The 70,254-nt window shown below is 50.6% G+C and overlaps 2 protein-coding genes across 4 annotated transcripts; both read left to right on the top strand.

The window, feature by feature from the left end:
- On the top strand, positions 14,355–37,611 carry BAHD1 (bromo adjacent homology domain containing 1). Of its 3 annotated transcripts, none has more exons than XM_018054446.1 (7): positions 14,355–14,521; positions 28,781–30,220; positions 32,164–32,543; positions 33,494–33,653; positions 34,047–34,123; positions 34,872–34,972; positions 35,443–37,611. In XM_018054446.1, the coding sequence occupies exons 2-7, from the start codon at positions 28,795–28,797 to the stop codon at positions 35,630–35,632; spliced, it is 2,334 nt and encodes a 777-aa protein (XP_017909935.1). In that variant the 5' UTR covers positions 14,355–14,521; positions 28,781–28,794; the 3' UTR covers positions 35,633–37,611. The 3 variants fall into 3 exon arrangements, with proteins under 3 accessions (XP_017909935.1, XP_017909936.1, XP_017909934.1); XM_018054447.1 differs by having other exon boundaries at positions 32,161–32,543; positions 34,881–34,972; XM_018054445.1 differs by having other exon boundaries at positions 32,161–32,543.
- On the top strand, positions 39,849–42,236 carry CHST14 (carbohydrate sulfotransferase 14). Its single transcript, XM_005685609.3, has one exon. It carries the CDS (start codon positions 40,293–40,295, stop codon positions 41,421–41,423), a length of 1,131 nt encoding a protein of 376 aa, XP_005685666.3. The 5' UTR covers positions 39,849–40,292; the 3' UTR covers positions 41,424–42,236.

Here is a 70,254-nt window from a genome sequence, read left to right as displayed (position 1 = left end):
AAGTATATAACATGTATGTATGCAGTGTGAAAAACAACAATAAACTCCTTTGTACCCAGCACCCAGGCCAATGAAGAGAACATTCTGAGTATTTTAGGAGCCTGTGTGCCTCATGATCCTGAATTTAGTGACAGTCCTCTCCTCACTTTTATGATTTCCTCCCTCTGTTTGTCTCCCTTAACAGTATTATTTTGATCATCTGTTTAAGCTTTGTGCAATGGGACTCATACTAAATATATTCTTCTGTCTTGCTTCTCTGGCTCATCATTGTGTAGTTTTTAAAGATTCATTCCCGTTAATGAGTGGAGCTTTAATTTGGTCACTTTTGCCCTGTATCATATTTCATTGTGTGAAAATACTACAATTTAATTATCCATTCTTGTGTTGATGGACACTTGGGTGGGTTCCAGTTTGGGGCTATTCTAAAATATTCTGTATGTGTCTCCCGGTTTACGTGTACAAGTCTCCAGGTACATTCCCAGGAATGGGATTTCTATGTTGTAGGTATACGTGATCACCTTTATTAGGTAATTCCAAATTGTTTTCCAAAGCTTTTGTATGCCTATATTTTTTACAGTGATGCCACCAGAAGTGACCCAAGGTACAGGTGGCACACCAGCCCCGTGGCCAATACCATGAGCTTCTTTTCAGCAAAAGGAATAGTCAGATAACTAAAGACTGTGCATCACTGCTTTCCTGCCCAGGCCTATAAGCCATAGTCAACAAACCTTTATGGACAAGCTGAGAATCATGCCCTGGACCAGCACTGAATTAGCACAGACCAGCCTCAGAGAGGGACAGTTTTAATTCCACTTACTCTGCCAGGCAGCCTGATGTAGCTCTGCCCTGGAAGACATGGAAGAGTACAGGCTAAACAGGTAAGTGGGAGTTGTCTTGGAGAGAGGAACGATATTCCAGGCCCAGGGATATCTCAGCACAGGCAATATCTTCCCTCTGCAGAGGACAGGGGCTCAATGGAGGAAGTACAGAGGGCTTCCCTCACCAGCAATAGACCGAGGGACAAGAAGAGAGAAAAGTAGGGCCATGCAGGAAGCCCCAGAGATAGGCCCATCTCCATCCAAACACACCCGTGCCCTGTGCCCACTGGGCAAATATGCATGCATACATACAGACAGACGCTCACATGGCTGCACTCGCCAGGAGACAGGCTGTTAGATGTGCCACAGGAATGGAGGCAAGGAGCGTGAGCTGGCAGCTGCCCGAGGGAGATAAGCCCTGCAATGGGGGCCACTTGCCTGGCCTGCCTTGAGAGTCCCTGGGGTGCATCTGCCTGGGTTTCAGGAGGCAGCCTCTGCAAAGTTGAGTATTTTCAGGGCAACCAGGACCCACCCTAAATGCTGGTTCTATTTATGGGAACAGAGTAGCAAAGTTTCTGTCCATACCTGTGTACCTTGCCTGATACTGCCAGGTTGGGCAAGGTTGGGTATACGTTAAGTCCTTTTACTTGCTAAAATAAAATGATTTACTTAAATGTATTGTAAGATGAATTAAGATCTAAATTCTAAGGTCTAAATCAGGGGAGGAGGAATCGGAAATGAGAAGAGGCTAGGGATGTGAGACCTTACATCCTTCCTAACTGGCCTGCAGCCTACCCAGCCCTTTCTTTCTTTCCAGAATCCTGCTGTTGGCCCAGAGTGGAAGGGTGGGGTTGGGGCCATTGCAAGGTTGTTCATGAAGACTGCAGGGATGTGAATTTTGTATGACCGCACTGGCTGGGGAGAGCAGGGATCTGCTCTCCAATACTGAGACTATTTCCAAGGTCCAGAGCTAGCAGTTAACAGTTTCAGTTAAAGAATCATCACCTAGATGTGTAGATCCAGCAAGAGCTGGCCCCTCTTACTACCTCTTTCTGCCCCCACCTCCTGGGTGCCTCTGGGCACAGTACACCTTGTGGTAGGTCCTGCAAGGCTGAGAAGAGGGTCGTTGGGATCTCCACTTGCCTGCACACCCTCCTTTCCTGGGAGACTGCCTGGCTCCAGAGAGAAGGAAGATGAAGTCCTCACTGGAAAGCAACTGGGACCTCTCTTGTCTTCTCCTATGCAGGATGCCCTGGTGCTTGAAACCCTGCCACACATACTCCTAAACCCCATTAACTGATTCCTAGGGTTCTTTCAGAGTTTCATGCTGCAATTTTTTGGCCCTCCCCGCCTGATCATCCAAACTTCCAGGCGGACTAGAGACTCATATCCTGGACTCCTGAGCCCTGAAGATGCCCTGGAGATGCCTCAGAGTATCCCATATTTGGGACTTCCCTGCTAGTTCAGTGGCTAAGATTCTGCTTGCAAGGCAGAGGGCCTGAGTTCAATCCCTGGTCAGGGAACTAGATCCCACATCCCACAACCAAGAGTTTGCACTCTACAACTCTAAAGATCCCACGTCCTGGAACTACTACTAGGCACAGACAGGGAGGCCTGGTGTGCTGCGATTCATGGGGTCGCAGAGAGTCGGACACGACTGAGCGACTGAACTGAACTGAACTGAAAAAAAGAAAAAGTATCCCATATTCTGCATTCCTTAAACTTCCATGTTCCCCTCTGCTCTGAGGATGGGAGCCCCAAGTGGCTCAGCCATTTTTCTTCTCCAATAGATTCTCTGATCTGCCCCTTCCCACCACTCCTTGCCACCCCAGCCTGCCCCAGTCACCAGGAAAAGCCAGTCAACTCATTTCCCTGCGGCCTCATGGAAACTCCATCACTCTGCACCTCAGAGTCTTGCAAGGGTTTCCTGGGGTCCACCACCCAGTCCCAGCATCTGTTGGTGGATGGACCAGCTTATCCAGTCTCGTCCTGCCCCTCAGCCTGGCACCCTAGGCTCAGAACACTTGAGTGACCCACCTCTCCATCCCCCCAATCTCCAGGTCAATGAAGAACAACCTTCATTTAGTGGTGCCAGGATTCAAAGGCAAGGAACAGTTATGGGGCCAAAGGAGTTTGCAGTCTACTTGGGGAGATAGATGTGAAAACACTGATAAGCACTTAATCACCCCAATTAGTTCTTTTTCAAAGTATATTTTATTTTTTATCATTATTATTTTTGGCAGCACTCTTCGTTGCTGCTTGCGGGCTTTCTCCAGTTGCGGCGAGCAGGTGCTATTCCCTAGCTGCACTGCTCAGGTTTCTCATTTCAGCGGCATCTCTTGTTGCAAAGCACAGGCTCTAGGTACGTTGGCTTCAGTATTTACAGCACACTGGTTTAGTTGCTTCACAGCACGTGGCGTAGTCCCAGTCCAGGGATCAAACCTGTGTCCCCCAGACTGGCAGGCAGACTCTTAACCACTGGGCTACCAGGGAAGTCCCCGCAGTGGGTTCTACTGTTATCCATTCCTTAAGACCCAGCATGAGCACTACTCATCCAAATATTACGTATCTGGCTTGCTGCTGAATCCCCAGCATTGAGCCTAGCTTAACAGAGGTACCCACCATTAAATACTTGCATAATGAATGCCTCCCTTGGGGGGCTGCAGGAGGGGACCACCTCTCTTCCTGTCAACCTCCACCAAGCTCATTTAAATGAAGTCACATTTAACTGAAACATCCAGAGTGGACTTGCAGGGGGAGGGGCAGAAGACGGCAGGGGAATCCCAAGGCTTTGCCTTGAACTGAGTTCTCCAATCTTTTCAGTAGCAGCTAAAAGAACAGGATTCTGGGGCCACAGATTCTAACTTCTCTGCGAAGCCATCTGGACTGCCAAAGTCAGCACCGTAATGTTTTTGTCTCCAGATTTCAAAGAGTCTTCCCTGTGGAACCCACAGGTATTGTAATCCAAGCGCTGAATTAATCATCAGAAAATTTTATAGGAAGAATATACACAAATCGTAAAACCCACATACGTTGGAAACTTAGAGGCCAAGGTAACATCACAATTACTCCCGCATACAGGAAACCGGGCTGGGAGGAGAGAGTGTAAGGCCAGCAGCAGGGCCTGGCACACAGTGTGGCTACAGGAGAGAGTTTTCTAAGCTGATATGAAAGTCCAGCACTGTGACCCCTGTCAAAGCAGGCAGACCACAGAGCTGCTGCTGCCGTCTTTTTCTGCCAGTCATTCATTTATTCATTCATCATTCAGTAACTGCTACTGAGAACTCATGTGTGCAGGTACTCTGCCAAGCTGTGGCGAAACAGTAAGACTCAGTGCAGGCATGGCCTTCACCCCAGGCCTTACCCTCAGTGGCCCAGCAAGGCTTGGTGGTGGGGGAGCACTGCCGGCTCAGGGGTGCAGCTGGAAGAGGTACGGGGGTAGGGATCCGAGAGCTTCCCAGCTGGAGCAGCCTCACTTTTCTGTTCCAGATTCGGATTTTATCCTGACAAGCTAGCAGGAACCATAGAAGAGTTTAAGCAGGAGAAGGAGGCGATGTGATCCGTTTGGAAAGATCCCTCCAGCTGCTGCGTGGAGAACAGGCTGCGGGATTGGGTGGGGGGATGGGGTTGGTCTGAGCAGATGCCATGGCTGCTGTCGCTGGGGTGGGGAGGCGGTACAAGGAGTAGAGGTAAATGACAATCAGGTTGCGGTGATGGATTAGACATGGATGGTGGCTGAGAAGGGAGAGGGAGGTGCCAAGAATGACTCGCAGGTTCCTGAAACCCTGAGAGAGTGCTGGCTGGGTTTGCCTGTAGTTGAAGCTGGTTAAGGTGTATCTGATGTCCTTGAAAGACTACATTATTTCAATGTCAAAATGAGTGCAGAGGGCAAGGAAAGGGTATTTTTGATAAGGCTTTGCAAAAGGAATATTCTTGTTATAAAGAAATATGATAATACACTCACAACATTTTGCCTTCCAGTCTAATAGTGAGATGAATGTTGCTCACAGCAGCTTCATGTGTAAAATTCAAACTAGTTGCTAACAGACATTTGGAAAACACAAGAATAGGGAATTGTTGGGAAAAGCTCTTTTAGGAACAAGAGATGAAGGAACAATTAAAAGTGACAAGGCTGGAATTTGACTCCTGACTCTGCTACTTATTAACTGTGTGACTCTGGGCAAGTTATCAAACCTCTCTGCCTCAGTTTCTTCATCAGTAAAATGGGAATAATATCTTCCTGTTTCATAAGACTGGCTGAAGATTGCAAGAGAGTATATAAAGAACTTAGCTCATGGAATCTCTCTGAAAATGGTATCTGTCACTACAGAACACCCTCCAACAGAGAGAAACAAATGAAAATGAAAGTTACTGACTTCCCCATATGCATTTCAGTAAAGAAGAGTTGCCCATATAACCAATCATGATTTTTGCAAATCTCCTCATAAGATGTTTTAAAATTAGGATAGTATTCCCAAATCAGGGGAAGTGCTTGTCAGACCTCATGCCTGAGTCTGTCACCTGCCCCGCTACTTACTCGCTGGCTCAGTCTCACTTGGGTCATGTGTTCAGCTGGATTCTTCAGTTTCAGAGGGACTCTTCTTTGCTGCGCGGAGGGGAGGCTGTCCAAGTCAGACGTGATATAATTGCCATCACGTTCCAGGTCCACTGGTGCCAAGTATCAGTGGTGCTGTGGTTGGTCAGCACTGCCCTTATGGCCCAGACTTTAGTTTGGGGACTTCTCCAGGAGCTGTCTCTGCTGGGAGGAGCTGATTCTGGGCTCCTGTGCGTTCACTGAGGTTAAAGGAAGATGGCAATTAGCCACCAGTGATTCTGCCTCTGCTCTAGGTTTCAGAAGACTGGCGGGGAGGGATCCGTGGCTATGGCTAAGAGCCTATAGGAGAAGGAGGCTTGGGGGATGTGATCAGCAATGCCATGGAAAATCTTTCCAAATGCTGAAGAAGATGGCTGTAATCATGGAGACTGCTCTGGTGTTGGGAGGGTAAGCTGGCTCCTCCCCCAGATGCAGCAGAGAGGCACCCAGCCACCTGAGACCAGAGTGGGACATGCTGCAGTAGGGCAGACAGAATACAGCCGTGGGCACCATGTAGTAGGGGCTCCCCACGTGGGACCGGCGAGGGGGCGAGGCTGGGGGTGGGAGGGGGCAAACAGAGGTTGCAGGACTGCATTCCAGTACCGATACAGAAACAGGGCAGATGGCAGGATGGGGGAATGATGAAGTCGATTCATAACTGCTAGTGCTTTGAGGGGATTCACTGAGGGTCAGGCACTGTTCTAAGTACTTCTCATGTTTTAAAAAGCTGTAGAGCCAGGACTCCAACTCAAGGAATCTGGCTAAAAAATCTGTATACTTTAATCGCTACACTAAGTGAAATGTGGAAAGAGCAAAGGTTTCAGACCCACAAAGGGTGAGACCTCTCTCTGTTAACCCTTTATGCTAAGTGCTATACTTAAAAAAGCAAAGGTTTGGAACCACTCCAAGCCTGTGTGCTCCTGAGCTGTTACTTAAGACTCTACAGGTCTCAGTGTCCTTATTCATTTGTAAATTTGAGAATAATATTAACCAAAAAGGTTAAAGAAAGAAATGCATGCTGAGTGTCTACCTACATCTTCAGTAAGTTTCCTGGCTTTGGAGGACATGGTCCATTCCAGATCTGTGTTTTCTCATCGTCCCTGCAGGTGATTCAAGGAATCACAGTGGCTACACCCCTGCATTTCCAGTTCACAGTCTTCTGGTTCCTCATAAGTGGGGTCCCCTTAACATACTCCCGTTTGACATCTGAGTGGATGAGGATCCTGATCTGATAGCAGTGACCCTGAGGAAGCTGAGGTCCCAAGTGACCCAGATTGTCACAGACATTTCATGTTTCTTGGAATCATTCCATTAATTTATTCAGTTGCCATTTACTATCTAACTCATCAGACATTATTAGGCACCTACTATTTGCAAGCATTACACCATGTTCTTCAAAGAAGTCACCAGAGAAGTCCACACACTCTGGACCACATTGAAATTATCTTTTCATCTGCAGCCTGGGTCCATGGGTCTTAGAGTGTGCTCAGTAAACAACAATAAAGGTATTATGAGAAACAGGCTGTCTGGATGTAATGAGGCTCTCCCAGCAGGGCCCAGAGAGGCAGACACTCCAAAGGCCTAGACCATGACACCCACCTCTGTCTCTGTAGTCACAATGCAAGGATCACAACCTGAAGATTTTCAAGGATCAGCCACACAGAAATGCTGGAAGAGAGCAAGGTGGAATCTTGGCATACTGGAGCACACCTGCCCTGTAAAGATGGCATTTGCTACTTGGCACTAGCCTATTGTTGCAAGTGGAAATAGGGGCCAAAGGTAGCCAGATCTTCCGATTTTCCAAGTGAGTGAGTGAGTGAAGTCGCTCAGTCATGTCCGACTCTTTGCGACCCCATGGACTGTAGCCTATCAGGCTCCTCCGTCCATGAGATTTTCCAGGCAAGAGTGCTGGAGTGGATTGCCATTTCCTTCTCCAGGAGATCTTTCCGACACAGGAATAGAACCCAGGTCTCCCGCATTGCAGGTAGATGCTTTACAGAGGAACTGTAAATCTGGATTTTTATTTGAAATCTCCAAACATTTCAGCATTGATTCCTAATTTTAATCTTTTTTAAAAGGCTTGTGAGAAAGAAAAAGCTTGTCAAAAGGAACTTTCCTGCCTGCTAAAATCTGCTCAAAGGTTGCCAAATTGGGGCCCCTGAGTGGATCCGTTCAAGGGGAAAGGTCAAGGGCTGTACTGGAGCTAGGTTCTGAGGGACCTAGAATGCCATTCTTCCTTGAATCCAAAGGTGTGCAAGACACACAGGATACCATAAAGAGGAAGTCAAAGCCACAGTGCTGCCTTCCAGGGGCTTACAGTCTCAACACTGAGACCCAGGCAAAGAGGCAGACGGTCAGGAAGGCATAGCAGGAGGCAACGTGGGGCCCCTGGGAGTCCAGGACATTATGGAGCAAGGCATTCCTAAGCTTTGGGAGAACTTCACCTGAGCTTCAGAAGATACTTCCAGGAAGTCAGGCTTGAGACTCTGAGGATAAGGATTCCAGAGGCAGAGAGCCCGGGGAGATCTAGGAATAAACTTTTCTGGAGACTCTAAAGAAAAGCCCTGTAAAGTTTGATTCCAGATGTCATGGGGAAAGGCTGGCTAGAAAGTGCAGGGCTATAGTATGAAGCTTCACTGATACCTCCCACCCTGTCCTACTCTATCTGGCAATACCAGCAATGGTCTTGGTCCAAAGGGGCACACAGCCCACATGGCTGTCCAGACTCATAGAAAGCAGTGCTGTGGGCTGCTTCCAGGGGACCCAACCCTGACCTGAAAGTCGGGCAAACTGGGGTATAAGTCTCACCTGTGCCACTTGAGACAGGCATTAACTGCTTTAAGCCTCAGTTTTCTAATCTGTGAAATGGTGCCAGTGATCATGCCTGTCTCCTGGGATTGGGATGAGGATGCAACCAGCTCAATAGGGTTTTTATCATCAATGTCCACTGCCTGAGAGTTCCAGTCCCTAGTGGCAAGCAGGAGGGTAAAGGCAGTCTCCCTGCTTGCCGGCATCTCTCCTGCCGCTGCTCCAGGAAATGGCAGGACTGCTTTGAATGGGTGAGGGAGGAGATGGAGGCATTGGACACTCCCCATCCCTTTCGGGTAGAACCCGTGCTGGGCGGTGGGAGCCGCGTTGAGAGAGGACTCTTCCCCAAGGACAGACCAACCCGTGCTGGGCGGTGAGAGCCGCGTTGAAAGAGGACTCTTCCCCAAGGGCAGACCTTTTCCTCCCAGTGCTTCTGGAAGGGATCCGGGAGACCCGAGGTAAAACATCCCTCTGAGAAGCCAGCGCTGGGGGGGAAACAGAGGGACAATATCACACCACTCCAACCCCCAACCTGCTCTGCTACTCCAGGTCTCTGGTATACCCAGAACTGACCAGGACCTTCCTTCCCTTTAAAAGCCTTCGGTGCGCGATGCTTTGGGAGGAAGCCCACTGGCAGGGCTTACAAACCCGCGTGGCTCTTGCCGCTTCTCTGACCTCAACTTCCGACTCACCCCCTACTTCACAGCTCTGCGCCTTTGCTCAAGCCAGAACCCCTGCCCAGGGCGTCCTTAACTTTGCCCCTACAGAAGGCAGGTCTGTGTGAAGAATGCCTGCTCCTTCATAAAGACGTTGCTCACGGCTTAGCCCCTTCTCGAACGTTCTCGCACCTCACCCCAGCGCCACACCAGGGGAGACCTTGGCACCTCTCCTTTGGCTTCCTCAGCAGCCACTGCGTGTTCCAGTCAACAAATTGTTTGTCAAGCTGTTTTCTGCCTACTTGTCCTTCTACCCCGAACACATCTCAGCCCCCGACTGAAAGCTTCTCGAGAGCAGAAAAATTAAAAAAAAAAAAAATCGATCTAGTTACTCGTGGTAACCCAAGGGCTAGCCCTTTGGGTAGGGGCATTCTGGCCCCTCAAGAATCCCTCAAGGGGTGGACGGCTGGGCAGAGGCGAGGGCGAGTGGGTGGCTAGATGGAAGAACTAGAACGACGGATGGGGCCGCTTTTGCAGAACCGGCGGGGTGGGGGTGGATGAGGTGAGTCCTTGACCCTCTGCAGTCAGCGCCCGCAGAACCCAGCCCACCCAGCCCCGCTCCCTCTCTCGCTCCCGGGGCCGGTGCCCACTGGACCAGGTGATCTCGAACCTTCTCCCTCTCACACCCCAACAACAAACAACCCTCGCGCTCTCCCTCCGGAGAAAGGAGGTGGAGCCTGACCTCAGCCGGAGGCTGCAGCAGCTGCGGGAGGTGCGGGGGGGCGGGGGTAGGGCTCGCAGCTCTGGTCCTTGGGGGAGCCTCTCCTCCAGGGAGTGGCACGGGTGGGGGCCTAGGCGGGTCCTAGGAGCCCGGGAAGCCCTCAGGCGGCAGCCTCGACCCTCCGCGGGCGAAGGGAGGAGGGGCATAGGGGTGGCTTCATTGGGAGCCTGCTTCCGACTCTCCCTCTCGGTCTGGAGTACCCTCGGAACCCCCTCCCCCCGTCATATCCACCCTTCTCGAACCCCAAGGGCCCGGTGGGACTAGGTGCCGAATAAGCGGGGTGGGGAGAGGATGCCGCTCGGCTGGGCTCCGAAGAGCCGAGATCTGCCCATCCCCCACCCCCTTGGCTGGGAGTGGGGTTGGAGGGCGCACAGGGGTGACACGAACCCCCGGGACTCGGCGACAAGAACAGGAAAGAACCTGAAATGGGGTTTGATCTGCAATTGTTGGGGCTTTGGTGGAGGCAATTAGGATAAGGGGCAGAAAGGGCACCCCAAGGGGAAGGCCTGGGGCCCTAAAGAGGGTGGGAGTCGGGAGTTGTGAGAAGGAAGGAGAATGAAGAAACAGCTTTTTCGGGGGCGGGAGGGCAGCCTGCAAAGACTTCCCCTGGCCAGCAATCTGGAGACTAGCACTGGACAGATGGGGGTTTTGGACACCGCGCCATGGACGTGTTCCCCAAGGTCTGGTGCAGGAAGCCCTCCCCCCGCCCCCGGCCCCCCTTATTCCTTGTGCAGACACTGGGCCCACACGGGCCGCTGCCTCACCTTGACCTTCCCCTCATCCTGTGGCAGTGGGTGCCATTAGAGGAAACAGAGGTCCTCTTCCTAGCTAGGCACTCAACACCTGGCTCTTTGGCAGCGCGGGGGAGGCTTTGCCCCTCCAGCTCAGAGTCACAGGGAGAGCACTAGGGTCTCCCCTATCCCTAGGGGAAGGGGCCCCACCAGGTAAAGACCAAACAGACGGCAGCACGTGGATTTGCCTGGGGGCAAATAATTTCTGGAGATCCCTTTAAGGAGGGGGTTTCGATCCCTTTAAGAGGGAGTGGGTCAGATAAAAAGGACTATAAAAGTCCAGCTTCCTTTATTTCCCAACACCCACCCCCCATGATGGGGGAGGGGGGCAAGTGCTGCGGCCGCTTTTAAATGGTGTGCTGGTATCCCTGCCCCAAGGCACCTTGACCTCCAGTTTGTCCAGTGGGGCTGAGGGACTAGGTAGCTCAGTTAGTGATCCTGACTCCTAGAGTTCAGGCATTCTTGGGCGGGGGGAGGGAGGTGAAGGGGGAATGCAAGGGAGCTGCTGCCCCACTCTCAGGAAAGATGGGACCGGAGCGTGGAATGGAGGGGAAAGTGGTTACCGCCACCACTGCAATGACTGCGCTGCCCCGGTGGGGTGCCTTGCCCGGTGCCAGGTGGTTGGAACTGAGGGCAGGCGGTCTGCAGGGACTGCGGCGGGCAGTGGGGGAGGTGCCTGGCGGCTGGACTGGAGATGACGGAGCAGCCAGTCTGTCCCGGCTGTCAGTCTGGTCGTACGTGGTGGGGGAGGGGTGTGCAGCGTGTTTTCTCTCAGCCCTGGATGTTTTCCCTCTCGCATCTCCCTCACTGCTCTCCCGTTCTGAGGCAGTTAACCCTTCGTGATGGGTCTGAAGGGGCAGGGAGAGTCCCTGCCTCCAGGCTCCAGGCTCTGGAGACCTGATGAATCCAGTCCTCTCTCCAGATGAAGCAACAAATCCTTTTCAGTGGGGGACCCCTTGGGTTGCTGGGTGTGCCAGGGTGAGGAAAGGTGACGGTTCCCCCTGGCTTTGGCACAGCCTTGGTGGAATGGGGTGGGGGCAGCATTCATTCAGGAAAAGTTTAGAGGAAGAGGTGGAGCCCTTCTACACCTGGGACTGGAAAGGAAGGAAGCCCAGGTGAAGAGGTCCCTGGAAGTGGGGTGGAGAAGGAAGACCAAAAGGTCCCTTGGGGAACAGGCATGGTGTGCAGCCCCTGGCTTCTTGGCTGGCTTGTTGACCAGCACTGACAAAGGGGATGCGTAACAGAGGTAGATTGGGGGCTGATGTAGGAGGAACATGAAGTGCCTTTCACCAGCCTGTCTCCAAACCATAGCTCACTCGGAGCCTCCTGGGGCAAAGGAGACAGCCACCCACATGGGGGAGGCTCTGAGAGTAGAATTCCTCCAGCTGCTGGGCAGGCTGGGCAGGCTAGGTAGGCTGGAATGGGCTCTCATGACCACTCTGCCTCCTCTCCAGTCATTGGTCCCTTTTATTCCTTCCACCAGGGCCCCAAATAAAGACAACTCTTTCCCCACTATCCCAGCCCAGGGCCATTAGATCTTCACTACTAGATGCTGGGGAAAAGCCCAGTCCTCCATCTTCACCCTGCAACTACTTCTTAGGCCGAGCTCGGGCTTCCTGCCACTTGGGTCTCCTTCCCTTTGACTAGGTACATTTTTCTGAACCTCTTGGCCTCGATCTCTGCCCATTACTGGGCATGAAGCCAAGGTCACCATAGGCTGAGCTGCTGACAGGGGTCCCTTCCCCTCTTCTGCCTTGGTTCTAGGCTGCCAGAATGGCGTGGCTTAGCTCCAGCGGTCACCTCTGCTGTTACCCTCTACCACTGGGCTCTTATGAGGGGTGGGGGGTGTCATCCTAAAGGACAGACTGTGACAGGGGGATGGGGTATTTTGTAATGTGAGGGTAGGGCTGGCCTGATGGTAATGGGGAGACCACTAGGAATCTTTGTCCTGGGAGGCTCAGAGAGGGGGAAAATCCCTTAGTGTTGTTCTACTTTTATAGGTTTAGAGACATTGCTTTCCATAAGGGTGTGAAGCAGAAGTAGGGGACAGTTGTCTGAGAAGGATCTGGCCCTTTGAGAAGAGGTTGTGCCACTGTCTTAGCTTTCAGCTTCCATTCACACCCTGTTCAGTGGCCTCCTTCTTTAAACATGTCCCCCAACACAGCAAAGACAGTCTGGGCCACATTGATAGCTCTACAGGCAAACAACAATTTCCCAGCCACAGGGGCTGGCCGCCCTGATCTTCAATAGAGAGCTGAGTCTCAAGGTCTAGGAAAAGCAAGGCACAATGTGTGGTGCAGGAGAAACACACCAAGGCTGGGTTTCTCCTCTTGCCTAGGAGCCCCAGCACTGGGGTCCTTCTCTCTGTCAGAGGTGTTCCTCCACCCAGTCTCTCCCTGGGCTACTCCCAGGCTCTAGTGACTCCATACTACCCTTTTTGCTGCGCCTCCTTTTACCTCCTAAAGCTCCCCTCCCCCGCCTGAATTGGGAATGAGGCTTTGTTCTAGGGTGGACTCAGCATTACTCAAGAACCTACTATGTGCGCATCCAGGGCTTGCTGAAGTGAAGCCCTTTGCCGGCTCTGGCACTACAAGGTGCCCAAGACACAGTCCCTTCCCGCACCTCCCAGGGACTCCCACACCTCCATGTGACCTCAGCCTGCTGTGCCCACCCACCCCGCTGACCCCGCGGAGCGTGCTCAGGCTTGGAAAGGCACGTCTGTGGGTGTGAGACGGAGCCACAGCATTCGGTGACTAGGGGGAAGCCAGGTAAGTGTCCACACTTGGTCCCATCCTCGCTTGGGGACGCGAGGGAGGGAGTCCAGCCTGGGCTGTCAGGCTGCCCGCCCCCACCTCCCTCCCCCAGAGAGCTCGGATGTTCCCCGCGGTAGTGGAAGAGGGTGTGTGGGTGTCAAGGACTCACAGACCAGGCTCTGCTGTCGGCTGCAAATGGATGAGGGTTCCACACTCTGCTTCTAAGAAGGGTGAATTAGGAGCTGGAATCGGGGGTGGTAGGTGAAGGGGAGAAAGAGAAAAAAGAGATGCGGGTGAGGGGTTACCAAGCCAGGACCGACCTTGCTTGAAAGGAAAGGAGACGTGGCAGGCAGGGAAGTCGGAAAGATGAGGCAAGGGCGGGAGGGGCTTCTCAGCAGTCGGGGCCCTTTCGTTGGAGTCTGGGGCCCTTTCTGCAGGAAAGGGGGGTTGTCCTCGCTTGATTTTCAGCTGGTCTTCCCGAAGCTTTGCCCTAGGGGCAGCAGCCGCTGGCGAGCGTGGGGGTGGTCCTCGGCCCGCAGTTTTCTCTCGAGGGTGTCGGAGAGGAGAAGGGGGACGAGGGATGTAGAGAGGTGACCGCCAGGGGGGGTGAGATTAGATTTCGGGGTGGGGGGTATCAGCTAGGGGATTGGGGCTCCAGGGTCGGGTCACCATGGGATACTGGCTCATGTTCCGGAGATGAGAAAATCCAAGAAGCCGGCAAAGAAAACCACCTTCCTCCACCACCCTTGGCACCGTACCCCTCCCCCCAGGCCCCACCACTCCCCGCACCGCCTCCCCCGGCCGCCTCGTGCTGCCCCCTGCGTTGGGACGACCGACCCACGGTTCTGATTGGTTGGAGACCGGGAGGGGGAGCCGAGGGCCGGATTGGCTGGCGGGGCCAGCGCAGGGCGGGGCGGCTGATTGGCGGAGCTGGCAGAGGGGCGCGCTGCTGATTGGCTGGGGACGAGGAAGCAGGAAGGAGGGCGGCGGAGGCTCAGCTCTCGGGGAGTTTGTGGGGGAACCGCGAGCGGCGTAGCGGATCCCGGAGCCCGGCCCCCGCCGCCCGCCCGTCCGGCTGCCTGCCCCGCCCGTCCGGCCCCCGCCGTCCGCCCGCCCCGGCCAGGCGCGCCCGCCCCCCCGACGGCCCCGCCCGGCTGCGGCCCCCGCTCCGCCCGCCCGGCCCCGGCCCCCAGGAGGAGGCGCTGACGCAGCAGCGTGGAGCCCGGGAATTGAGCGCCCCCGGGGGGTTCCAGCCGCCGGATTCCAGCCCGGCCGGGGCCTGCGGGCGCCCAGAGCCGTGCCGTCCGCGCCGCCGTCCCGGTGAGCTAGGGGCCTCGGTCGAGGAGGGGGGAAGGGGCGAGCGGGCGGGCGGGAGCAAACGAGGGAGGCAGACGAGTGAAGGGGAGAGGACCGGTCGCCCGTCAGCGCGCCCCACCGAGCGCGCAGCGCCGCCGCCCCCGCCAGCCCGGGAAGGGACGGACGGACGGACGACGCGAAGCAGGTGCGGCCGCTCGCTCGCGCCGCCTCTCTCCCCCGGGTCCGGCGCCACGGTCCCGCCATCGGGGAGCGCGGAGCGCCTCGAGGTGACAGCCCCCGGGGGCCGCCCGCTTCGCAGGCCGGGGGCGGGGTGGGTGGCGGCCGCCGGGTGGCAGCTTGGCCGGGTGGCGGCGGCGCGGGCGTCCCGGGCCGCGGAGGGCGGGAGGACGCCGGTCGTTTCTTGGCCTCGGAGGAGCCGGCTCGCCTCCGAGTGCGCGGGCGGCGAGGCCCCCGCCCCCCCGTGCCCCCTCCCCCCATCGCGGTCCCTGAGGCAAGGGGCCGCGGCCGGGGGCGGCGCCGCGGGATCTCCCGCACAGGGTGGGGGGCGCCCTCCCGCGCTGGGAGCTGACCGGTTATTGCTGGATGGGGGGCAGGGGGTGGGGGCCACGCCAGGGCGGGGGTAGTATAGACTCGACCTGATCGGACTGGGAGGAAGGGAGGCGCCGAAGAAGGAAAGGAACCGGTTCGAGAAGCGAGTGTGGGCCGCGGGAGGCCCGGCGAGGACCGTGCGGAGCGGCGGCCGAGTCCGAGGTGGGGCGGGGGGATCGAAGTTGTCAGACCGCCTCCAAGTGACAGCGGGACCCAGTGCTCGCGGCCGGGCCTGGCCCTGCCCTGCCCGCCTCGCCGCCTCTTCTCCGGGGCCGGGGGCCGGGTCAGGTCGGGCCCGAGGGGCCCGCTTGGCGGCGAAGCGCCGGACAAAGGCGGCGCCGGAGCGGGCGCAGGTGGTGGCGTCGGGGAGGGGAGCGGGTCCGAGCTACCCACCCCGAGGGGCGGGCGACCGGGCCGGACTCTGCCCCGGGGATTGCGGGGGCCGGGGCGACCGCCGGGAGGAGCTGCGGCACTGGCTCATGATTCCAGCCTCGGATCGACTCGCTGTTCTGGAAAGAGTGGGGTCGAGCCAGTGGGGCAGAGGTGGGGGTGTGCACGCAGTGGGCTTGGCCAGTGGCGACCCGGTTGCTGGACTTGCCCAAGAGACAGTTCGGTGAGGAGCTCTAGAGCCTGCCAGGAATGAGGTGTTTCGGCGAGAAGAGTCTGCCCAAAAGGTTAATCCCACCTGGGACATCTCCTAGTCTCCTGTTGTCACTGGTCTTAAGAGGGCAGAAGACCAGCTGGACTGGGGACTAGGAGATACCTCCCAGAAGTGCTCCCGGACAACCGTCTTCAGCACTTTTCTTTAGCGAAAGAAGGTGCTCACAGAGAGAAAGGAGAAGCTGAGTTGAGGGAGGAATTTAATGATTAAGTTTAAAAGGTTTCCTATTCCCTGAGAGACTTTCCTCCCACCCTTTCCACGGCTGTGCCTTCTGAAAAAGAGCGAAAAGGGCCCCAGAGAGACCGTGTGTTCTGGAGGAACACCACTGTCCTTGACCAACTAGAGGACATTTGGCAACCAGTGGCTTAAGCCGTGAGCCCCTCTTACCCCACCAGTGACCAAGCTGGGTGCTGGTTTTCCAATTGTAAAAACCCACTCAGTGTTCCGGTGCTCTATCCTGTGATCCCATGCTTAATGGAAGAGTTGGGACCACAAAAACAGACTCAGGGTGTTTAGAGTGTAGACTTTTGTTAAAAATCCGGGTCCCACCTGGGGAAGGTTTTGATGATGAGCTGCTCCCAGCTGTGGTTGAGTGTAATCCCTCTTTGGGAAAGCAGCCTGTCACCCCTCTTAGTCTGAGCATAGAGTTAATTCATGGCCGCCCTCTGTCCCTCTCCCCAGGAGGGTCTAGACCCCAGCCTGGGTGGAGTTGAGGCTTGTGGGAAAGAAAGGGAGGTATTACCTCATGCAGGAGACTCAAAGTTTTTTTCTGAGAGAATTTAATTGTATGTCTAAGGTCCAGAGGATGATGAAGCATCTCAAGGTCTTTGTGTCTTCTGCGGGGCTACCCAGTGTGCATGTGATTCTTTTGGGGGCATCAGAAGGGGGTGACCTGGTCTGGCCACCAGAACTGAAAGGAGAATGGCCAAAACAATGGTTCCCGCTTTGGCTCTCACCTGGCAGGAAACTCATGCAAGTCAGATCAAGTAGTTAAGAGTTTGCTCTGTAGAGTTTAGCCAGTGAAGAGTTTCTCTTCTTTCTATCTCCCTCTCTTTCTTCCTTTCTGTTGCCCTGCTGTTCCCATGTCAGGCCTATGTTGTTGTCATGGCCTTCCTTTCCCTCTTGTTTGTACTGGCCCTTCTGATCCATTTCCATACACAGCTGCTAGGTCGTTCTTCATAAAGCGCTCCTTCCCCTATGTCACTCCCCTACCCACAATCTTATAGTGACTCCCCGTTTCCTGCAGTCTCATCCTGGACAGTGTCCCTTAAGGCTTTCCCCTAGCCCCGATGTGCTGAACAGGTTTATCACCCTGCCTCTTTGCTCCTCTTGACTTCCCCAGTTGTCCCCAGTTAAGAGTCCCTTGCCGCCTCCTCCTCCTGCCTGAACCCTACTCATTCTTCATTTCAGACCACTCCAGGCCAGTGTTGCTTGCCTCTCAGATTGTGACCCTGGGTTTTATAACATGGCATCCTCTTGAGTGCTTTTGTTCTTTGGAAGTTTCTTAAGGATAAGGACAGTATGAGTATTAAACCTGTGTGTGCGTGAGTATTCCAGGATTTGTGATACAGTGCTGTGCATGTCATTTTTTTTTTTTTTTTTTTTTTTTTTTTTTTTTTTTTTTTTTTTTTTTTTGTGTTTTGTGTGCATGTCATTTTTATTGAATGAATAAAAGCAGTTGACTGCTTAGTTGAGTGGGAGCAGAGGGGAAACCTGCCCTTCTGTTTCGCCAGAACTCCAGATAATATGGAGTCCTCGGTGGTTTCCGACCTTTTCTGCCTAAGGCACATACATAGGGCATGTTTGGGGTGCTTTAGCGTGGGGAGCAAATGATTGCTTCTGATTTTCCAGCTGGTGAAGAGTCTGTCCTGTGGATTGCTCACATGACACCATATAGACATGAATTGGAAAAGGGCTGTAATCCTGTTTTCCTCCTACCTCACCAGGCCATTCTCCCCACCCGGCTTTGCTGCTCTTATGCAATTTTCCTTGTTGTCCATGCTAAATGAATCCATATGTTTTATCTCTTCTCAATCCTGGGTGTAAATATGGGAGAAAATGCGGTGCTGAGAGTAGAAGAGAAAGATTCCTGTTCTGGCCTGTGAATGGGGCTTTGGGGACTGATGTTGGAGGAGATGTTTATAGGGGCATCGCTGACATGGGAGGCATGATGAGCCCCACACTGGACTCATCAGAAAGGACAGCTTATGATCCCAGCTCTCTCGGAACTTCCATTTTTTGTTTACTACCAACCCTGGACCATGGGGAGATGGGAGAGAGGGCTGGTGACTGGTTTGAGTCTAAACAGTGGAAAAAATAAATTCTGCATCCACCCCCTTTCCCCCAAACCTCCCCTTTGTGCCCCAGTTTGATGATTAATGGACCAGCATTTCCCTTCTAAGCGGGAAAGCCACCCCTCACAGTTGCCATGGCAATGCAGACCGCTCCCCCGTCAATTAAAAAAAAAAATCTGTACTAGTTCTCTCCTCCTTGCTTCTACAGTAGCAGGAGACAGGCTACCTCTGAATGAATATCCTGGCCTCTCTTCTCAGCTGCCCAGGCTGTTTTCTCTGTGTGTCCTAAAACACAGCCCTTCCTCTTTTCTGAGGTTCGTCTCTGAGGTTCGTCTGAATTTCTTCACTCTGAACAAATCGTGCCCCTCTTAGATCCAGCAGCCCATGGAACACTGTTACAAAGAAGCAGAGAAATTTTCTGCCTTTTTATTCATCCACAATGTAGATTAAAAACCACAAAGGACCTTCTTCTATCTTTTCCTTTGGGGTTAAAAAAAAACAGTCCCTCCACACCATCTCTAGTTTGTAGAGGCTTAAGTTCGGGAGCATTCTGACATCCTTAAAGGAAGTTTCAGTAAATCTGGAAGGGATTCAACCTTCAACATGAGTAGTTCACATTGGAGTTCTATGGGGATTTTCGATTTATTTTCATTCCTCCCCACCTCTCTGTCCCAGCACTCAGGAGGACTTGTGTGTTTTCATTTTTATCTGTTCTTACTCCTCTTGGCCTTGCTCCGGCAACATCTGGCCTGAGCGCCCTGTCGCAAGGTGAGTCATTAAAGAGGGGAAAAAAAAATCTTAAGGGGAAAAAGTTGAGAGGCAGCCTGTGTCGAACTAAGGCTGCCAGTTGAAGCTGCCGGGTTTATGGAGCATTATACGAACAGCCCCAACATTTAAGGGCCTCCGTTTTATGAATGGGTTGTGAGGAATGTAAATAAAGCAGCATCTCTCAATGGGGAAGCATTTTACATAAGCAGTACTACCCTGGCCCAAGCATTTATGGGAATTTGCTAGCATAGTCTGGCAGGACTCACTTCCTTTGTGAACTTGCCATTGTGCTGGGGACTTTGGAGGGACAAGAAGAGTGCGCTTGGACACAGAGGGCAGCCCCAGCACTCTGCTCTGCGGGTCCCCAGCCTTGATGGGCCAGCTCACCCTGAGAAGATGGAGTCAAGAGCCTGTAGTGATTAGAAGCGTAGGCTCCTGGGGCCTGGGGTCCTGAGATTCTGCAGGTTCCCGCTTCACCTTCAGGCTGCTTCGACCTCCAAGGAACAAGGGACAGGGAGGTCCTGGGTGATGAAAACCTGCCCGGTTTTATGGGAGGCACCTAACTGGAGTAAAATAGACTGGTTTGAATTTCAGCTCCTTTGTTTCCCCTGCCCACCTCCTGGTTCTGCCACTAATGAGCAGTAAACCAGCTAATAGGGAGAAGGGACGAAGAGCAGCAGCAGTCGGGGGTGCTGCAGGCTGCCTGCTCAGGGCCAGACAAGTGCCCTTCGCTCCACTGAGCTGGCTTTGCAGAGCGGCTGAGTCCTAGCCTGGCCCTGGGGTTCCAACGGAGGGATTGCTGTCCTGCCCTAGGCAACTTGGTCTAGAAGCTGAGGGTCTGAGGATTGTGGGTTTGGTGAGCAGGCCTCAGGGCAAAGTCATGTCCAGGACTTTGTGTCATGTCCTAGGAAGGATTTTCATCCAGATTCCATCTTTCCCAGTGAGAAACACCTGCAAAGTTGGGTGGTTATTAACCTGACTCAGCCTCCCACCAAATAATAATAATAATAATAATAATAATACCCTTGAGATAGATCCTCTGCAAGCATCAGGAGTAAAAGAATGGCTTTTTCTCTCAGCCTCCCTGAGGTTTTGAAACGGGAACTTACTTCTGAGACACCATAATAACCAAGTTACCAGGACAAAAAAATGACAGTAACTCGTCTTAGTTAACAGGATCAAGCCAGGAAGACACTCAGGGCCTACGTTTTTTGGTGTGTTGCTGTCTCTTGTGACCCCCAGGCCTCATCTGGAGTGGTGATGGCCCCAGCGGGAGATTTGCTTCTGGCCTGGGCACTGTGGAGTCTGAGAAGGGGAGGGTCTGCGGGAGACTTAGCCCAGAGCTCCACTGTCCCTTCCATTCTCAATGCCTGTTCAAGCCTTCACCCTCCTTAGATGCAGCTCTTTCAGTTTCCTGCCTGAAGAGGAGAGGGGTGGCCCACACTCAAGCCCTTCTCCAACTGCAGCTGCATGTCTAAAAGTGTCTGGAGAAAATTCAGTTTGTTAATCACGTTTTCATCTGGTCAGATGGTTTAGAGGTGTATTGTTATTGGCCATGCCATGTGACTCTAGTCCTCCAACCAGGATTTGAACCCCAGCCCGGCAGTGGAAGCATCACATCCTAACTGCTGGACTGCCAGGGAATGCCCTAGAGTTGAATTATTAGTTTTTAGAGGACCTTTGTAGATATCACAGGAAAGGTATTAGGGTGCTGCTTGATGCCAGGATATTGTGATGTGTATATCAGAATGGAAGATGGAGTCAGGTTTGGCAAGCCTGTCTCAATATTGGGGGCAGAGCTGTTCTCTGCCTGGAGGGGTTCACACAGTTTGGACAGAGTGTAGAAAAAATTGTAAAATGGATAAAATGACTGCAAGAGATGATCATCAGGGAGAATTGAAAGGACTTGAATTTATTCAGCCCAAAGAGGTAGCCAAGAGGTCAGGTAATATGTCTTTGAATATTAAGATGACTGATTGGAGTGTGTTGACCGAATTTCAGTCTTCATTGCAGTTTGTGCTGGAGATTTCATCTGATTCAAGAGACGTGGTTAGGATGGCGGGGGGCGGGGAGTGGACTATAGATTCTTTTCCTAGATTTACTGTAAAATCAAGAAAACCTGTCTTTGCAGCCCCTACCCTTTTCAAAGATATAAAATGGGTTTGTTTTAGAAGTACATCTAAGAACATACTGGGAACTTTGAGTAGACTCTTCTGTAGAAACAGTCTGTAAAACTATGTATATGTTCCATGGCCAGTACATAGATGCCATTTAATCGTAGTACATCTTCAATTCCTTTGTGGTGAGAAATCAAGAAAAACTAATAATGTGTTAATGCCAATACTTAAAACAGCTCAGAAAAGCAAAATCGCACATGCAGGATTATTGGCCTGTGACTCAGCCAGCAGCCATCCTGTGTTGCGGTTCGGGGCGTGGACTTGGGGACTGACAGCAGCTGCCCTGCCTCCGCCCTTGATGGTGCGGGAGTGTGGGCAAGTTCTCTTACCTCTGTGCTTCTGTTTTCTCCTTGTTAGGATGAGATGATAGCAGCCCCCAGGGGGTGGGGAGTGGCAAGGATGAATGAGAGTTATGGTGACTGTAAGATATGGAATGAGAGAAATATTCTCCCGACATAGCTGGGCAGGTTGGGAGGGAGAAGGATGGTAGTGGAAGAAGGTTGTGCTGTATAACATGAGAGAATTCCTAAAGTAGCCCGTTGAACTGTGGATTACACTAAAGAGGCATGGTGGACTCCTAGGGATGAGGGAGAGCTTTGAGGTCAGAGTTTCTTGTCCTGGGCTCCAAGTGGTGCCATCAGCCTAGGGTAGAAATGTTATATGAAGGGGAGCAGGTGGGCAGCCAGATCTTCATTTGTTCAGCAAGCTCTTCATAAGCCCTGTGGATGAGATTTACTGGTAAGGAAGGCAGACCCCGCCTGTCCTGGTAGAGCTTGCATAATGGGAGTGGCACTAAACACTTAGTTAATTAGTGAGATATTCAGGTTAGGTGCCTGTAACTCTAGTAGGGGCTGCCTGTGGTTCTGTTTGTGCTGGCGGAATGTTGGGAAGGCCTGGTCTTGGGTCTTGTTCCTCATGGCTGTTTCATTCAGGGAGGTCAGCACTTCGCTGGGAAGGCCGAGGGCAGAGCTCCCATGTTGGCCTGGCTGGCCAGTTTCTTCATTCAAGACACTAGATAGCACCTCTGGTCTTGGCAAGCCATCTTAGACATCTAAGTTATTGGTTCCTGGAGTGTCCTGGTGGTTGAACCAGCCACATACCCTTTGTCATTCTTTGGCAAGTGCCTGGAGCAGCTGGTGAGCTGATGTGTTTTTTGGAGAACGGGGCATCAGTCCTTGAGGCTTCCTCCTGGTGGGCCTGTTGCTGAGCCTTGAGGCTCCATGGCCCTGTTCCTGCTGTATCTCTTCCGCACTTTCACTGCCAGGAACAAATAGGTCCTGCCCCAGCGGGAGATTTGCTTTTGGCCTGGGCACTGTGGAGTCTGAGAAGGGGAGGGTCTGCCGGAGACTTAGCCCAGAGCTCCACTGTCCCTCAGCCTGGAGCAATTCTGTATGGAGCCAGTGGTGGGCAGTCTGGGGAAAGTTGCCTTCGTCTCCTGCTCTTTCCAAATGTTTGTGAAGCAAATTTTCTAGGGTACTACCCATTTCCCACTGGGCTTGGTACACCTGGCATGAAGTAGACCCTCAGGAAGAAGCTGGAAGTCGCGGCTCGGGTGTGCCCTCTGGGAAGCTGCTTTGGAGCTAAGTTCTCTCCACCAAGCTCTGAGCACTCTGCCACAGCCCTCTCACAGACTCTTGTCCTCTATCTTCCTAACAGCTCAAGCTCCAGTTGCCCAGTCTGTTTTGCACTTTCCCTCAGCTCTTAGCCTGATAACTTGATATGTAGGGGGCAAGGATGAGCTTGTGTTGATCGCCTGTTGTATACCATTCTTATTTAACCGGGTGCTCACAACTCTGCTGTGTCGATCAGGAAACCAAGGTTCAGGAAGTTCAAGCTGTTCGTTGATCGAGCCCACTTGGGATTAGTGGCAACATAAAGTGGCTTCCAGCCCTGTGTGGGTCTCACCTCGCTGAGTTGTGGCGAGGAGCCAGCAAAATGTTGGCCGAATGAGCAAAGGTCACAAGAGGTGCCGTGTGCCCGGGCGTGAGTGGCGGGCACTCTGGCTTAGCTAGACCGACGCCTGCCCTGAGAGGTCTGCCTGGTGCACACTGGAGCAGGGCCCCTGAAAGAAACTAGGGGAGGCAAGTCGCCTTTGGCAAGGACTTGTGCCTTTAAAAGAAAGCCTCTAAAGACTAGTTTTGTATTGCATGTGATTACCTCCTAATTTGTCAGATCTGAGTTTCTTAGAGCAGAGCACTGCAATATGACTAAAATACAATGCTCTCTGCCCACTGTCCCAGCTCAGGGGGCTGTGTGTATAGATTGATTCTAGATCCAAGGGGTAGGTCTTGTCTGCCTTACTCTCAGCCCCCTCCCTGCAGGAGGGGCCTTGCCCTGAGACTAGGAACTGACTGTTTCCAATGAGAAAGAGGAGATTCCACCTATTCTACTGTTCCTGTATTCCTGTGTGTGCATGCTAAGTCACTCAGTCACGTCTGACTCTTTTGAAACCCTATGGACTGTAGCCTGCCAGGCTTCTCTGCCCATGGGATTCTCCAGGCAAGAACACTGGAATGGGTTGCCATGCTCTCCTCCAGGGAAATCATCCCAACCCATGGATTGAACCATCGTCTCTTACATATCCTGTATTGACAGGCGGGTTCTTTACCAGTCGGATACGGATCAACTTAGCACACACGTGCATGACATCTGACTTTGTGTCCAGAGCCAGAAGTTCATGGAGGTTCTAGACACCTGTGTGTCTGGGCGCTCCTGCAGGGAGGGTCAGAGTGGACAGGAGTAGCCAACACTGGGGCTGTGGGACTGGGCTGGTTGGCACCCTGGACCTTGTGTCGGGTAGGGGTGGACCTTTCCTGTACCACTGCTCCCACCTCTCTGGGCTTTTGGGAGCCCCCAGTGTGAAGTGTGAGGAGCAGGTGGTCTGACAGACAAGAGATAGGCTTGGTGCCTCCAGGGCAGGCAAACCCAGCTCCTCAGATGGCCGCCAGACCCCGGGACAGCATGTAAAACCAGCCGCATCCAGACGGGGCAGGCCAGTTCTCTTTGGTCGGCCACAGCGCTTCCTGCCCAGGAGTTTGTAGGAGCCCAGCCTGACTGCAGAGTGAATCGAGTACCCACAGCAAGTGAGGCTGAATGGGCACCAGGGAGGCCTTCTCTCCTCAGGGGCAGAACCCTGGGGCTTGAGCTCTGCACTGCCAGAGTCCTGCTCTCTCTGGGTGCTTGTGCTGAAGCCACAGTCAGATGGTGGCAGCAGGCAGTGCATGCTCTCTGACCCATCCCCCAGGTCTTGAGCATCTGAAGATCTCGCCTTTCTTGTTTCTTGGAGGCCTGGAGCTATTGTTCAGGGTCTGTGGGATACAGTTTCTGCCCCTGCCCTCTGGCTGCATTGTAAACGGAGCCCCTCACCGTCACCTCGCACTGGGTCCCTCTCGGGAAAGCAGTGGCGCTGCTGAGTTCCCAGGGGTGGACTCTCGGGTGTTTTCAGTGGAACAGTTGCAGGGCAGGGTTCAGATGCAGGCTCCGTTTTCAGAGTTCTCGCCGCCCCCACTGGCTCTGGCCTCCTAGTGTGGGGATTTGAGGACCACGGTTGGGCTGCCCTCCCCTGTCTGTGGATCTGAAAGGGGGAGATCCCCGGGATGTTGGCCTGCTTGGCTCCTGCATGATGACTAGTATCATTCTCACCACCGCTCTTAAGTAAGCTTCCTTCTGATGTGTCTCTTTGGGATGAGGAATCTGACGTTCAGCAAATTTAAGTAAGTAATTCATGATGGGCAAACTTGGCGTTTAAATCCAGGTCTGCCTGACTTAAAGCTTTGGTTTTTTCCGTTTTACCAGCTCTGGGGGATTCAAGAGATACCAGCCGCATCTTTATTTGGCTTTATCACAAGAATTTCGGCAGCTTCACCTTTCTGTTTTTCCATGAAGTAATATCAGCTGAGTTTAAAAGAACAGTAGCTTGCCTTTGTGCTCTTGCTGCTTTTCTTCTCTGATAGACGCTTCAAGAAACTCAGTGTCCATGAAAAAGTATTACTCCTTTGAGAGGTGGGGATTATTCCAAAAGAGATTGCAGAGGTGGGCAGTGCTTAGCTCGGTGCCAGCTGCCTGGCTTTAGGTGTAATTGTGGGGAGGTGGCTTGGGACAGAGCCTTTCTTGACCCTCACCCAAGGGGCCACCTGGGTCAGCTCTTGCCTAACTAAGACACCCCCTCCAAGTACTCCCTCCCATTAAGAATAAACCAAAAAGCCAGAATTTAAAGTGCAGTGGTAAGAGAAGTTTCAGGAAGAGCATTGGGGCGGGGGTGGGGTGGGGTGGGGCATGGGTCCTGAACCCCTAAGGGTGAGGTAGGGGTGTGGTCTAGAGCCGGGTAATTTAGAGAGACCCCCTGGCAGGGCTAAGGGCCGCTTTCCAGCCTAGTGCAGCCTCTGCAGGAGTGAAGCAGACTTGACCTGCTCACTCAGGCCCCCACCCCGCTCCTTTCCCCTCTGGTGCCCGTGGCCCATCTCCTCCAGGCCTTTGACCTGCTCTCACACACAGTACCTTGGGGTGTGCTCCACCTGGCCTAGTGGGTGGTGGGGGCTGGGTACAAGGTGCTGCTACAGTTTGAGGGTAAGCTCTCCTTTTTCTGTTTCTGTGGAGATAACTTCACACAGCCAGGCAGACTTGTGATTTTGGATTCATCTTGTGATTCAATGGGTCTTCAGCTCTGAAGACCACCAAACAGCCACTATGCTTCATGGCAGCTGTCAGACTGGTTTTCTTCAGTAAGAGCTTGCTTGACATGGTCTCGGCAAGCTGTAATATGCCCTGGGGAGTCTCTCCTAGGAACCGTCTCCCAAGGGGGCCCAGACTACCTGTCCCTGGGAGGACAGGGCTTCCCAAAGAAAAGGAAGGTAGTCCGAGAACCTAGGCACCCTGGTGGTGTGTTGGCAGTGGTAAGAAGTTCCTGGTTGAACTAGTCTGTAAGTGGGAGAGACAGACAGGGGAGCTTGGCAGAGCTGGAAGGGAAACCAAGCTTTCCTGGTTCAATGGGATCTTCCCCCATTGAGCTAGGCCCCCCTGCAGGTTAGAGGGGCCCTGGCAGGCTGGGCGCCCCCTCCACCCAGCCCCACCCCAGGGAAAAGTTGCTGCCGAAGTTCTCACACGTCCATCTGGCTTCAAAGCATGACTCACTCTCTTCAGCCTGGAGTGAGTGCGGTAGGCAGCAGAGACCCCAGCCTCTTCTGGGGGGTTGTTGGGGGGGTGCCATGGCTGCCTTAGGCACCACATGAGAGCTGGGAGTTGTTCTGCGGGTGACAAGATTTGGCAGATTCAGGGGAGGCTTGCAGGAGGCCTTTATGCTTGATTTGGAAATGTGACTTGCACCCTGTGATTTACTAGGCTTCCCTGGAGCGTTAGCCTCAGGGATAGTGAGTGTCCCTGAGGGACTGGAGGGCTGAGAGGGAGATGCAAGAGTGAGATCCTCTGCAGGAAACAAGTTCTCAGGTTCTGGGGACAGCTCCAGAAAGTGGAAGGCTCCTCTCCTAATCTTCCATGTTGAGCGGGAAAGACTGAGTGGGACCAAGTATCCCAGAATCCCTGGGCCATCCACGCACGTGGCCGGTCTACCAGCCAACTAGGGGTGGAGAACAGACCAAGTCCTTCCTCGGTCTAAGAATTCTTCATTGACCAGACTTGAAAACACCTCCCTCTGTTTGCTTTCCATTTCCCATCTACCCCTCCTTATTCTGCACTTGGTGTCCATGTCCTTAAAGGCCAGGTGACCTCAGCCTTGGCCACCAGCCATTCCCAGGCTGATTGCTGTAGTCACTTGGGGCCTGTTGAGGGGCTCTGGCCCCTGCTCAGCTGTGTGGTCTGTTCACTGTTCTCCAGGCCTTCTGGGAGTGGAGGAGGCCTGGGTGCGGACTTCCCCAGGAAATACAGGTGTCCTTCTCCTTGTCCTTGCTCTTTCACCCTCCGGCACAGGGGTGCCCTGCCATTGAGGGAAGGGCCTGGGGTTGTAAGCACCTGGGATGCTTTTGAAGGTGAAATGAGGCATTGCTAATAAGTGTGCTGAGCAATCAGGGATGGGTGGTCCCCCTGATGAGAAGCAAGAAAGAGTCTTAGGGAGCCTAGCAGATGCCTGGAATTTTTCAGGAGCACTGCAGTCTGTGCTTCAGGAATGAATGGATTTGCCTTCTGTGACTCTCTGTCCTGCCTGGGGCCTGGTCTCTGGATATGCAGGTCCCCGCACGTGGCCAGAGCAATGCCTGGCATGCTGCCTCCCTTTTCCAGTTTTCCAAGTTCTTTCTCAGGGCTGAGGGAAACCCACGCTGCCCTCAGCCTGGTTTTTGAAGCACTGTTTCTCACCTAGTCTGGTTTATCTCTGGAGAGAAGAGACCTAGTGATCCCAGACACTGGCCCAAGGCCACAGGAGCTACTGGAAGGGCTCTGGACTCCCTGGGAGCCCTCAGGCTTGGGACTTTCAGGGTTAAATCCTGGCCCTGCAGGGACTGCTCCCAGCTCCTCTGGTGGAGTGAGAGTGAATAACAATAGCAGTAGGGAAATTAAATTGAAAAGCCAGAGGGGGGTCGCAGAATGCTGGCGAGGGCAGAGCCCAGTCTGACATCTTACTTGGCATCACCTTGCTTTGTTGGAGTATAGGTAGAAAGTGAACAGACCACCACCCGGGGAAGGGCCGGGGAGGGAGCCTCCCACCCCGCCCCTCAATTCTTCATTGCCTATGCCATGCCAGCTTCCTGCACACAGCCTACTTTGGCCTTTTTCATTTAGGGAGAGACTCAGGGGGCCCCAGGTATGTGGGAGGTAGGGGTATCTGCCATGCACATTTAGGGGGTGATGTCTGGTCATGGGCATTGGCCTGGGGCTCTAGGTTTCCTGTGATTCTCTCCTCCATCCTGCCCCTTTCTGGCATCTTGCCTACCTGGAGGGAGTCCTGATAAAAAGGGCTGGACTAACATGGCTGAGCGGCTTTGTCCCGAGTCAGTTCTTCCCTTTGGTACTTTCTTTTCCCAGCTCTTGGTGGCTGGTGGACTTTTAAGGCTGTACCACAGGTCTAGAGTGTGGTCCGTGGGTCTCCTACCTGGGAACACTGGCCCCAACCTTACTGCCATCCCTCCCCCAGGTACTGGGCTGTTTGGAATCTGAACTAAGGTGGGGCTGGCTCCAGGGGCTGGGTGATACCTCCCCTCACGGGCTCCTCACAGCCAGGCCTTCATCCTTCAGGGGACTTTGCAGCAATACCCAGGTTATGGCTGTCCACTGTACTTGCCAGGCAGGTGTCCTCACAGACTAGACTTGGCCTTCTCCACAGCCCAGCAGGCAGGTTCCTCATCTCGGCTTCTCACTGTCCATCTCCTTGTCCTCCTTGGCCAATCTCAGAGGCCCCAGGAAAGGGGAGGATTGATCATGTCTTTGAGGGACTAAATGGACTCCCACCACCCAAGCCCCTATCCTGCCTCAGTGTCCTCAGAGTCTCTTCCTGTCCTGTGATGAATATCCAGTGGGAGAAAAACAGGTGGAAACAGCTGCATATTTTGTCCCCAGCCTTTTCTGTCTTCTGATTCTGGGTTTGCATTGTGCCATAGGCTCCCCAGGTGCTCGGTTCAGAGGAGTGTGGGGTAGCCAGTCCACGCACAGCTGCTGGTAGCCTGACCCCACTAGACTTTTGCACTCTGGAAGAGGGGTCCTAAGAAAATCCAGGCTGGAAATAAAGTGAGGGTAGGCCAGAGTTATTGCAGCAGGTGCTGGAAGGGCTTTAGCTGGGGAGAAGGCAGACCAGGACAGACTTTTCTCATTGCCTACTTCCGTTCTGCAGGTTGGAGATACTCCATGACACACACTCGGAGGAAGTCTCTGCCCATGCTGAGTTCGGGCCCCACAGGCCGCCAGGAGCCCCTGCAAATGGAAGGCAGCAGTGTGGAGCAGCGGGGAGAGGGCGTGGAGCCCGGTCCTCCTGAGAGCACAGAGCACCTTACAGGGCGCCGCAAGAACTACCCACTGCGGAAGCGCCCGTTAGTTCCCGAGAAGCCCAAGGCCTGCAAAGTGCTGCTGACCCGCCTGGAGAACGTAGCCGGTCCACAGAGTGCAGATGAGGCTGATGAGCTGCCCCCCGACCTGCCCAAGCCCCCTAGCCCAACCCCATCCAGCGAGGACACTGGCCTCTCACAGCCCCGCAAGCGGCGCCTGGCCTCCCTCAACGCCGAGGCCCTCAATAACCTGCTGCTGGAGCGGGAGGAGACCGGCAGCCTGGTGGGCACTCGCCGCAGCCGAGGGGGAGACCCCCACCGCAGCCGGGACCGTGACCGGGCCGCTGGAGGCTGGGCCTCCTCTAAGAAGCGGCCCCGGCTTGGGAACCTCGGAGAAGGAAGTCGGGACCTGTCTCCAGAGCTGGCACCAGATGAAGGGGCCCGCAGAGATGGTGATCCAACTCCCAAGAGACTGGCCAGCCTGAATGCGGCTGCCTTCCTGAAGCTGAGCCAGGAGCGGGAGCTCCCCCTGCGCCCACCTCGTGCCCACCCTGAAGCAGATGGGCACTCTGCGGAGCCACCAGCACCCAAGGGCCTGAGGCCTAAGTGGGCCAAGGTTAATGGCAAGAACTATCCCAAGGCCCGACAAGGGGCTGGCTCTGGGGAGGCTGCAGGCCCACCTAGCTGGCAAGGGTGCCCCGAGGAGTCTTGGCCATCTGCTCCCCATCGTGGGCCAGCCAGCCAGCCACCTTACCAGCCCCTGAGCAAGGCTCTGGAGAGCCCCTTGGGGCTGCGGCCACAGCTGCCCCTGCTGATGGGGGGCCAGGCAGCCCTGAAGCCGGAGCCTGGGCGCCCAGGGGAGGAGTCACCTGCCCCCAAGCAGGAACTGCACCAGCCCTCGTTCCCCACACCACAACTCTCCCCGCTCCCGATGCCTGGCAACCCTGCTGACTACAATGGCCTGTATGGTCGGCCTGAGCTCACTGCATTGGGCAACTTCTATCTGTACTGCAGCCAAGACGGGCTGCAGTGTGGGGGCTACTCTTCCTGCCCCATGCTCCCCGAGGGCAAGCTGTCCCCAGTGGCTGCACCTAATGAGGGGCTTCTCTTGGCTCCAAGCTCAGTGCCTGCAGGCACCCCTTTCCAGCACCCTCCATGGGGTTCTCGCTATTGCTCCGATGAGGATACTGGAGCGAATGGCTACAGCATCTGTGAAATGTTGTCCACGTCTCTTACCCACTTCGGCACTACCTGTGGCGGCTGCCCCTACAAAATGCCTTTTGCAGCAGGTATGCCTTCCTAGAGGTGGGGTTTCCCAGGGCATCTCTGAGATGCGGTGTCCCAAGAGGGTGGGCCGTGGACTGGGGTGGGGTGCCTTGGCATCTACAACTGCATGGGAAGGCTAGGGGTTTTGAGAAGGGCGTATTCCCCTGATTTTGTGTGATCAGCCTAGGAAATTCCAGGAAAGAGGCCCATGTTTAGTTCTCAGCAGCCCTGCTGTGTCCCTGCTGTCTGTAGAGGTTTCTAGACTTGGCAGTTGGCAGCACTGTGGTGGTAGAAAGGGCAAGGACAGTCTCTCCTGCCTCTCCTCTGGGATACCCATTCTTAGACTTTGAGTAGCAAGTTAGATGTTGAAATTAGCGCTTGTGCCATGTTGTTCCCATGTCCCTTTTGCCTTCCTTGAGGAAAACTAGAATTCCTTACTTCCCAGGAACCCAGACCATCTGCTTGCCAACCAAGTGCAGTATCCATGGGAGGGATGGTGGATACCAGGCCTGGTAGGTGGTGCCAGCTGTATCAGGACAGTTTCATCCTGGCCGTACAGGCCTTGAAAGAGAAGTAATGCTCACACTTAGCATCGCCTTGCTAGGTGTGGACCAGGTGGGCATACCCGGAGAACAGACAGGCTGCTCTTGGGGCCTGTGGCTTTGGTGTGTACCTTCCCAGCAAGATCAGACACCTGAGAGTCTCATGCTGTAGCTGATGAGACAGCCCTAAGTGATCTCTCTGCCCCCACACTGGCAGGAGTGTCTTCACATGCCTCTCCAGGCTCCCTTCCGGGCGGAAATGACACAACCAGAGCCATGCTGGCCAGCACGTCTGCCGTGCTGCTGGTGAAGTGAGGGGCCATGCCTTCTCAGAGCTTTCTGCCTTCTCCTCCACAGCCTTTCTCTAAGGGGTCTATAAAACAACTTAATAGACTGCTTGACTCTCACCAGACTTGTTGTTTCAGGTTCTGGCGTGAGTAGGAGCTCTGGAGAAATGAGAACAGGCTTTTATTTCTCTTCTGTACCACTCCCTAAGTTTAGTCACCTAACCCGTGGGACCCTAGACCCTTAGCCCTTTGCCCTGGGACACCAGTAAGCACCATGTGCCAGGTGCTTGTTCTTGGTGCTTTATATATGGGAGGCCATACGGCATGTTAATTGAGCACAGAGTCTGTGGCCAGACTGAAATGTTCTCCCCAACCACGTGATTGATTGTGTGACAAACCAGTAAGCGCTCTGTGTCTCAGTTTCCTTAATTGTAAAACGAGAGTAGTGGTACCCACCTCATGGGCTTGTTGTAAGGATGAGATGAATTGATAGAAAAATACTTAGGGCATACTACATGACACTCGAAACTACCTCTTCTGTGGCAAGGCACTGAGAGGTAAAGGGGCTTGCCTGAGGTCACACAGCTGGCGAGTGGCAGCTCAGGGACTCACATCCTCATCTAGCTTCAGATGCCCTGCTCCCAAGCACTGTGGAAGCCTTTAGAAAAGGAATATTAAGTCAGAGCTAGAGATGCTGTTCCCATTCTCCTTCTTTCAGGCTAGAAGAGGAGGTGGAGATGTCTGTGGGCCGGTCTCCCAAGGTCAAGGAACACCCTTGGCAGTCACTGATCATCTACCTTAAGGGCCTCTGACCCCACCCGCCACTGCATTGACCTTTGGGTTCACACTTAGAATTAAGATGGAAGCAGGTTTCCCTGATAGCTCAGTTGGTAAAGAATACGCCTGCAATGCGGGAGACCTGGGTTCAGTCCCTGGGTTGGGAAGATCCCCTGGAGAAGGGAAAGGCTATCCACTCCAGTATTCTGGCCTGGGGAATTCCACGGACTGTATGGTCCATGGGGTCGCAGAGTCGGACACTACTGAGCGACTTTCACTTTCAGACTCTGAAAGCAGACGTGCTGGGGATTCACTGCTTGTCCTTACCTGCCTTGATTCCCTCTCTCATTTTCCCAGAAGGCTGCAGATCCCTGGGCCAGCTGGAATTTCCTCTCCCGGCAGCCGGCCACCCTGCCTCGCCTGCCCACCCCCTCCTGGGGTGCCCTGTGCCCAGCGTGCCACCTGCAGCAGAGCCCGTCCCCCATCTTCAGACACCCACCTCGGAGCCCCAGACAGTAGCCCGCGCGTGCCCTCAGAGCGCCAAGCCTCCTAGTGGCTCCAAGTCAGGTCTGCGCACGGGCTCCAGCTGTAGGCACACTGCGCGGAGCAAGGCCGCCCGCAGGCCCAGCCACCCTAAGCAGCCTCGTGTCCAGCGCCCACGCCCCCGCCGCCGTCGCCGCCGCCGCACTAATGGCTGGGTGCCCGTCGGGGCTGCCTGCGAGAAGGCCGTCTATGTCTTGGTGAGCGCCAGCTCCCAGCCGATGGGGAGAAGGGAGGGTGGTGGCAGGGACACAGGACCTGCAGCGAGGTGGATCTCAGGAACCCCATCTCTGGCCACTCTTGAGAGGTGACAAGGGGTTCCAGCTCAGTTTTACCCTGGGGAGGTGATCACGCTGCCCCAGCCTGCTCCCCCAGCCCCTCCTGATCCGGTGTCCTGTGCCTTGGGGAGTCAGGGAATACACAGTCAGTCACAGCTGGTGGCTGCCATCTCCATCGCTGACTCTCAGAGAGGCCTCCTGATGAGTCTTCACCTCTCATCCTGGATTATAAAGTAGAGGACTTCCCTGGAGACTTTTTGGGTAAATATGTACAGGGGAAATGGGGATAAGCATAGGAAATTAGTGACAGAGGAATGTCTGGGATGATGAGAAGAATGTTGGCTAAAATGTATCGAGCACTTCTGAGGGGCCAGAACTGAGTGAAATTTTTGCATGCATTATCTGCTTTCATCCCCGCCACTGCCCTGTGAGGTACGCCGCACCCTGTGGTCCTGTAACTACCCTCATTTGAAGACAGGCTTAGCAGTAGATTAAGTAATTTGCCCAAGGCTTCGCCACTTACCGTGGTGGTTTAAGAGTCAAAATCAGACTGTCCATTAGGAAACTTGAGGACTGCCCGGTGCTGGGGGCTTGGAGTGTGAAAGCCGGCTATCAGGGGTGAGGTGTTCAGACACAGCCCCAGAAGTTTTGAGTCACTCTCTTAGCTCTGCTCTCATTTATCGCCCTTTCTCCCACTCTGCCCCAAAAGCCAGGCTCAGGGAGGAGGGGACAGAGCGCTCACCGCTTTTGTAGTCTGTTGTCCACAGTGGTTTGACTCCTCTGAGGAGATCACAGAGGGAAACAACATCACTCCCTCCCCATGCTGAGTGTGGCCCCACAAGCCTTGTTTGTGTCACTGGTTTGTTGCTCAGGATGAACCGGAACCAGCCATTCGAAAGAGCTACCAGGCAGTGGAGCGGCATGGAGAGACCATCCGAGTCCGGGACACTGTCCTGCTCAAGTCAGGCCCTCGAAAGACGTCCACACCTTATGTGGCCAAGATCTCTGCCCTCTGGGAGAACCCCGAATCAGGTACCCCTTGCCTAGAGTCCAGCTGGGCACTAGTGTCCCGCGTTCTTAGCAGAGTCTGCCTCCCTCTAAGCCAGCGTCTGTCTGTTGCTCAGGGAGACAGCCTTGGGCTGGGCTTGGATCAGCTCATTAATCTTTCCGGCTATCAGGGACTGGGCACCCATCACCCTGCCTCACCTGTCAGTGCCTTTTTCTCCTTCCTCCACACCTAACAGCATTCTCGGCCACTGAGTTACCAGACTTGGCCCAAGGCAGGGGATGGGGTGGCCGGAGCTCGCAGGATTGGCCCAGGCTTTGAAGTTGGATGAGTCTCCAGGGCAGGTGGCTAGCCCACCTGCCCATCTCAGTCATTGTGGAGTTGCCAGCTCAAGCCCTGATTGCTTCTGTTTCCCTCAGGAGAGCTGATGATGAGCCTCTTGTGGTATTACAGACCAGAGCACTTACAGGGTGGCCGTAGTCCCAGCATGCACGAGGTGAGCTGCCTGGCGGCGGGAGGCAGGGGCATGGAGAGCATGGTGTGGGGCAGCAGCCTGGCTGGTCTGGTCCCTGGACTTGTCACCTGGGACACCAGAGAACCTGGGGAGGGGCAAGAGTTGTAGCCTCTTTTCCTAAGACTGCCCAGTTCGTGTCAGTGGGTCTTTTGCCCTAAAAGGCGGGGCAGAAAGGAGCCCCTAAGGCAGGGGGTGCCAGAATGGGAACAAGTATATACGTCCTCCTGGTGACAGGAAGGGGGAGTGCACACCTTTAGTGTCATGCGATGTGAGAGGGAGGGGAGGAAAGACTCTCCTGGCACACCCGGGTATCTCCCAAGCTCTGCACTCAGAGAGGTGATGCCATCTGGGTGTGATTGCTCCACCCCCAGACTGGACTCCCTTTTGCTCTTTTTCCCCTTGCTGGGACCTTTTTCCTCTAACCGGGAGGATGTGCACCAGCTCCTCTCTTCTCCCCTGGGCTGGGGTGGGGGTCAGGAGGCTGATCTTAGTCAGGGGCTGGAGCAGGCACCTGGCTCCTCCTGAGAAGGACAGGACCTAGGAGGAATGCCCTGGGCTGTTTGATGGGATCAGTTAGGCTGAAATTCCAGGAAAGCTCCTTGGCTTCCTGGGCGATAGCTGGAGTTAATCTGTTTTGGGTCAGGAGTCCCAGCAGAGTTCATGTCCATCTTGCTCTTGGAGTTAGGTGCTTCCCACCCTGGTAGCCAACCTCCTTCTGTCTCCCCTTGAGCCTTTGCAGAATGAAGTTTTTGCATCACGACATCAAGACCAGAACAGTGTAGCCTGCATCGAAGAGAAGTGCTACGTGCTGACCTTTGCCGAGTACTGCAGGTGGGTGACGCCCTGTACCCCTGGCTTGCGCCTCCCCTCAGACTCCCCAGACTATTCGTGGGTTGCCTGTGATCCCCAAGGGGATTTGACTCATTGGACCTGACCTCCTAGAACTTTTTTCCGGTCTGCTTCCATCATCCTGATTTTTATAGGAAAAAAAATAAAATTGTTCCCCTTTTGAGGCAGAGTGAATTGGGACAGAGTTTCAGGGGTGGGGATGGTTACAGTACTGCTGTCAGAAGGCAATCAAGGAGAATTGGCAGGTGTTTGGTAGGGAGGTTCAGTAGGTGTGGGTCCCCAGGGACCAAGAAGATGGAGTGGTGGTTGGCAGAGAGGGCATAAGCCCCAGGACAGGAATGGAGGCAGCAGCTGCCCTTGGGGAGGCTGGAGGGGATGTCCAGCTCTCTGGGCAGGGTAGGGAAGGAACTGGTCTTCCTGCTAAGACAGCTGTGAATGGTGTGTCACTGCAGATTCTGTGCCATGGCCAAGCGCCGGGGCGAGGGGCTTCCCAGCCGAAAGACAGCACTGGTGCCCCCATCTGCGGACTACTCCACCCCGCCACACCGCACAGTGCCCGAGGACACGGACCCTGAGCTGGTGTTTCTTTGCCGCCATGTTTATGACTTCCGCCATGGCCGCATCCTCAAGAACCCCCAGTAGCCTCCTCACACCCATGCTGGGGCTGCCCACGGGCAAATGGGGCTCAGGGCAGGGGGCACTGCTTGAAGCACAGCACTTGGTTAAGGGGCCACAGGAGCTCAAGGTGGCTGGCCTGTGGTTCTCTTGTGGGGGAGGGCAGGGGCCCCTGAGGGATTGGGCCCCATGGGAGGGAAGGGGAGGTCAGGGTATAAGAAAAGCATCAGAACCCTCAGCTTGGCCCAGGGTGCCTCTCGGGGGTCCATGGGCAGAGGCTCCTAAAGAAGCAGTCTTCCCTGAGGCTGGGCCAAGCCTGAGGGGCATGGGCCCTGGAGGGACTGGGGGAAGGTCCTTCAGGAACCATGCCCTTCTTGATCCTCCCCTGGGCCCTTCAAGGGGGCATGGGAGCCAGCTTTACCTCACCCACTGTGACCCGCTGCCTCCCCATTAGCCTGGGACCAGGCTCTCCCAGATGCTAGCACAGCTCGGAGCCCATTCCTTTGAGGCCTGGAGAGCCAGTGTCTGGCTCCCAGAGCATTGACTTTCTCTTCCTGAACTTGGGGCCTTTCTCTGGCATTCCTCCTTTGCCCTTGCAGTAGCCCTTGGTGCTGGGACAAGTTACCAGCCCTGACAGTCATGGGTGTGGCCCCCTCGTGGGAGTCAGCTTCCTGTCCACCTCCTGGTGAAGGCCACCCAGCAGGTCTGGCTTCCCAGAAGTTAACTGATTAACACGGGCTTTGTCATGTCTGGGAGAGCAGAAGAGAGCTGGGAGGGGGTGGGGGCAGGGGGCAAGGAAAATTGCTACCTGATTTATTGAAGACTTCTCCTCTTGCCTTACACTTGGAGGTTCTAGGAAACCTCTTGCAGAACTTCACACATGACTCTTCAAGCCACACCCACCTGAAATCAAACCAAAGGAGTGCTGTGGCTCTCTTTGCCCCTGACACCCCTTTCCCTAGTCTTTTGTAGATTGCACTAATTTACATCCCAGCAAGAATCAACACTGTATCAGTCCACAGACCTGCTGAGCTGCAGCCACTCACTCTAGGAGCTAAAGACCTGCATTTTTAGTTTGTTCCTGTTGCCAAGGGGCCCTGTTGTCACCTCATGCCACTCCCCAGAGTAGATTAGGAGGCTCAGCCCCCTGCTGTCCTTGCCAGGAGTAGGCCCTGGCCCTGGGGCACTCTGTGGGGCTGGAGCAGCCTGGTTCTTTCCTATTTGTACCAAAGAGGAGCCTGACGGGGAGAGGGAGTGTGGCTTGGGCCTGGTGCTGGGTGCATGCTCAGCAATTCTGCAGGGTACCACCTTGGGGACAGGAGCCAAGCAGGGCAGGACTGGGTCCCCCTCCCCTAGAGAGGGGCAGACACAGACCCCACAGGCTGAGGAGGTTGCAGTGGATGAGGACAGTTGGGCAGGAGCTGGAGAGGCAGGTGGAAGCAAACCCTGAGGGCACACCCAGCAGTCCCCAGCCCTGCCCTGTCCCTGTGCAGACGGCTCCTCCTGGACCATTCAGAGGTGAATTCACACGTGGGAAACCCAATCTCAAACCCCAAGGGAAGAAACTTGGGTCCCTTCTTACTGAATAAGCTGTTTGGAGGAAGACATCAGTCAAGGAGGGTGGGGCAGTAAGAGAGGGTGGCAGAGTGGGAGCTGCTAAGGAGCCCAGCCTCACCCAGCAGGAGGAGGTCAGGCCTCCTCCAGGGAGGTGGGGTCCATTGCCCAGAACTTAAATGCTTTTGAAATCTCTTAGATGTGGAAATATTTTTTGAACCTGAAAATGCAGCTGGTAGAATTTCAGTGGAAGCATAATTCATGTAAAATATATTTTAGTTGATATTTTGTAAAATGCACTTTTTGTGTGTGTCGACCCTGGTTTCTCAGATCTGTATTTCAGTGTTTACAAGGGAGGGAGGGCCTTTCCTCACCTCCCTTTTGACAGAGATTAGAAGTACTTCTTTAAGAAAAAAATAAATTTGAGAAATTGTATTGATTTAGAAAAGGACCATTTTCTGCGTGTCCTGTCATCTTTTTGTGTGTGGGCTCACACCTCTTTATTTTGGAGGGGCTCCTTCTTAACTATTGCAGTGCAAGGACTCACTGAGGCCTGTAAGCCAAGAGCACAGGAAAGGGGAGGGTGGGTGGAGAGCAGCAGCAGGAGAGGACACAGAGGGAATGGCAACTTGGAGTTGATTTCTTCGCATCGTGGTAGCTGAAGCCACCTGCCTGGGCTGAGGGAAATCCTCGGGTCACCAGTTCTTACCTGGCTGGTGACCTGGGAACTCGCCTCCAATTGGTTGCATGGTGAAGATACTGTTTCATCACCTTCAGTCATGCCCCTGGAGAACTGGTCAGCAGAAACTGAGGGCCTTGGCATCTTGCACCTGTCACTCACGAGGAATTGAAGGCCACATCATGAGGCAGGGACTCAAACCTGGACCATTGGTTCAGTCAATCCAGCCCTCTCCCCAAAGCCTCAGTGTTGACTGTGTCCAAGGTGGGACGTCGTCTAAGGCTGGGGTGTTCCTTGGAGGCAGTTAATGCTGCTCAGCTGTCCCCTGCATTTTGGAAGCACGTCTGGGTAGGTGCATTTCCATAGGGGTTACTGGTGACACAAACACCACCATGGATGTACTGTAGCACTGACATCAGTGTGCTGCCCACGAGAGTCCCGTGAGATGGGTGGTATCCTATCATTTTACAGACAGGAAACTGGTGTGGAGACAAGTATTTTGTCTAGAGACTCCTTTAGAGTAAGTGGCTGTTCCTGTATTCAGACTGCCTCACTGTGACTGCTAACAGAAAACTGCTCAGAGAAATGAACGCATGTGACCCATTTAGCAAAAACTTTCTGAAAGTTGTTTTCTCCTCTCCTGGTATAAAAGATGTTGTTCAGTCACTTTAGTCGTGTCTGACTTTTGCGACCGCATAGACTAGCCCGCTAGGCTCCTCTGTCCATGGGATTTCCTAGACAAGACTACCGGAGTGGGTTGCCATTTCCTTCTGCAGTGGATCTTCCCAACCCAGAGATCGAACCTGCGTCTCCTGCATTGGCAGGCAGATTCTTTACCACTGAGCCACCTGGAAAGCCCATAAAAGATGTACTTACTGTTTTCTTCTTTTTTTAAAAAGACTTCAGTAGAAATAATCCCACTACCATAAATCTACCTTCAGTGCTCTTGGAAACAAGGAGCAGTTTAGTGATGCAAACTTCTAAATCAGTGAATGGTGCAGCCTGAGACGCACTCTAGCATTCAGACTGGGAGTAGTGAGTCTGCTCTGAGGAGCTGAAGGCCTCCAGGCTTCCCATTCCTGAGGACTCCTCCTCTGAATTGTTTTCATCACTCACTAAACTCAGAGCCTCTGGCATCTTCTTTGCCATTGCCCCCTCAGTACTGTGTGTTCTGGGGTCAGCTGCTTTCTCCCTCCACATTTGTGCTCCATTAATCTCAGGATTGTGATTGGGAATTTAGGTTTTAGAATCAGACCAATCCATGTAGAGTCTCAGCTTCCCTGAGCCTCTTGTTTCTTGAGCTACTCAATGGGAATGCGCAGCGTGGCTGTGACAACTAGAGATAATGAATACAAAACACTGACGACACCCGTCTCAACAACTGTGGACCCCGCTCTGTTTCAGAGCCCCGCTGGCCGCCTACTTGTAAGAGTGAAGTGTGGATACAGTTCAGATCAATACAAACTGTCCACTGACATCCAAGTCTTTCCCTGTCTCTGCCTCTAGTCCACATGGCTAGCCCGGTGGGGTTGAACACAGTTTGGCTCCAGGCAAGGAAGTTGCTACTCAGTGGCCCCAGCTCCTCACCCTTCAAATGTGTGCTGATCACACCAGTAGTCATGAGGTACCAACTTGTCACTGGCCCCTCACAAGAGTGTCCCAGCTCTTCAGGCCTGGAGGAGGGAAGACAGGAGAGGAGATTCCATTTCAAGACATCCCTTGGATAAATGGATAAACACTAACCAGGTGCTGTGTTAAATCCCAAGGGTCACTGCCTGACAGTCTAGTTGGAGTAGCCCGACACAGCAGATAGGGGAGCACACTGGGACCTCCAGAAATTTGGGAGAAGAGTGCAGCGGCCCCTTGCCTCCAGACCTGTTGGAGTAAAGGCTCTGCCAGGTCATAGGGTGCGGCGGCCAAGCATTGCGTTCAGGTTCTGTCCATCCAGCTTCCTGGGCACGCGCTGCGCGGGAGAGGGAACCGCGGCCTCGGTGTTTTCTGCCTTTGGGGCCTCGGCAGCTCTTGTCCCCGAAGGCCAGAGGACCAGAGCGACCCTGCTCAGGCAGTCCTTTCCAGGGTAGGGGTCCGCACGCGCCCTCCCAGCCCGCTCACTGCAGGGGGGCCCGCCCCTCTCCCCGCCCCTGGCCTGGGCCCGCCCCCGCGCCTGTGTCACCGCGGGGCCGGGGGAGGAGAGCGGCCGGGCGGGACATCCGGCCCAGGTCCCTCGCCGCGCCCGCGCGCTGCCCGCTGCCCGCTGCCCGCCGACCGCTTCGGCGCCGCATCCCGGGAGTGGGCCACCCCGCGCGCGCCGGGGGCCTCCAGCCAGCGTAGCTCTCCCCGATCCCTTCCGGGCTCCGCGGGTCCAAGCCCCCGGGCCCGCCCCCAGCCCGAGCCCGCCTCCCAGACAGCCCTCGGATCAGCCTGGCCCACGCAGGCCCCCGCCCCGGGAGCACGATGTTCCCCCGCCCGCTGACCCCGCTGGCGGCCCCAAATGGCGCCGAGCCCCTGGGCCGGGCGCTGAGGCGGGCGCCCCTGGGCAGGGCCCGGGCTGGGCTGGGAGGGCCGCCCCTGCTGCTGCCGTCCATGCTGATGTTCGCGGTGATCGTGGCTTCCAGCGGGCTGCTGCTCATGATCGAGCGGGGCATCCTGGCCGAGATGAAGCCCCTTCCCCTGCACCCTCCCAACCGCGAGGACGCGGTCTGGCGCGGGACGATCCCCAGGCCTGGGAGGCTGTCCCTGGATGCGGGGGACTCGGACCTGCAGGTGAGGCAGGACGTCCGGAACCGGACCTTGCGGGCAGTGTGTGGACAACCGGGCATGCCCCGGGACCCCTGGGACTTGCCGGTGGGGCAGCGGCGCACCCTGCTGCGCCACATCCTCGTGAGTGACCGCTACCGCTTCCTCTACTGCTACGTGCCCAAGGTGGCCTGCTCCAACTGGAAGCGGGTTCTGAAGGTGCTGGCAGGCGTCCTGGACAACGTGGACGTCCGCCTCAAGATGGACCACCGCAGCGACCTGGTGTTCCTGGCCGACCTGCGGCCTGACGAGATTCGCTACCGCCTCCAGCACTACTTCAAGTTCCTGTTTGTGCGGGACCCCTTAGAGCGCCTTCTCTCTGCTTACCGCAACAAGTTTGGCGAGATCCGAGAGTACCAGCAGCGCTACGGAGTTGAGATCGTGAAGCGGTACAGGGCTGGAGCGGGGCCCAGCCCTGCGGGGGACGATGTCACCTTCCCTGAGTTCCTGAGATACCTGGCGGATGAGGACCCCGAGCGCATGAACGAGCATTGGATGCCCGTGTACCACCTGTGCCAGCCTTGTGCGGTGCGCTATGACTTTGTGGGCTCCTATGAGCAGCTGGAGGCAGATGCCAACCAGGTGCTGGAGTGGGTGCGGGCACCGCCCCATGTCCGATTCCCAGCTCGCCAGGCCTGGTACAGGCCAGCCAGCCCTGAAAGCCTGCACTACCACCTGTGCAGTGCCCCACGGGCCCTGCTGCAGGACGTCCTGCCCAAGTATATCCTGGACTTCTCCCTCTTCGCCTACCCATTGCCTAATGTCACCAGAGAGGCCTGTCACCAGTGACCATGGGTGTGGGCCAGCAGTTGTTGGGGACTGGTTTTGACAATGCCAGCTTCTGTGTTGCCGTACAGTGAAACCCGGGCTCCAGCGTTTCTCTTTGTCTAAATGCCTAGCTGGAAAGGACTGCCCTTGGAAGTTCCTTGTCCAGGGCGGGTGCCCACAGTGCCTCATATGACAAGGTTGGACAGGTGGCCTGGTGCTCTCCATAGGGGCGTTTCTTGGGAGCCAGTGTGATCCTTCTTGCCCTGGCAGGGCAAGATACCAGTTTTTCTAGTGAGGCAATACATCTCTTCTCAAGACCGGCTCCATGGCCCTGCCTGCAGGGATTTTACTGTCCACTTGATCAACCTTAATTTAACCTGTAGCCAAGCCCAGAGGTGGTGCCAACCAGGAGCATGACCAGAGCTGGGGGCCATGTGGCTCTGATCTCCCGTTCATCCACTTCATGTGCCTTAGGGCTGGAGTCAGTTGTGCCTTATAAATGACTTCTGTATCGTTCTGCTTCAGACTTACAATTTCCTATGCTTGCCAGGTTCTTTCCATTTTTTCCAAGGAAAGGAAAACTGAAAGGGCCCCTGCCTGATAGCTCCAGTACCTGGCCCTGCAGCATCCAAAGACCCCTGTGCCCAGCCTCTTCTTGGGACTCTGGGCACTTTCTCCCATCCCCCAGGGTTGTGACTGTGGCTGATGTATGTGGCTGCCACTTTTCTGATGCATTTATTTAAAATTTGTACTTTTTTATAGAACCTTTGAGAAGGCTTTGTTTTCCTAATAGCTGAATTTTTTAATAAAGCCATTTTGTATACAAGGTCAGTATCTCTGATTCTCCCTCTGAGCTCCTGTGTGTCCACCAAGTCCCCTTGATGTCCATCTCCCCAGAACAGGAGAGAGAGCTTGCAGGTAGAGAAAGTTGTCACTTGCTAGGGCTAGTGCAATGGGCTGTCATCATACCATGGAGCCTTTGAGAGCTTCCTATAGGCCATACCAATCACTGACTCAGTTTCTGGGGCGCCACCATTAAGAAAGGCCCCAGGCCTAGAGCACATCTACATGATTATTCCCTGAAGGTAAGTAAAGATATTTCTCCTCTTAGGCAGGAACACTTCTTGACCGAGGAGGCCCTCAGTTGAAAAGGGGGATCATTGCATGAGCCGGGGGAGGTTATTCCTGGCATTGAGAATTATAAGGAAGGCAAGGAGGAGAATTATAAGGAAGGTTGAGTGGAGGGGCCAGCTTTTGCTGACTTAGATTCAGAGAAGGTTGTGAGCAATGTGGGAGGAGTACTATCAGGGTAGTAGAGGACAGGCCTCAGTGTGACTCATTCAGCTTCTCTCGAGACCCCCCAGACCTGAAGAACAGGAGGCAGGGCCTGCCAAGCCCCTGGGAGAGAGTCACGGCCAGAGCTGGCCCTAGTCCTAGTTCATAAGTCCCCCATGGGAACTTCTGTACTTCAGGGACCTGGGGCTGTGGTGAGAGGTGATGCCTGCGGGAGGGCGGGAGGGAGGGAGGGAGGTGGGAAGGGCCTTCTTACAGATGTCACTTTTACCTGACCTTGCTACTGGCCTGACTGGAGAAGTAAACTAACCACATTTGGGGGAAGGGGCTTCTTTGGGCACTCATGTTTCTTTGCCATGACTCAGCAGGAGGCCTTAACTGATCCCCTGTGTGGGATCCTCAGCTCCTGGAGGTTCCACCTCAGATAGCTCCTACCATGCTCACCATATCTGCCCAGTTACTTGTCAGTCTCTCCCACGGAGAATGTGAATTGCATGAAGGTGAGACTGAATATTTCCTGGGTTCACATGACATTCCCAGGACCTAGCCCAAGGGACCAGCAGGAGGTAGATGGCCTTAGCAGAACCAAGGTGGTCATCTTGACGCAGGACAGAGAGTACTGTGCTTGCAGTCACCTAGACTGATTGATTGAGTCCCACCTCTGCTCCTCACCAGCTGCCCAACCATCTCTCTGACCCTCCATATGTTCCTCTGTATCATGGGAATAATACTGCTTATCTTACACGTAGATCGCTGTGAGGAGTAACGAAGACAAAATGAGTCAAAGGCCCAACCCAGCACCTGGTTTGATAGATGTTCTCTGAAATGCTAATTGAACACCTGATCCCTTGGAGGCCTATGGGGACAGGGAGAACCCAGGACACTGTGTCCACTCACTTCCTCTGCCAACCGGTCAGATCTCTGAGCTTCCAGCCCTTCAGGACCTCCCACCGCTACCCCCACCCTCATCCCCACTCTGTCCCCAGTGTCTTGCTCCTTGGCTGGGAACTGCAGCCCCAGGTCCAAGGCAGCTCCTCAGTCTCCCTCCCGAGGCCCTGCAGCATCAGCCCAGCTGCTGTGTTTGCCTTGTCTCCTTTCAACCCCACACCAGCCGGGTGCTACAGGTTTCAGCCTGTTCTACAGATGCAGAACCTGGCACAGAGAGAGTTAAGTATCCTGAGTGAAGTCCCTCTAATTTGGACCTCCCAAACTGTAGGGGCATGGGTGTGCAGAGTGACAAAGGGAGAGATGGTAGAAGGTGAGGGTGTAGAGAGAAGAGGGGCTGGAAAGGTTAAGGAAGATGAAGGAGTGGTGGGGGTGGGGATGTGAGTGGATCTAGGGGCATTCACACACATTCTACCTCCGCAGTTCTTTCATTCCTTCATTTGCAGAGAACCCAATTCAGCCCAGCTGACATTTGCCATTCCCTGCCCTGGAGGAGATGCTGTCCTTGATGTGGTTAGCTTATTGGCTACTCTCGACTAGACAGAGGAGGGTGCCAGGCCACAGAGCATCCTGACAGCCAGAACCAGACACCTTGTAGTGTGGGAGGAGGGTTTGAGGTAAAAGAGGTCCTGCTTAGATAAACTGCTACTTTCTGTCCTTTTTCTGCCTAGAATCAGCCTGCGAGGAACTTCACTGGGGATCTACCTTTCCTTTCAGTAAAATGGACTTCCTCAAAGAAGCTGCCATGGTGGTGGCAGAGAGTTGTGTGGGTGCGGCCAGTCCTAGTGGGGCTTGCCTTATACTGGGTACCCAGGCCAGAGCTGGAGGTGTGTGGTGAGCTGTGAGTCATCAGGGTTGGGCTGAGGGCCTTCTCAGGTCTAGACACCTGGCCTCTGTCTACTCAGGATTCCCCCTTTCACTGGGTCCATCCTCATCCCCACATGGAACCAAGCCCTACGCCACTGCCTGGTGACTCTGAAGACAAGTGAGTGAAGTCCCTCAGTTGCGTCCAACTCTTTGTGACCCCATGGACTGTAGCCTACCAGGCTCCTCCCTCCAGGGGATTCTCCATGCAAGAGTACTGGAGTGGGTTGCCATTTCCTTCTCCAGGGGATCTTCCTGACCCAGGGATTGAACGCAGGTCTCCCACATTCCAGGCAGACACTTTAACCTCTGAGCCACCCTGAAGACAAAGCCCCCTTTAAAACTTACTGCATCCCTACCACTGAGTCCTCTTGGGCACAAGAGCATGATGTTGGCAGCTTAATTTCTCTCAGCTGAGGGTTATGAACAAAGGAAAGAGGGGGAACCCAAAGGGACCTGGCCTTCTGGGTCTGGGTCCTGGCTTCACCTCCAGGATCCAGTTCTGATCCATGTTTCAACCGTCTGAAGCTATTGCCTAGAAACCATGTCACCTTAAATTCTAAAGTCCTTTCCCCTCCGCTTCCCACCTCTGTCCCACCCACCACACAGACCCTCTGCAGGAAACTCCGAAGTCCAAGTGGAACCACTGACCCAGGGGATACAGAGCCCTTACCTTTCCCAGGGGCCAAAAGGAGAGCAAGCCTGCTGGCCCCCTCCCAGGGTGAATCCAGTGCTTTTATTTATTTATTGAGCCAGTCCCTGCCTGGCCTCAAACAAGAGAAAAGACATTCTTTCTCTTCTTAAAGGGAAATAAGAATTCACAATGGCTACTCTGAACTGAGAGTACCTGTGCCAGCCGCACAGTGGAGTACTTTAATTCATCATCCTCTCCCTTCTTAACAACCACCCAACAAGATAAGTAAATGTATTCCCATTTTATAGATCCAGAAAGTAGGACTAAACGACTTACCCAAAGAGGTGGTGGGGCTGAGATGAAAACCCAGCTCCATCAAGTGTTTGGACCTCCATAGGTGAACATGCATCACAAGTTACCCAGCTCATTGGGTTTGCTGCAAAGCATCGTGTTCATTTTCTCTAATTTTTGAGCCCTTTTCCTCCAAATCTCCTTCCACCATTCCCCAAGCAATTCTGTTTGCAGGCCTCTCCAGCTATTATAAAACTGTCCAGAATTGCCCACCCTGAGAATCTGCTTTCCAGTAGATCCAGACTGAATATAGTAGATTTTCAGTTTGGGTCTTCTGAGAAGTAGATACCAAGACAGAATTAGATGTGCAAGAGATTAATAGGAGAAAATAGTTGTGAAGGGGGAAGGGAGCAGGAACAGGAGCAGAAATAGGCAGGCAGTGTCTCCTGACCCTTGAGAAAGGAGAGCAGGAAGGAAAAATGGGGTGGGAAGAGTCTCAGATTACAGCGCCCCTCTAAGAAAGTCTCAGCAAGGCTAGTGGGAAGTCCCAGGCCAAGACTGCTTTTTTGGAAGAGTCCTCCACTGAGCAGAAATGGGGGTACACAAACATCGTAGCAGATTGAGGTGCAGCAGCTGGGACCTATCAGCCAATTCTCTTCTCATAGCAGGTTCTCTTGAAAGGAGATGTGAGCCAGGCACTTCCACGGCTGCCACACAGACCTGGTTACTCCAATCTGTGGGCACTGGTCTCCATAGGTTCTGTTGACATAATGACCTTTTTCACAAATAGAAAACGGCTGTTAGCCTAGCAAGAGCCTCTAGGTGTCGGGCATCTTGAAGTAAACTGTTCCCCATGGTCATTCCATGGCTTTATAGCAGGACTACTGCCCCTGCTCTAACTCTGGGTGTTGGAAGACGTGTGCTATCACTGTTCCCAAGTGCCTGTACTGTAATTTTCATGATGTTTTCTCTGAAACTTACCCAACTCACTGCAGGCTTGGGTTATCTTTGTTTTGCATCTTCATCATTGATTGGGTGGATATTGATGATTATCTTTGCTTAGCTTCCATGTCTCATAGGCTCACCCTTTCAGCTGAGAGCAGAATCACCCAGAGATTGAGTCTGGGTGATGAAGCCCCTGATCTCCAGGGCATACAGTCTAGATTTTCTCCCAATAGGCTCATCCAGATGGACTTAAGCTGCAGGACAACTTGAGAGGGAAGCAAAATTCCCCTAAAGAGAGCTTCTAGGGACCTGCATGCCCAGGAGTACCAGGTACTCTGTAGACTCCTCTACCGAGCTCTTTGTACTGCCTGGCCCCAGACCCCTCTGTAGAGGAGTCCCCATGGAAACAAAGAGAATCACAGTGTTAATCCTGATGGTGCCCTTGTGGGGAGATCAGGAGGACCAAGTTTGGGCCTGGTCTTCTGCTCCTCAACCGTCCAGCAGGAAAACTTTGCCGGCCTCAGCCTTTGGGTGGGGCTTGGGAGACAGAAACACATAAGGGACTTGAGGAACTTAGGAAGGAGGTGCCTGTTACGTTACTTCTTCCACTGGCCCTGCAGTGCCCGCCCTCAGATCTGCTGGGCCACCACCTCAGGGACGATTTGCAGATGGAGGGAACCATCCATCTCACAGCAGCCTAGGAGCCGGGAAGTCATGAAGCCTCCACTGGACCATTTCTCTGTCCTCAGCCCTGGAGAGCTGAGCTGCATCTGAGACCCCCACCAGAGCCCTAGCAGAGTCCCAGGAGTCCAAGCACTGTGGTCAGACGGACCATCAGGGCAGAGGAGTCCATGGGAGCCGAGTTTCAGGCTGGCCCTGAGCACACTGCTGCTGAGGGCCTTGGGCTGCCTGGAGGAACACACTGGAGGCAGGCCCAAGAACGTTGGTTTGGCTAGTTGAGGGGAATGAGGCAAAGCTTTCTGGATGAGGAGTTAAGCCAAACTGGGAGTCAACTGATCCCTGGAAATGCAGACATGTCTCTATCACACACACACACCCACCCAGCCCACGTCCCCCCTCCCATCACCCACCTAGTGAGAAGCTGTAAGGAACCTCTTCCCCAGAAACTACTGGGAAAGCAGCAGTAGTAGGCTGGTTCTCTGAAGGTGGGGGTAACTCCTGCTGCCTGAGTGCAAGTGTTTGCAAGTGTCCAGTGATAAAAAGAGAGCTCTTCTGAGAGATGAAAGAGAAGGCTGGCCTAACTAAAGCAAGAAAGCCAGGAGGTTAAACCCAGCCCCTGTGCAACTTTTGGGGAGGAGTCTTTGCTTTCTGTCCACTGGGACTGCCCTCAGCCCAAGCACACAGATAACAAAATAAATGGATGGAGGACAGTGGGACAATGGGCGCAGAGGAAGGATAGAACAAAGAAGAAGACTCAGAGTCAAAGCGCGGATACCTGGCCCTCCCTGAAGCTTTTCTCAACTACTGACTAGTTAGTCCCTTCCTCCTCTGAAGTCCCATGGTCCCTAGTACATACTTCTAGGAGAGCTTTCTACCCATGGTGTTACTTGTCTGCCCCTGCCCTATAGCCTGGGAGTTTCTCAAAGGCAAGAGTCAGACTTTGTTTCTCTTTGTATTTGTAGCACATAGTAGGTGCTCAATAAAGGCTGAATAAGTGGAAGGTCAGCAGAATAAATGGATAAGTACGTGAATAAATGGATGAATGGATAGATGGATGGATGGATAGGTGTGTGTGTACATTCTGAATGGGAGGATGAATGGCTAAATGGATAAGTAACTGGGTGGATGGCGGGATGAATGGATGGATGGGTACGTGGATGGATGGATGGATAAACAGCATCAGGGAGAATAGAGGAACTTCTGTAGGAGGAGAAATCAAGAATCACAATGAACATCTACCTGGTGGCTAGCATATTGCTTCTTAAAAGGAGAAAACTAGAAGGAAGGAGAGATATTGCACTAAGGAAGAGATGGCAGAGGTTTGTGAGATGGAGCAAGCAGCCCAGGATTCGGCCCTAGGTTTGCTGAGATGCAGGATGGAAAGTAGTGCTACCAGGATTGGCAGGAAAATAGATAAGAGACAGATGTCATGAAAAGTAAAACTGAGAGAAGCCTGGGAGTTGAAGTGTGACCATGTGAATTCCCCAAAGGGAGAAACTTTCAACAGTTGAATGGCTTCCCTAAAGCAGAGGTGAAAGGAGGCCCTGTTCATTTGTTCCTAATCCAGCCAAGCTTCCAGAAGAGGTGTGTAGGAGTCTCCAGGGGTTAATAGGGAGGGAGTACCTTGGAGTACCCCTGGAGGAGGAAATGGCAACCCACTCCAGGGTTCTTGCCTAGGGAATTGCATGGACAGAGGAGACTGGCAAGCTACAGTCCATGGGGCTGCAGAGAGTCAGACGTGACAGAGCATGCTCGTGCACAGTTAGGGTACTGAGGACAGAGTGACCCGATTCCTGAATTCCAGCCCGCACTCTGCCACACGCCTCTGATGATCTGGAGCAAGCCTTTCTCTAAGGCTCACTTTGCTCACTTGTCATCTTCTCTACTTTGTGGAGTTATGGGGACTTGCAGACCACACAAGGAAAGGAGTTTGACGCGGCATAAATCTGTACCAACAGAAGGCTGGAGAGTGGTCATCCATGGGGTAAGAGCTCAGGAGTCAGGCAGTCCTGGCTTCAGATGCTTGCCCTCTTGCTCAGACACTCACTAGCTAGGTCAATCAAACCAGCCTCTGAACCATTTCCCCCACAAGTGAAATGAGCAAAATGATATCTGTCCTGAAGGGTTGTTGTGAGGTTTCAAAATAAGCCACAGAACATGCCTGGCATTCAATAAATGAAAGCTAACATTACACTGTCATTATTCAGTCATTCAGTCGTGTCCGACTCTGCGACCCATGAACTGCCGCACACCAGGCTTCCTTGTCCTTCACCATCTCCTGGAGTTTTCTCAATGTCCACTGAGTCAGTGATGACATCCAACCATCTCATCCTCTGTCACCCTCTTCTGCTCCTGCCCTCAATCTTTCCCAGCACTGGGGTCTTTTCCAATGAGTAGGCTCTTTGCATCAGGTGGCCAAAATGTTGGAGCTTCAGCTTCAGCACCAGTCCTTTCAATGAATATTCAGGGTTATATAGAAGGGATTAATCAGGGCCGCTGTGTGCAATCACATGGCTGGTGCCTGGACGCAGGCTGGATCTCCCAGAGGAAGAGCACCTGTTTTTCACTCTCACAAAAGTATCATCCGCTCTGCATCTAGGGGGCCGCAGCCATCAAGCCTGGGATTAAGAGTGTTGTTTCCAGGTCTAATCTCTTATCCTGCCTAGAGGAGAAGTCTCAAGGCCAGGCTGTAAACACTGCCAGTGGCCTGGGTTGGGCTGGCTGGGACGTCCTCCTCCCAGAGGTGAGAGGAGGAGCTCTCACCTGTGTCAGGGACGCTGTCCTCACACCTTGGGGGTCGGCACAGCGGGGAGGCCCCAGCGCTCCAAGTCCCGCCACCATCCAGCGCGAGAGCCTGTCATTCCATTTTCTATGGTCATTTTTTTGGTTTATGAAATCATTCTTTTGTAGGTGCAAAGGTCATTCATAGTTTATTAATTACTTCCTTGTGCCAGGCCTTGTGTGAAGAGATGTCTGTACACCTTTTCTTCTCTTATTTTGAAAATGTACAAACCTACATAAAAGTTGTAAAATTAATACAGTTAACACCCATAGACCTGGATTCATCAGTTCACATTTTGCCACATTTATTTTATCTCTCTGTGTATGTTTTCCTGAACCATTTCAGGATGGATTACAGACATCATAATGCTTCACTCTCAAAGTATTTCAGCATCTATCTCCTGAGGAAAAGGACATTCTGCCAGGTAATCCCATACTACAATCAATGGGTCTGGGTCATTTTACATTTATACAACAGTATCAAGTCTGTATTCAAATTTTCCCATTAGACTGGATAACGTGTTTTGACTTTTTATTTCTTAAATCAAGGCTCACACCCTGTATTTAGTCATGTCATGACTTCTTAGTATGCTTTCATCTAAAACAGTCTCCCACTCCCCCACCCCACCCCCCCGCCTTTTTGGTCTTTCATGCTGTTGACATTTTGAAGCATTCAAATCAGTTGTTTGCAGAAAGTCCCTCAATTTAGATTTTCGGATGGGCTCCTCCTGGTTAGATTCAGGTTGGCAGGTCTGGTGCTCCTGGTGACTCTCTGATGGGATTTCCCTCTTTATGTTACAGAAATGGAGGCTGAGGGTCAGAGAGGGCTGTCACACAGTTACTGAGAGGCTGACCCGGGGCGGATGCAGAGAGCTTGTTTCACAGTCTGCCTGTTCTCCGTACTGATGGAAGCAGCTGGGAAGTCTTATCACTTGGATTCTTACAATGGATTTGTTTACTAGTCACTTTTAGCATCTTGACCATGAATGGAGAGCAGATTTTGATAGGATGTCAAAATAGTGTGGGAAGGAGAGGGACACCCCAAAGGGATGAGGGAAGTGGTGGCTTCAACATACTACAGTGAAGCCTAACCTTCATTGTCAGCCTTGTTGGAACCCCAAATTCCCCTTTAAGTTCTTTTAGAAATTTGACTTTTTCTGCCCCTTTCTAGACCTCTAGGGAAGGGATGGGTCACGTCATACACACATATCACGTGCCAGACTACCAAGGGTGTAACAGATTTCTGGGTACCATCATCAGTGAATTCTATCCTGTTGCCTAGCAATCCTAGGGCATTTCAGCCCTTCCCAGCCAGAGGGTGGGTAGAGAGGACAATCAGGTGACTGACTGGGTGTCTCTTGCTCTGGAGGTCTTCTGGCCCCCACTTCCTCATGACCCGTTGCCTAACAACCAGGAGGTCCCTGTACTCTATGTAGTTACCCCCTCCCTCATAGGAAATGAGCAGAATCTCTTTAGGGCCTTTCTTCCTGACTTGGGATCCATACAAGTGCACTGTAAAATGCTGGGCTCCTCCCAGGGAGGAGTTCCTGAAGGCTAAGGGGCGGATACATACCTCACCCTGCAGTGAATCTTTGAAGAGAAAAAGGTAAAGGAGAAGATCGAAGTAAGAGCCTTCTCATGCCAGGACAGTTCAGCTCTTCATGGTGTGTTGCCACAGAGGCTCAGGGATCTGCTGGCCAGGAGCGCTGGGTTTGGGTCTGGGCCAGGGCAGCTCCTTAATCATCCAAGCTTGCCTTTAATCTTGAATACATGTATATAATTTTAACCATTTTATTTGGGTAAGATTTAGACCAAGGTCCTTGTCTAGAGTCCTTGGGACCCCTGAGAGGTCTGAGGACAGATTTCAAAAGGTTGCTAATCTTGGGAAAAGTTGTATCTTTATTTTCTCTAACCTCTTCTGAAATATATGAGATATTATAAATTCATAGTTTTATGAAATATCAGTAAAATTGGTGACTTTGACATTTAGAGGCATCACAGATATTTTTAATATCACTTTACCATTGTTGAAGATATCACAAACTATCAATTATACTCATTACTACTTAGAAATTATGTTATCAGACCTGCCACTAGATCCTGTGAATAATATATTCATAAAGAAGCATGTATTAATACCACATTTTCATTTTTTAATATATTGATAGCTAAATTTCAATATAATTGGTTTCCTTTGCAATCCTATGATTTTTTTTTTTTTATGCAACATGCAATTCTGAAGCTTCACCAGACCACCAAAGGGATCTGTGGTACAGAAAAGGTACCTCAGGTTTGGGCTTTGGAAATTTTTGTCAGACTATGACCTAAAGATGTGTTCTGGGGAGTCTTATAATTTTGAACGTTCTTTGATGGTGACCTAAGCAAATTATCGTATAATATTCCTGACGGTTTGAAGCACTACCTTATAATCCAGTGCTTCTGTATCATCTCCGCTTCCAAGTTTGCATTTACAACAGAGGTGGTGCAAGCAACTCTACCAGAGCTCTTCCCTGATGATAGGACCAGAAAATGGTGTGGAAATTGGTAGAAGGAAGCAAGCTGAACTCAGAGAACCTGCATCTTTGCAGTTGGCACCATAGTCGGGTGGACAGAATTCAGTACAACAGCATCATTTATCACATAAAATAAATGATTTTAATTTGAATGATTTTTAGCTGTGATTTTCTTTGAACCTGTAATTTTGGGTTTTTTTACAGTAATATAATAAGTATTTCCATAAATCTACTTAGTTTTATACTTACTTGAATAACAAGTGGATGCCAGAGAGCTGGGCAATTTTTTTTCTCTTTTAATTGGGTATATGCTCCTCAAGAGTGTGAAATGCTGGGCCCTGGCACTTACTGGTAACTCTTCACATTTCCCTCTCTAACTTAACCCTTTTCCTTTTGAAGAATAACTGAGTTAGGGTCTCAAGCATTAGAGTGACTCAATTTCAAAGGCTTTCCAGATACAGGATTAAACAGCAAATTGCCTAGTAATTTCTGGAAATGTCAAATGTGTGATTCCTTGATTCATCCAAAACGACTACATTGTGAGGACTGAAGTGTATAGGTACATTTATTCCGGGGAATGCTTTGGACTGTTATGACTTTCCCAGGATATGGCTTCCTCATGATGTGAGCAATAATCACTGTGGTGAGGGGTCGGGGCGGGGGGTGGGGGGGTAGGGAGAGGGCAGGAGGTGCCTTACTCTCATGAAGTCAAGGAGAAAGGCCAGGCTGAGCATATGGTATGTGTGAAATAGCCCTTCTTTCCTAATCTACTTTGCAAGGCATTTAAGTTGTTTTCTATAGTTCCATAGTTTTAAAATTATATATATATATATATAATATATATATATAATATCTATCTATATATATATTATATATTTTTAAATATATTATATATATTTATATATGTATAAAATTGGGCTTCCCAGGTGGCTCAGTGGTAAAGAATCCACCTACCAAGCAGGAGACACTGGTTCAATCCCTGGGTCAAAAAGATCCCCTGGAGATGGAAATGACAACCCACTCCAGTATTCTTGCCTGGATGATCACATCACAGAGGAGCCTGGTGGGCTACAGTCCTTGGAGTTGCAAGAGTTGGACACAACTTAGCAACTAAACCACAACATACATAATTATATATATGTGTGTGTATGTGTGGGTGCTACAGAAAAAAGTATATATATATAAAGTATAAATATATATATATTTTTTTCTGTAGCAGTACCTAAAAACTTGAAAACCTAAAAAAGTATGAGTTCAACTTTAAAGTCTGTCTCAAAGGAATCAAAAATGGTGATTAACTTTGACCCTCTTGAGGATTAAATATCAAGCAATTTACCAGTGTTGGCTTTTTGAAATAGTGCGTAGCCCTTGTTGGATGCTGAGTCTCGTTCATTCTGGCAGTGTCATTCCCAGAACTAAAGGCTCCCTCTCTGAGAGTCTGAGTTGCTCACGTTGCCCTTCCACTGCTATGGGGGCTTTCCCAGTTGTCCTGGTGACCTTCCTCTGTCTCCAGGCTGCACACCAGCCTGTACAGTGGCTCTTGGCCCCAGCTCTGCCCTTCCTCAGGGCAGCTTCCTCTGGCACCGCCTCCTCCCCACCTCACCAGTGTTACTCTGGGCTGTCATGTCCTTACTTGCAAATACAGCTGCCTGTATTTGCCCTGAACTGCCCTGCCTGACTCCTTGAGGTCAGGATGGTTTCTCTTCCATCATTCTAGCTTTGAAGTACCTGGAAAAATCAGTTTTATATTTCTTTTCTAGAAGGAACTTGGAAAATAAGTCACCCAGGCTCCGACTAGAAGGTACTGCTTGAGGAACATTACTCAAAGCAGAATCTGAGGAGGTTACTGGACAAGGCATTTTTTTTGGCGTGCGGTAAAAAACACATAACATAACTTGCCCTCTTAATTTTCAGGTGTGCAATATGATAGTGTCAACTAAACGCACATTGTTACACAGTGATCTCTGTAGCTGTTTCATCTTGCATGACTGAAATCTGCTCATTAAACTGCTCCCCGTTTCCCTTCCCCCAGCCCCTGATAACCACCTTTCTACTTTCTGTTTCTATGAATTTGACTATGTTAGATACCTCATATAAGGAGAATCATGTAGCATTTGTGTTTTGTGGTTGGCTTATTTACATAACATAATATCCTCAAGGTTCTTCTGTGTTTTGGCAAATGACAGGACTTCCTTCTTTTTTAAATGGAATAGAATTCCATTGTATCTATATCCGTTCATCTGTTGATGCGTGCAAATTTTCACTGGACATGGGTGTGCAAATAGCTCTTCAACATGATTTTAAATTGTTTTGGATATATACCTAGAAGTGGGATTACTAAATCAGGTGGTAGTTCTATTTTTATTCTTTTGAGGAAACTCCATACTCTTTCCTAGTGCAGCTACACCATTTTACAATCCCATCAACAGTGTGCAAATGTCCTAATATCTCCAGATCCTTGCCAACGCTTGCTATTTTCTTTTTGTTTGCTTGCCTTTTCTTTTTGATAGTGGCCATCCTAAAGGGTGTGAGGTGATACCTTATTGTGATTTGTATTTGCTTTCTCTGATGATTAGTGATGTTAAGCACCTTTTTATGTTTTCTTAGTCATTTTTACATCTTTTTTGGACAAATATCCATTAAAGTCCTTTCTTCATTTTAAAACTGGGTCTTTCGTGGGTGTTTTTGTTGTTGTCACTGAGTTGTATGAATTATTTATATATTCTAGATATTAATCCCTAATGTTGCCTTTTATTCTCCTGATTGCATCCTTTGCTGCACAGAGGTTTTTAAGTTTGGTGTAGTCCCATTTGTCTATTTTTGCTTTCACTTTTGTTGCCTGTACTTTTGATACCATGTTCAAGAAATCATTGCCCATTCCAATATCATGAAGGTTTCTTCTATGTTTTCTTTTAAGTAGTTTTATAGTTTCAAGTCTTATATTTAGATCTTTAATCCATTTTGAGTTAATTTTTGTAGACTGTGTAAGAAAAGGCTCCATGTTCAGATGCTGGTTGGGGGCAGCTTCACAATGCGTTGACACATTTTGCTTAGCAGCTTGTATTCTTAAACATAATAGGACAACAAAATTTTATACAATGATTGTGAAGGTAATCATTGTTAATGATACTGCTGTGGACTAAATATTTATGCCCCCTCAAAATTCATATGTAGAAGCCCTAATCCCCAATGTAATAGTATTTGGAAGTGGGGCCTTTGGGAGGTAGATAGGTTTAGATGAATTCATTAGGATAAAGCCCCTGTGATGTGATTTGTGTCCTCCCAAGAAGAGGGGGAGACTGGAGTTTTCTCTCTCTATTCATGCGAGTGCACAATGAGAAGGTGGCCATCTGCAAGCAAGGAAAAGAGCCCTCAGCAGACACCAAATCTGCCAAGACGTGGATTTCCTGGCCTCCAGAACTGTGAGCAATGAAAGTTTGTTGTTTAAGCCTCCAGCTTTCTGTTACAGTAGCCTGAACTAAGAGACTCCAACTAGTTAAAACACAAACCAAGTAACAGGCTCTTATGCTTTATTTTTCATGGTTTCCTCTTGGAAACCACCACCCAAGTTGCACAGCTGAAGGTAGTATTGCCTTGGACCAGCAAAGCAAACTTCTAATTTTGTGTTGGCTCTCACCTCTGCCCGTCTCCTTGACTAGACTCCTCTGTCCCCATTCCCCTCAACCTCCTGAACCTCTACTTTTCTCAGGAGTCTAGAGGTTTGATCGTTCAGACTGTGCTCCATCAGCATCACTGGTCAGGAAAGCTTCCATTTATACCCTAGTCACCAGCAGGCACCTGTGCTGGCATTTCCCCAGGGGAAGACAAGTTGCACTCAGGTTGAAACAGGCCACGTAAAAGTTTCTGATGGTCAAATATGTTGGGGAAATCCAGAGTTTCTAAGAATTTACAAGATTTTAAAAGAACTACAAGAATTTAAAAGATTCCTGCACATTTAAAACATTCCTGATACGTTAATACGTCCCTTCCAGATTTGAATGGAAGGTGGAGATGGAATATGCACTGTTCTTCCAAACTTATTTGATTATAGAATCCCTTTTTTCACAGGTCTGGGGTTCCTCTGAATCTATTTTGGAAAAGACAAGTCTCCAAGAGGCTCAAATCAGCTCTTAAATCAGCTTTGCCCTTTTGACTCTCAACTATAGATTCCCTGGTGGCTCAGATGGTAGTCTGCCTGCAATGTGTGAGTCCCAAATTCAATCCCTGGGTTGGGAAGATCCCCTGGAGAAGGAAATGGCAACCCACTCCAGTATTCTTGCCTGGAAAATCCCATGGATGGAGGAGCCTGGGGGGCTACAGTCTATAGGGTCACAAAGAGTCAGACACTTCTGAGCGACTTCACTTTCACTTTCATAGATAAGCAAATGTACAAAATATTTCCATCCACTTCTAATTTCCACAAGTAGTAGAAATTAGTAGATACAATTCAGGTAGAAAGATGGGTCCATGAGTGTTTATTACTCTTTGAACTGTACATTTATTTTATGTATGCCGTTTTATACGTATATTTTGTCCAAAATTATTTTTCTCTTTTAATTGTTTTAAGTATCATAGCTTTCATAACCCACATAGGACTCTAGAAATGGAGACATGAGCTTCCTGAAGTTTTACATTACAGTAAGCAAATCTAAAAATTGGTCATGTGGAACTCCCTGGTGGTCCAGCAGTTAGGACTTGGCACTTTCACTGCCAAGGGCCTGGGTTCAATCCTTGGTAGGGAAGCTAAGGTCCACAAGCTGCACAGCATGGCTAAAAAAATTTGGTGATAAAGAGGTTTATTCTTTTCTCACTTATCTACTGTTTTAAATCTGTTTTTTTCAAAGTATACATAAAGAGATTGTGAGGCTTGGAGCACATGTAATTATCACTTAGTTGAACCATGTACCACAGGATAGAAAGCATCATCTTCTATCCTTATAAGCCCGTGTTTTCTCCAGGATATCTGGCATAGTGGTTAAGAGCAAAGGGTCGGAAATCAAGGAGATCTTTATTCAAATCCCCACTTCATTACCTACTTCTATGACATTGGATAAATTGCTTTACTTCTCAAAGCCTCAGTTTCTGGATATATGGACTGTGGTTTGTTTGGAGATGCGATAATACATGTAATGCTCTTTAAATTGCACCCTTTCATATAATACCAGCACCATTACTAGGTCTGGCCTTGTGAATGAGCCAGCAGAATGAATGAGTTCTTGTTGATGTTAGGCGGAGCAAAAAGTATTCCTCCCCTCTGCTTCTGTGATGGGTAATTTTATATATCAACTTATATGAGCCACAGATATTTGGTCAGACATGAGATGAACACTTAAATCAATAAACTGATTAAAGCAGATTGTGGTCACTAATGTGGGTGGGCCACATCCAATCAGTTGAAGGTCTGAATGAAAAAATGGCTGACCCTCCTGGGAGTAAGCTGGGACATTGTTTTTTTTCCCACCTTCAAACTCAAACAGAAACATTGATTTTTCTTGAGAACTGAGCCTGTTGGCTTTGGACTGGAACTAATACCATCAGTCGTAGGTCTCCAGCTTGCTAACTGCAGATCTTAGGGCTTTTCAGCTTTCATAATTGCCTGAATTAATTCCCTGTAATAAGTACACATACACGCACATAAACAGGCACACACATGCACAATAGCCTATTGGTTTTGTTTCTTTGGAGAACCCTGCTAATATAATTTTGAAAGATATTCTTAAAATGTCACAGCTGGGGACTTCCCTGGTGGTCCAGTGGTTTGAGACTTCATCTTCCAAAGCAGGGGGTGAAGGTTCGGTCCCTGGTTGGGGAGCTAGGATCCCACATGCCTCATGGCCAGAAAGCCAGAACATAAAACAGCAGTAATACTGTAACAAATTCAATAAAGAGTTTTTTTTAAGTCACAGTTAATGAAATTGGTTATGGGAATTTCCCGGTGGTCCAGTGGTTAGGACTCCACACTTTCATTGTCAAGGTTGTAGATTTGATCCCTGGTTAGAGAACTAATATCCCACAAGCTGCATGGTGCAGCAAAAGAATTTTTTTTTTAATTCACAATTAAGATAATCAAAATGACTAGAAAAATATCAACATAAGGACTGGTGTGAACATTAAATATAAGGTTACTCGTAGAACCAAGACTGTGTGTTCATGCTAAGTTGCTTCAGTCGTGTCCGACTAAGAGTGAGAGGTAAAACAGAAACTATAGGGCAAAAAAGGCCATATGCTTGTATAATGTAGCTATGTTGTCGTTGTTTGGTTGGTACATTGTGTCAGACTCCCTGCAACCCCATGGACTGTAGCCCCCCAGGCTCCTCTGTGCATGGGATTTCCCAGGCAAGAATACTGGAGTGGGTAGCCATTTCCTTCTCAGGGGGATCTTCCTGACCCTGGGATCAAACCTATGTCTCCTGCATTGGCAGGTGGATTCTCTACCACTGAGCCACCAGTGTAGCTATAGACAACTGTAACAATGGGACAATGCAGAGAACATATGTAAAAACCCAGTTTTAACTGTTCTCAGTAATTACATTGATAGTGGTAATATTAATGTTACTTTGAGACTATTGTGTGTGTGAAGTGGGATAAAGTAGGTTATTAATTATGTGGTATTCTAATTTTATCCTGCCCTGTGTCCTTGAGAACCAGGCTTCTTGGAGCAGAAGAATAAGACAGATGTGATACAGAAAAGGTTAAGTGAAAACCCAATAGTCCTGCATTCTTTTCACAAGCTACGGCCACCTTCCCTTGTGCCCACAGCCTATATGTTCTCATACCCCTCATGACATGGACTCCATGTGACTGAGATTCCCTCTTGCATGGGAACGGCCCTTCCTTTTCCCTTCCTCCACCCCCAATACTCATGTTTGTAACACAGGAAAATGCTCACTGCCTAGAAGTGGTTGAACACCTTTTACTAAGCATGTGATGATGAAGTGGAGAAAGTAGATCTGATGAAAGAAAAGCAAGAAGCTTCCCATAGAGAAGGGCTGCCCTGATCTCTGATAGCTTTCTTGTCCCTGGTTCCACCGCCTTCTCGAGGCCTGGCTGCATGTGCGTCTTTGAGCTCTGTGTATCCTTATACTAAATTTCCCTTTTCTGCTTAAGCTTGCTTGAGAATTTATTCTCATCTTTCAGTTTGGGAAGGGTCTAGCTAATTCTTGGGGGCTTCCCTGATAGCTCAGTTGTTAAAGAATCCGCCTGCAATGCAGGAGACCCCAGTTTGATTCCTGGGTGGGAAAATCCCCTGAAAAAGAGATAGGCTACCCGCTCCAGTACTTTTGGTCTTTTTGGTCTTCCTTGTTGCTCAGCTGGTAAAGAATCTGCCTGCAGTGTGGGAGACCTGGGTTCGATCTCTGGGTTGGGAAGATCCCCTGGAGAAGGGAGGGGCTATCCACTCCAATATTCTGGCCTGGAGAATTCCATGGACTGTTTAGTCCATGGGGTCGCAAAGAGTCAGACACGACTGAGAGATTTTCACTTTCAGTAGCTAATTCTTACTGAGGCATACATGACTAATAAAACTTCCTAAGATTAAAAACACAAAAAGCAGGGGAGTTCTCTGGCTGCCTAGTGGTTAGGATTCTTGGCTTTCACTGTTTGGCCCAGATTCAATCCCTGGTCAGGGAACTGAGACCCTGAAAGCTGCGGCGAAAACAAAAACAAACAAACAAATAAACAGAAAACATTTTAGTCCTGAGTCTGAATGGGAAGTATCAGTAGGAACTCATGAGATAGTTTATATTTATCTATTGATCGATCACTTGATCTATCCATTCTAGCTCTATCAGCTGAAGAGGCCTAGGAACAATGACCCATCCAGGAGCAATAAATATCTATAGTACCCAGACTGTAGTCTTGAAATACCATTTTCTATTAAAAATAAAAACAACAAAAACAAAACACACACACAAAAATAGAGTTTGTTGGAGAAACGGTTGGTTCCATTTCTGGAATAGGAGATACAAAAGACCAGCCTGGACATCATGTTTTATTGGATAGCAAGGGAGTGATTGAAGACTTGTCATGAAAGTCAACTTAGAAAGACTCCCACAGCCAAAGATGGGACAATTGTAACTTGAGAAAAGATCATTGTAACCAACTGAAACAATCAGCTATGTCCAAATTTAAATTCGTACTGGTATTTTAAAAGTCATCCTCAGAAAGTGATAGTTCTTATCTTTAAAAACTAGTAAATTAAAAAGAATCAAGCATTTATTTTGACTTTCTAATGAATTTTACTGCTTGGCTACTACCAAGCAGCAAGGGCCTTGCTGGAGAAGGAAATGGCAACCCCCTCCAGTATTCTTGTCTGGAAAATCCCATAGGCAGAGGAGCCAGATCAGCCACAGTCCACGGGGTTGCAAAAGTCGGACACAACTTAGCAACTAAACAACAACCAAGTAGTAGACGAAGGGAAGCATTTTTAAGATAAAGCACCCTAATTAATAGATTAAAAAATAAGTGATAGAATATCACCATTTTCCCATCCCCAATGAATTCAAGAATGTAGGCAGTCAGCAACAGCAGCCACTAACACCACAAAACCTTAGATAACCAGCTGCCAATTTGCAGGAAATACAGAAGACGGAGGAACGTCTTGAACTATGGCTTAGGGAACTGGAAGGATATAGGAAGCAAAACCCTAGACCACCAACAGAAGTGGCTGACATTTTTTAGGTGCTACTACATGCCAGATATTGGCCTGACTTTCCACCTATGATTTCACTTCATCTTCATAACAATCCTAGGAAGCAGGTACGATTGTCATGTCTAATTTACAGATAAGGAAAGTAAGGCACAGAGAGGTTTAGTAATTTTCTCAGGGTCACACAGCTAGCAGACAGGTGAACTGGGATTTAAACTCTGGCCATCTGGCTCCAGGACCTACTCCCTTAAACACTAGGTTATATTGTCTCTCACACACACACAAAAGTGTTGTTGTTTTTGTTAAAGAAATAAAAGTTTTAAGCTAATCATGGTAAGTTCATGTATACCCAGACACATACAAACTCTTAAGATCCAAATGTTATTTAAGAATATATGTGCAAATGCTAAAACCATATTATTAAACTAGAGATAAAAGAATTCAGTAGGGTCCTTCCCCTAAATCTGATTTGGTCCCCACCGACTATCACTTTGATTTTCTCAGAAAGTGAAGGTGATGGACAGGATTGATTCTTCTAAGCATATCCGAAAACGGTGTCTTGCGACAAATTTTAAGGTCCTGCGCCGACGTGGCAGTTGTCACAATGGATGAAAAGACATTGGAGGCATCCTTGTGAACGAAGTGCCTGAGGCTTGCAGAGAAGGCAGCCAAAGGGTGGTATCTTTTTGAAATGCCTGCTCTCTGACAAGCCCACCATCCTGCTCCCAAGAGTACAGAAAACCCACTCCCATCTCTCACACTTTCTCTCGGTCTGTGCCTGCCTCCCAGTCAGACCCGAAGTGAAGTTCACTCAGTCGTGTCTGACTCTTTGTGACCCCATGGAATTCTCCAAGCCAGAATACTGGAGTGGGTAGCCTTTCCCTTCTCCAGGGGGATCTTCCCAACCCAGGGATCGAACCCAGGTCTCCCACATTGCAGGCAGATTCTTTACCAGTCATACCCAGTTCTGAACCAAAGCCAGAATGTGGCTCCTGTCAGCCATCCTTCACACCTCAGCCCTTGAAGCAGCCCTTGCCCTCCTGCCTGGTCTTTCTCCCACACTCCTTCCTTCAGGATCAACCAGTTTTCTGGAAGCATCGTTTCCACCTGAGGGTGAATTTAAATCTCTGAATTATCTCCTGCAGGGTCTTAAGCATTTACGTTTTATCTCTAGCTCCTGTTAGAGGGATTCCTGACTTATACAGTGGGGGAGTTTTGTGGTTGTAATTCATCATTGTTCCCACCCACCTTCCTGAGGGTCCTTTCCAGGCACTCTAAAATCACCCCAGGCAAGAGGTTGTCTTCTCTCCCTGGTTATAAGAAGACCCCAGGGGTCCTCTGACACTGCCCACACTGTCCTCAACCCACCTGCCTCGTTCTCCTCCTCTGAAGACTTGGAGACATCAGTATTTATTAAAGTGAATTGTGGCGCGAAAGAGATATTTTGGCAGTGTTGGCATCTTTCTTAAACCCAACGAGGAGCTCAGGCTTGAGAGACAAGCACCAGCTGTCTGAACATAGATAACTGTCACTGTCAGATAACTGTTTCTGAAAACCCTTCCCTTTAATTTATGCATGCTCTATGAATAAATACGTTTCAAGTGTGCCCGAAGCCGTTTTTAAGTGAGTACCAGCGTTCTCACTGTATGGTATGTCTGCTGTCAATATGATGTGCTGTCAAGATACTTGCCTTAATGAATACCGATTTGAAAGTTTCAAACATTCTCTCTTTTCCTGACATGTATTTCAACTTTCCAGGATCCGCTTCTTTCCAGGTAAAAAGGATAAAATATAAAAACAAGTATCTGCCTCTAAGTCAGAGCCTTTGGTATCAGAATTTAGAGTTAGGAGTTTTGAGGCATATGAACACAGATCAAAAAAAAAAATGCTGATTTAGAACCAAGTGAGTGTTGTCGGTATCTTCGAATGAGTCAAAATGTCTGAAGTATTGGGATCCAAAATGACTGAAACAACCCTCTGCCTTTGACTTTAGGCATCAAAGCTGTGGGTACTAGTAAATGTTTCAGTTTCCAAAAATCTGGTCCACACTCTTGCTTGTCCTTGTAGTTCACATTCATCAGGGTTGAATGAATGCCACATGCCTGCATTTCCATAGCAGACCCCGCCTCCCCACCTTGGCCTTAATGCTGTTTGAAGTGTCATAGGCAGTGGTGGTGAGACCTGGGTGCTGATGCGTGCCGTGAGTCAGAAATTCTGATGCACACATCCATCCCTGTGATTAGTCTCTTTTCCTGTCATTTCCTGTTCCTAGTAGATCAATGGGCTAAAAACGCCTCCCCCCACCAGTAATTGTTTACAAAACCATCTGCATGTACAGCTCATGCTGTTGAGGTTTACAGGTGCATACCCCAAATAAAAACATTTGTCTTGATGCCACGATGTATGTAGCAATCCCACCAGAATCCATGCTCGGCAGATTCATTGAGGAGAGCACTAGTGCTGTTAGTATGTGGATTTCCCATTGACCGACGAGGGCCCCCTTTCCACTGAAATATGATACTCGCTTCAGTGAGTCCTGATGCACAGGATTCAAGTTCACATTTGCAAGCTCTAACAGAATAATCAAGCTTCTGGAAAGAGTTGTTTATACCTGTTGTCTCCATTTCCCAACTTACTATTCATTTCCAATCTCTAGTCCCCATCACTCCATAGAAACATCTTCCGCCAAGATCAAAAATGACCTATGACCCACTAGATCCAGGGGGCATCTTCAGGCTCCATTTTTTACTTCCTAGGAACATTCAACCCTGGGGAACCACACTCTCTTTCCTGCAGCCTCCCTTAACTTTTGGGACAACGTCCTCTACGGGTGTCTCTCCTCACTGTCTGACCCTACTGGTCTGGCTGTCTTGTGGACTCATTTTCATTCAGCTGTTGCATGTTGAGGCTCTTCAAGGTCTTTCCTGGACCCCTTTCTCTCTTGCTTTCTCCCCCAGCTTTGCATTCATGCCCAATGTTTCAAGTGCTATGTATGTCGATGAGCTCACACACAGATCTCTAACCCAGGCCTCCCCTTCTAAGTTGCAAACTAGTTACCTGTCCAGCCGCTAATTCACATCATTTGGATGTTTCAAAGGCACTTGCAACTCAATGTGTCCAAAACTCACAGTTTTTCCCCAAGAAAAAGAAGGAGGAGGAAGAAAAGAGAAGGGAAGGGAAAGGAAGAGAAGAGGAAGAGAGAAGGGGGGAGAAGAGGGACACAGCTCCCAAGTCTAGACATTCTTTTGATGCCGGGCAGCAGAGGTGGGGGAGGTGGGCCATGCGACATGGCTTGTGGGATCTTAGTTCCCAGATCAGGGCTTGAACCTGGACACTCTGCAGTGGAACTATGGAGTCCCAACCACTGGGCAATCAGGGAAGTCCCAAATCTGGACATTTTTTGAGCTTTATATTCTCACAACCTGACAACCTGGAGGCCAGACATGGGCATTAAAAAATGCAGTAATCTCTAGTGACAAGCCCCCAATACACTGAAGTCACTGGGTGAGACCCCAGCACCCCAATCCACCCTCTCCACTCCCTTGAAATCAGTGGCGATGCCCTTGCTGTTCTTGCCTTTCCCACCCTGACCACATTCTGCATCTGCTGTTTCCTTATTGCTCCAGCCGCTTGTTGACCAGAGACCCGAGCCACCACCCTGCCCCTCATGACATTCAACTCTCGCTGCCATCAATGCAAGGGTGGGAAGATGGTTCCTCCACTGTTACCACGTCCAGTTTTCTCAAGTCTGGACAAACCTGAAAGATCTGGCTTGTGAGCAGGACACCAGTCACTGCCCCCAGATGGTGTCCAAGTAGCCCAATCCTCTCCTACCTGCCCATCCAGCTTGCTTCTCTCAGAAGTTTGGGACAGCATTTTTTTCTTTCTTACTTAGGAGAGGTTTTTTTTTTGGGGGGGGGCGTGGCCATGATAAACAGTTTGTGGGATCTTAGTTCCCTGATCAGGGATCGAATGGGATCCCCTTCAGTGGAAGTACTGAGTCCAGCCATTGAACTGCCAGGAATTCCCTTGGAGGGTTGATTTTGGAAACGCCATTTCTGTAGGACACACAGTGGACCTTCGTACAATAGAGTCTTGATACACAGTCTATTATCCTAGACCTGAGATGACCCCAGCATAATCCTTGCTACGCTTTCCCTTCTGCCAAGACACCTCCTCTATCCCTCCAGGTCCTTACTTACTCTAAGCCTCCTCAGCTCAGACCTTACTTTCTCAGGGCAACCTCCTCTGACCTGCAGACCAGATCAGGTCTCTCTGTGGTTTGCTCCCTCTCGTCTGTAGCTCTTACTACAGTTGGTAATTCTATATTTGATTTTTATCTACATCCCCCTCTAAAGATAAGGTCACTGAAGGCAGCAATTCTTTTCTGCGCACCATAGCTTCCCCAGCTCCCTGCACAACACCTGGCCCATGATAGGGGCTCAGTGAGTGTCTGTTGAATGGGTGAATGAACTATGATTCACTTCATTTTGTGTCAATCTTTTGAGAGCCTGTGTTCGGTAAAGCCATTCCCTTTGATGACCAAGAAAACACTTTGAGGGGCAGCCATTAACCGGCAGGCATTTCATGTGTGAGCATCACAATATTACTGCTTGTGAGTTCAATACTCCAACCTTATATTTTATTAAAGTATTTCATTCAGGGTGGTAAAAAACACTGTTACTGGCTTGTGGGCAATTAAACCTGGCTCTGGGGGAAGGGGTCATGTTGCAACACTGCAGATAAGTGGGGATACCAGCACCAGGCGGGGAGGAGACTCTGTGAATACCCCAGTTTCTGCTTGGGGACAGTCTACCTCCTGCCTTCAGCCCTGCAGATTGCCAAGGGCATGAAGAAGGGATTGGACAGTCCCAAACCAAGTGACAGGTACTCCTGCAATCCCTGCAGTCATGAGGGGGTTCTTCAGGGGGGTCTCAGAATGAGACTGTGTGGCTGGCTTCCAACATTGCTAGGTTTATTCAGTCATCTCACCCTGTACTGTTGGAAGATGACAACAGCAAAAATGACAGCAAAGCTGCCATGTGTTGGGATGAGGCTGGTAGTAGAGTTAGAACCAACATCCGCTTCCTTGGTTCCTGGTAGAAGTCACACATTGAGAATGAACCCTCGGTGAATGGAAGGTGAGGCTCCAGGAAGCAGTGTGGGAAGGAGAGAGGAGCACTGGGCTTGTTGTCAAGGTGATAACCATGCGCTTCCATGGAGCCCTTGCCATGGGTGGGTGCTGCACTGAGCATTTTGCAAGCATCATCTTATTTAATTCCACAATAGCCTATAAGTGTTCTTATTATCACCACGTTTCAGCTAATGAAATAAAATGTCAGAGTGAAAAAAGCGTGCCTGAGGTAACACAGCTGAGCAAATGTCAGAGCCAGGATCTGAAGCCAGTTCGTTTGATTCCATGTCAGCCTACTTAACCCGAGATATGCTGCCCATCAGGAAGTGGGTTCCAGCCCTGACTCTTCCGTTATGTCTGGGTGTCTTGGAGTAATTATTTCATTTCTGTGAAAGTTTCAAATCTGTAAAATGTGAAAAATAATACCTTTGGCAGAGGGTTTCTATGAAGATTAGATGAGACAATGAATTCTTTAGAACTGTGCTCATGAAGCAACCACTAGCCACGTGGGGCTACTAATACTTGGAATGCGTCTAGTGAACTGAGACGGGCTGCTAGTGTAACATATACACTGGATTTTGAATATTTGGTATGAAAAGAGGATAAAATATCTCATTAATAATTTTGCATATGGAATATATGTTGAGATGACCAGTTAAATAATATCTATTACTAAAATTAATTTCACTTGTTTCTTTTTTCCTTTTTAATGTGGCTGCTAAAAAATTTAAAGTACATATGTGACTTACATTATATTTCCAGTGGACGGAACTGCTCCAGAGCACTATAAAGATGAGTGACCACTGTTATGGAAATTTCACACAGAACTCTATTTCCCTGCTGAGGTCAGCACCTAGACAGAGTCTGACATAGAATGAGTTCCCCTTTTTTTCTGTAAACATGAGTTCTAATGAATTTTGGGGCTTCCCTTGTGGCTCAGCTGGTAAAGAATCCGCCTGCAATGCAGGAGACCTAGGTTTGATCCCTGGGTTGGGAAGATGCCCTGGAGAAGGGAAAGGCTACCCACTCCAGTATTCTGGCCTGGGGAATTCCATGGACTTTTAGCTCAGTTGGTAAAGAATCTGCCTGCAATGCAGGACACTTAGGTTCGACTCCTAGATCAGGAAGATCCCCTGGAGAAGGAAATAGCAACAAACTCCAGTATTCTTGCCTGGAGAATCCCATAGACAGAGGAGCCTGACAGATACCTCTGTCAGAGTCGGACATGACTTAGAGCCTGAACTACCACCATAGTGAATTTTTAAAACTGTGGGTTTTAATCTTTTAAATCCAGTCTTTCTGATGTGTGCTTTATTGTTGTTTTTCAAGTCAGCAAGGTTTTCCAAGTGAAGGGAACTCTCTATGTCTGAGCCATATACACTTAAAGTATATCGATGACAATCTAACACATTCTGCCTCAGATTTTTTATTCAGATAATTGGAGAGTAAACTGCATCGCCCAGAGCATAAGAATCACTTTTTCCTTACGCATCCCTTTTTCCTTCCATTACTAATCAAACATTGCCTATCCCAGTTCATAATAATGTCTGAATCATTACATTATAATTGTTTCAAACCACTGTCTGTGAAAGTGTATCATTTTAATGCATGCCTAAATTTCATCTTGTTCCTTTTGACCAATCTAGATAAATTTTGAATCTTGAGTCTCTCAAAGAACATCATGCTACCCCTTTCAGCTTTGTCTGCAAGTTTTTTTCTAGATGCTCTATTGTTCATTCAGGTCACTAAATGAGAACATGGCTAAAGACAGCACAGTTCACTAAATTATAACTTCCATAAGGACAGAGGGACCAAGCTTACATAGCTGAAACAGAGGAGTGAACTACATTCCATACTGGAATTATATTACAAAAAAAATGAAACATAATGAAAGGTTGTTTTTTTTTTAATTAGGGTAACACTACCTGCTATAACACATAAACCCCAATATCTCAGAGATTTTAAGACAACAGAAGTGTATTTCTTCCTCGTATAACAGCCTGGTGTTACTGTTTCTGCTCAGTGGATATCTGTCTTCCCTCTGGTGATTCAGATCCAGGGGATTCCTCCCTTCCCGTGGCTCTGCCATCTCCCAGGGCCTTGTCACTATCTGCAGCCAATCAGCAAAGAAAGAACTTGGAGATGGCACCCGCATTTCTTAAAAATGACCTGAAAGTGGTATACAACAGCTTCTGTTCATATTCCACCAATGCAAATTTAGCGCATGGTCCCTTCCATAAGGGGAGCTGGAAATACAGATCCAGGATGGGAAGGCCCTTTCTAGAAATATATTACACTGTGAAAGAGGATCATGAAGTCAGGTCTATGCTCCCTGTCTTTTTATTTATTTATTTGGCTGTATCAGGTCATAGTTGTGGCCCTTGGGATATTTGTTGCATCATGCAAGGTCTTTCATCATGGCTCATGGACTCTTTAGTTGCGGCATATGGGCTTCAAAGTTGCTGTGCACGGGGTTAGTTTCTCCACAGCATGTGGGATCTTAGTTCCCCAACTGGGGATCCAAGCCTTGTCCCCTGCATTGCAAGGCTGACTCTTAACCACTGGACCTCCAGGGAAGTACCCAATCTCTGCTGTCTTCTAAATGATACTTACTTCCATAAGGCTGCAAAAATGCATGCAGTATAATCTAGGTGTATCTTCAGACTTCACAAACCTTTACATATTATCACTGTCCCCCAAACACATTAGACGTCACTTTAAATGCATGGCATAAAATAATAGAAATAACAAAAGACTGAAGAACCATTTACATTTTATAGGGATACTCTTAATATACTAGCGCACCAAAGGCAATGATCATAAAACTGTATTCCTAAGATGGAAGGAGTTAGGCATAGAGTGGCAAGATGACCAAACTTTACCTCTCTTCACCCCACTGTGGGAGCAGTTGCAGAGAGAGCGCAAGATAAATCAATTTAAGGGAGGCTGCAGTTGGTCTTCTTACGCCCTTCAAGTTTGTGGAGAAGTGAAATGTCAACTATTTTTTTTTCTTTAATTTTAGTAACAAAAATCTCATGGTTACTCATATTTGCTCTCTCTTGGCCAAAGTTTCTGGATGACTTGCCAGCTAAATACCTTAGAAATATAACTTAGTACCTAAATGATCACATAAATATGTGAAGAATAATGTGAAATGTTGAAGAGTAAACATGAACAATGACCCCTCAACTTCTTTATATTCCCCACAGTGCCTAGCAGTGCCATGCCACAGCAGGCACCTGCTAAATATGTATTGATTTTTGATGGATTAAGGTGGATCCAGAGGTTGTTATGACTGCCTTTTCTGAGTATTCAGTTCTGAAAATATTTAATACTTATATATATATATATTATAGGCATCAATCCCCTTCATGGAAATTCTTTCTTTGATGTGAAAATGTAACCCATTTAAACTTTTTTGAGTTTTTTCTTTTTCCTTGCCACACTGTGTGGCTTTTGGGATCTTAATGCCCTGACCAGAGACTGAACTTGGGCCCTCAGCAATGAGAGTGCAGAGTCCCAACCACTGGACCACTAGGGAATTCCCTTGCTGCTGCTGCTACGTCACTTCAGGCGTGTCCGACTCTGTGCAACCCTATAGACGGCAGCCTACCAGGCTCCCCCGTTCCTGGGATTCTCCAGGCAAGAACACTGGAGAACACAGAAGGTTGCCATTTCCTTCTCCAATGCATGAAAGTGAAAAGTGAAAGTGAAGTCGCTCAGTCGTGTCCAACTCTTAGCGACCCCATGGACTGCAGCCCACCAGGCTCCTCCGACCATGGGATTTTCCAAGCAAGAGTACTGGAGTGGAGTGCCATTGCCTTCTCCGAGGGAATTCCCTTATTTGTGCTTTAATTTTTTTGAGGGGGGGACTATTTTCTAAATTGAGAACTTTTCATGTCTTTGGGCTTCCCTGATAGCTAGTTGGTAAAGAATCCACCTGGGTTTGACCCCTGGGTTGGGAAGATCCCCTGGAGAAAGGAAAGGCTACCCACTCCGGTATTCTGGCCTGGAAAAGCCCACGGACTGTATAGTCCTTGGGGTCGCAAAGAGTTGGACACGACTGAGAGACTTTCACTTTCACTTTCATGTCTTCAGTTCTGAACCTGCTCTCTAGCTTTGAA

The sequence above is a fragment of the Capra hircus genome, chromosome 10, assembly GCF_001704415.2.
Source record: "Capra hircus breed San Clemente chromosome 10, ASM170441v1, whole genome shotgun sequence".
Lineage (NCBI taxonomy): Eukaryota > Metazoa > Chordata > Mammalia > Artiodactyla > Bovidae > Capra > Capra hircus.
The sequence above is the reverse complement of the archived record's forward strand: the minus strand, read 5'-3'. Positions and strand labels throughout refer to the sequence as shown.

What these genes read in the sequence shown, in the direction of transcription:
- BAHD1 (XM_018054445.1), top strand. Translation starts at nt 28,795, where the DNA reads ATGACACACACTCGGAGGAAGTCTCTGCCCATGCTGAGTTCGGGCCCC. An exon ending in CAAAATGCCTTTTGCAGCAG is followed by an intron (nt 30,221 to 32,160) that starts GTATGCCTTCCT and finishes TCATTTTCCCAG; the next exon opens with AAGGCTGCAGATCCCTGGGC. An exon ending in GTAGTCCCAGCATGCACGAG is followed by an intron (nt 34,124 to 34,871) that starts GTGAGCTGCCTG and finishes TCTCCCCTTGAG; the next exon opens with CCTTTGCAGAATGAAGTTTT.
- CHST14 (XM_005685609.3), top strand. Translation starts at nt 40,293, where the DNA reads ATGTTCCCCCGCCCGCTGACCCCGCTGGCGGCCCCAAATGGCGCCGAG.